Here is a 72089-nt window from a genome sequence, read left to right as displayed (position 1 = left end):
CTTCCCTCGCCGGCCAGAAAAAATAGAGCAGTGGAGTGCTCTGCTCGCGGGAGAGGGGTATATATAGCCACACCATTGGTCCCGGTTCATGGCTGGAACCCGGACTAAAGGCCCCCCTTCTGTCCTGGTTCCAGCCATGAACCGGGACCAATGGATGTGGGCCAGGAGCAAGGCCCATTGGTCCCGGTTCGTGCCTGGAACCGGGACAGAAGGGTCCAGACGAACCAGGACCAATGCCCCACGAGGCCCGGCCGGCCCCCTGGGCGCATGAACCGGGATGTATGCCCCCATGGGTCCCGGTTCGTGACTGAACCGGGACTAATGGGCTGGCCAGGCCTGAACCAAAGCCCCGTTTTCTACTAGTGATGTAAGTAGAGTCAAAATAGTGCGATACAAGTGATACACGAGACACTTGTAACTAACTAGAATGGGTAAGGTTTAGGCTTTACCCGCTCTACACTTAACATGTCCTACCATATAAGCTTCAATTTTAGAGTGGCCATCATGACAAAACAACCACAACCTTTAAGTGTGATTAAAAATGGTTTTGTTTGTGCTAAATATTGTTGAGAGTGTGAACCTTTCATAAAATTGCTCGTGGATAGCAACGCTCACATGGTAACATTTCTATGTTTGACCAAATTTATAGAAAAAAATTTCATATCAATAATACTAATAAATAAAATATGAAAAATATATTTCATGACTAATCCAAATCGAGGGTGTTGTAGATGTTGAATTTTTATAAACTTGATCAAAACAGAAAGGTTTGAGTTAAAAATAATCAATACATGCACCTTATAAAAAAGAACAAAGAGGCTATAACATTCCACGGCTATTTCATTAAGGCCCCACTAATCCCATGCCACCTAGTAAGTGTTGGGGAACGCAGTAATTTCAAAAAATTTCCAACGATCACGCAAGATCTATCTAGGAGATGCATAGCAACAAGAGGGGAGAGTGTGTCCACGTACCCTCGTAGACCGAAAGCAGAAGCGTTTAGTAACGCGGTTGATGTAGTCGAACTTCTTCGCGATCCAACCGATCTAAGTACTGAACGTACGACACCCCCATGTTCAGCACACGTTCAGCTCGATGACGTCCCTCGTGCTCTTGATCAAGTTGAGGATGAGGTTGAGTTCCTTCAGCATGACGGTGTGGCGACGGTGAGTTCCTAAGCACTACAACGATATGATCGAGGTGTGTAACTGTGGAGGGGGGCACCGCACACGGCTAAAAGATCAACTTGTGTGTTCTAGGGTGCCCCCTTGCCCCCATATATAAAGGAGGGAGAGGGAGAGGCAGCCGGCCCTAGGGGGGCGCGCCAAGATGTGGATTACTACTAGGACTCCCTAGTCCTAGTAGGATTCCACCTCCCACACGGAGTAGGAAAGGGGGAAGGGAGAAGGAGAAGGAAAGGGGGGCCGCCCCCCTTCTCCTAGTCCTAACCGGCCTCCAGTCCGAGGGGGGGCGCACCAGCCCCTTGTGGGCTGGTGTGCTTCCCTCTTATGGCCCATAAGGCCCGTAACTTCTCCCGGGGGGTTCCGGTAACGTCCCGGTACTCCGGAAAGTACCCGAACTTCTCCGGAACCATTCCGATGTCCGAATATAGCCTTCCAATATATCAATCTTTATGTCTTGACCATTTCAAGACTCCTCATCATGTCCGCGATCTCATTCGGGACTCCGAACAAACTTCAGTTCATCAAATCGCATAACTCATAATACAAATCGTCATCGAACGTTAAGCGTGCAGACCCTACGGGTTCGAGAACTATGTAGACATGACTGAGACACATCTCCGGTCAATAACCAATAGCGGAACCTGGCTGCTCATATTGGCTCCTACATATTCTACAAAGATCTTTATCGGTCAAACCGCATAACAACATACGTTGTTCCCTTTGTCATCGGTATGTTACTTGCCCGAGATTCGATCATCGGTATCATCATACCTAGTTCAATATCGTTACCGGCAAGTCTCTTTACTCGTTTCGTAATACTTCATCCCGCAACTAACTCATTAGTCACATTGCTTGCAAGGCTTATAGTGATGAGCATTACCGAGAGGGCCCAGAGATACCTCTCCGAAACAGGAAGTGACAAATCCTAATCTCGATCTATGCCAACCCAACAAATACCTTCGGAGACACCTGTAGAGCATCTTTATAATCACCCATTTATGTTGTGACGTTTGATAGCACACAAAGTGTTCCTCCGGTATTCGGGAGTTGCATACTCTCATAGTCCGAGGAACATGTATAAGTCATGAAGAAAGCAATAGCAATGAAACTGTAACGATCATAATGCTAAGCTAACGAATGGGTCTTGTCCTTCACATCATTCTCCTAATGATGTGATACCGTTCATCAAATGACAACACATGTCTATGGTTAGGAAACTTAACCATCTTTGATTAACGAGCTAGTCAAGTACAGGCATACTAGGGATACTTTGTTTTGTCTATGTATTCACATATGTATCAAGTTTCCAGTTAATACAATTCTAGCATGAATAATAAACATTTATCATGATATAAGGAAATATAAATAACATCTTTATTATTGCCTCTAGGGCATATTTCCTTCAGTCTCCCACTTGCACTAGAGTCAATAATCTAATTCACACCGCCATGTGATTTAACACCAATAGTTCACATCACCATGTGATTAACACTCATAGTTCACATCGCTATGTGACCAACACTGATACGTCTCCAACGTATCTATAATTTTTGATTGCTCCATGCTATTATATATTCTGTTTTGGATGTTTAATGGGCTTTATTATACACTTTTATATTATTTTTTGGACTAACCTACTAACCCAAGGCCCAGTGCAAATTACTGTTTTTTTTGCCTATTTTAGTGCTTCGCAGAAAAGAAATATCAAACGGAGTCCAAACGGAATGAAACCTTCGGGAGCGTAATTTTTGGAACAAACGTGAAGTAGAGGACTTGGAGTGGACATCAAGAAATCAACAAGGAGGCCACGAGGCAGGGAGGCGCGCCTGCCCCCTGGGCGCGCCCCCACCCTCGTAGGCCCCTCGTGGCTCCACTGACCTACTTCTTCCTCCTATATATACCCATGTACCCCAAAACCATCGAGGAGCACCACGAAACCCTATTTCCACCGCCGCAACCTTCTGTACCCGTGAGATCCCATCTTGGGGCCTTTTCCGGCGCTCCACCGGAGGGGGAATCGATCACGGAGGGCTTCTACATCAACACCATAGCCTGTCCGATGATGTGTGAGTAGTTTACCTCAGACCTTCGGGTCCATAGTTATTAGCTAGATGGCTTCTTCTCTATCTTTGGATCTCAATACAAAGTTCTCCTCGATCTTCTTGGAGATCTATTTGATGTAACTCTTTTTTGCGGTGTGTTTGTCGAGATCCGATGAATGGTGAGTTTATGATCAAGATTATCTATGAACAATATTTGAATCTTCTCTGAATTCTTTTATGTATGATTGGTTATCTTTGCAAGTCTCTTCGAATTATCAGTTTGGTTTGGCCTACTAGATTGATCTTTCTTGCAATTGGAGAAGTGCTTAGCTTTGGGTTCAATCTTGCGTTGCTCGATCCCAGTGACAGAAGGGGAAACGACACGTATTGTATTGTTGCCATCGAGGATAAAAAGATGGGTGTTATATCATATTGCTTGAGTTTATCCCTCTACATCATGTCATCTTGCCTAATGTGTTACTTTGTTCTTATGAACTTAATACTCTAGATGCATGCTGGATAGCGGTCGATGTGTGGAGTAATAGTAGTAGATGCAGGCAGGAGTCGGTCTACTTTTTGCGGACGTGATGCCTATATACATGATCATGCCTAGATATTCTAATAATTATGCAGTTTTCTATCAATTGCTCGACAGTAATTTGTTCACCCACCGTAATACTTATGCTATATTGAGAGAAGCCACTAGTGAAACCTATGGCCCCCGGGTCTATTTTCCATCATATTAATCTTCCGTCAACTAGCTATTTCTGTCGGCGTTTATTTTGCAATCTTTACTTTTAATCTTTATCATAAAAATACCAAAAATATTATCTTATCATCTCTATCAGATCTCACTTTTGCAAGTGGCCGTGAAGGGATTGACAACCCCCTTTATCGCGTTGGTTGCAAGGTTCTTATTTGTTTGTGTAGGTACGAGGGACTTGCGTGTGGCCTCCTACTGGATTGATACCTTCGTTCTCAAAAACTGAGGGAAATACTTACGCTACTTTGCTGCATCACCCTTTCCTCTTCAAGGGAAAACCAACGCATGCTCAAGAGGTAGCAAGAAGGATTTCTGGCGCCGTTGCCAAGGAGGTGTACAGCAAGTCAAGTCAAGATTTGATCTCCCGTCAACGAGCCATTTCTGGCGCCGTTGCCGGGGATTCTACGCACAATTCAAGACATACCAAGTACCCATCACAAACTCTTATCCCTCGCATTACATTATTTGCCATTTGCCTCTCGTTTTCCTCTCCCCCACTTCACCCTTGCCGTTTTATTCGCCCTCTCTTTCCGTTCGCCTCTTTTTCGCTTGCTTCTTGTTTGCTTGTGTGTTGGATAGCTTGCTTGTGATGATGGCTCAAGATAATACTAAATTGTGTGACTTTGCCAATACCAACAACAATGATTTTCTAAGCACTCCGATTGCTCCTCTTACCGATGCTGAATCTTGTGAAATTAATGCCGCTTTGCTGAATCTTGTCCTGAAAGATCAATTCGCCGGCCTTCCTAGTGAAGATACCGCTACCCATCTAAATAGCTTTGTTGATTTGTGTAATATGCAAAAAAGAAAGATACGGACAATGATATTGTTAAATTGAAGCTATTTCCTTTTTCGCTTAGAGATCGTGCTAAAACTTGGTTTTTGTCTTTGCCTAAAAATAGTATTGATTCTTGGAATAAGTGCAAAGATGCTTTTATCTCTAAGTATTTTCCTCCCACTAAGATCATCTCTCTTAGAAACGATATTATGAAATTTAAGCAACTTGATCATGAACCTGTTGCACAAGCTTGGGAGAGAATGAAATTAATGATACGTAATTGCCCTACAGATGGTTTGAATCTATGGATGATTATACAAAATTTTTATGCCGGATTGAATTTTGCTTCTAGAAATCTTTTATATTCGGCCTCGGGAGGCACTTTTATGGAAATCACTTTAGGAGAAGCTACTAAACTACTAGATAATATTATGGTTAATTATTCTCAATGGCACACTGAAAGATCTACTAGTAAAAAGGTGCATGCAATTGAAGAAATTAATGTTTTGAGTGGAAAGATGGATGAACTTATGAAATTATTTGCTAATAGGAGTGTTTCTTCTGATCCCAATGATATGCCTTTGTCTACTTTGATTGAGAATAATAATGAATCTTTGGATGTGAATTTTGTTGGTAGGAATAATTTTGGTAACAACGCTTATAGAGGAAACTTTAATCCTAGGCCGTATCCTAGTAATTCCTCTAATAATTATGGTAATTCCTACAATAACTCTTATGGAAATTTTAATAAGATGCCCTCTGATTTTGAGACTAGTGTTAAATAATTAATGATTTCTCAAAAGAATTTCAATGCTTTGCTTGAAGAAAAATTGCCTAAGATTGATGAATTGGCTAGGAACATGGATAGAATTTCTCTTGATGTTGATTCTTTGAAACTTAGATCTATTCCACCTAAGCATGATATCAATGAGTCTCTCAAAGCCATGAGAATTTCCATTGATGAGTGCAAAGAAAGAACCGCTAGGATGCGTGCTAAGAAAGATTGCTTTATAAAAGCGTGTTCTTGTAGTTTTCATGATAATAATGATGAAGATCTAAAAGTGATTGATGTGTCTCCTATTAAATCTTTGTTTTGCAATATGAATCTTGATAATGATGGGACTGGAGATGAGTCAACTTTAGTTAAAAGGTGTCCCAATGATTTAGAGTTTTTAGATCTTGATGCAAAAATTGATAAAAGTGGAATTGAAGGGGTCAAAACTTTACATAGCAATGAACCCACTATTTTGGATTTCAAGGAATTTAATTATGATAATTGTTCTTTAATAGATTGTATTTCCTTCTTGCAATCCATGCTAAATTCTCCGCATGCTTATAGCCAAAATAAGGCTTTTACCAAACATATCGTTGATGCTTTAATGCAATCTTATGAAGAAGAGCTTGAATTGGAAGTTTCTATCCCTAGAAAACTTTATGATGAGTGGGAACCTACTATTAAAATTAAAATTAAAGATCATGAATGCTATGCTTTGTGTGATTTGGGTGCTAGTGTTTCCACGATTCCAAAAACTTTGTGTGATATGTTGGGTTTCCGTGAATTTGATGATTGTTCTTTAAACTTGCACCTTGCGGATTCCACCATTAGGAAACCTATGGGAAGAATTAATGATGTTATTATTGTTGCAAATAGGAATTATGTGCCGGTAGATTTCATTGTCCTTGATATAGATTGCAATCCTTCATGTCCTATTATTGTTGGTAGACCTTTCCTTAGAACGATTGGTGCAATTATTGATATGAAGGAAGGGAATATTAGATTCCAATTTCCGTTAAGGAAAGGCATGGAAATGATATGTGTTTTGCTTGGAGCGTCTTGTATGATTTGAGTCTTTGCTTTTTAGTTCACCACAATCATCCTTTCTGTACACACCTTTCGGGAGAGACACACATTATTCGGAATATTTTAGAATACTCTATGTGCTTCACTTATATCTTTTGAGCTAAACAATTTTTCTCTAGTACTTCACTTATATCTTTTAGAGCACGGTGGTGGTTTTATTTTATAGAAATTATTGATCTCTCATGCTTCGCTTATATTATTTTGAGAGTCCTTTAGAACAGCATGGTACTTTGCTTTGGCTATAAAATTAGTCCTAATATGATAGGCATCCAAGTTGGATATAATAAAAACTTTCATATAAGTGGATTGAATACTAAGAGAAGTTTGATACTTGATGATCGTCTTGAGATATGGAGATAGTGATATTAAAGTTGTGCTAGTTGAGTAGTTGTGAATTTGAGAAATACTTGTGTTGAAGTTTGCAAGTCCCGTAGCATGCACGTATGGTAAACGTTGTGTAACAAATTTGAAACATGAGGTGTTCTTTGATTGTCATCCTTATGAGTGGCGGTCGGGGACGAGCGATGGTCTTTTCCTACCAATCTATCCATATAGGAGCATGCACGTAGTGCTTGGTTTTTGATGACTGGATTGATACCTTGGTTCTCAAAAACTGAGGGAAATACTTACGCTACTTTGCTGCATCACCCTTTCCTCTTCAAGGGAAAACCAATGCAGTGCTCAAGAGGTAGCTATGATGTTCGGACATGCCATCACACTATGGTGTTCCAGGCGGCATTAGTTGTGAAACAATTTCAACAATGTCTTAATTGTGTACCAAACACGTAACTCAGATATTCATCTCTATGATCATATCATAGACATTTGATCTTCTTGTCACGACGATCTTCAACTTCACTCTGAAATTACTTGAACCTTTCAATAATTCAGACTGGTGTTTCATCAAGTAAATATACTTAGAATCTACTCAAATCATCTGTGAAGTAAGAGCATAACGATATTCACTGCGTGCCTCAGCACTCATTGGATTGCACACATCGAATGTATTACTTCCGACAAGTTGCTCTCTTGTTTCAGCTCACTGAAAACGAGGCCTTTCAGTCATCTTGCCCATGTGGTATGATTTGCATGTCTCAAGTGATTCAACATCAAGTGAGTCCAAACGATCCATCTGCATGGAGTTTCTTCATGTGTATAAACCAATAGACATGGTTCGCATGTCTCAAACTTTTCAAAAAAATGAGTGAGTCCAAAGATCCATCAACATGGAGCTTCTTCATGCGTTTTATACCAATATGACTCAAATGGCAGTGCCACAAGTATGTGGTACTATCATTACTATCTTATATCTTTTGGCATGAACATGTGTATCACTACGATCGAGATTCAATAAACCATTCATTTTAGGTGCAAGACCATTGAAGGTATTATTCAAATAAACAGAGTAACCATTATTCTCCTTAAATGAATAACCGTATTGCGATAAACATAATCCAATCATGTCTATGCTCAACGCAAACACCAAATAACAATTATTTAGGTTTAACACCAATCTCGATGGTAGAGGGAGCATGCGATGCTTGATCACATCAACCTTGGAAACACTTCCAACACATCGTCATCTCACCTTCAGCTAGTCTCCGTTTATTATGTAGCTTTTTATTTTGAGTTACTAAAACATAGCAACCGAACCGGTATTTTAATACCCTGGTGCTACTAGGAGTACTAGTAAAGTACACAATAATATAATGTATATTCAAAATACTTCTGTTGACCTTGCCAACCTTCTCATCTACCAAGTATCTAGGGTATTTCTGCTTCAGTGACCGTTCCCCTCATTACAGAAGCACTTAGTCTCGGGTTTGGGTTCAACCTTGGGTTTCTTCACTAGAGCAGCAACTGATTTGCCATTTCATGAAGTATCCCTTCTTTCCCTTGCCCTTCTTGAAACTAGTGGTTTTACTAACCATCAACAATTGATGCTCCTACTTGATTTCTACTTTCGCGGTGTCAAACATCGCGAATTGCTCAAGGATCATCATGTCTATCCCTGATAGTTCATCACGAAGCTCTAATAGCTTGGTGGCAGTGACTATGGAGAACCATCACTATCTCATCTGGAAGATTAACTCCCACTCAATTCAAGCGATTGTAGTACTCAGACAATCTGAGCACATGCTCAACGATTGAGCTTTTCTCCCTTAGTTTGCAGGCTTAAGAAACTTGTCAGAGGTCTCATGCCTCTTGACGTGGGCACTAGTCTGAAATCCCAATTTCAGTCTTTGGAACATCTCATATGTTCTGCGACGTTTCAAAAAAACGTCTTCGGTGCCACAATTCTAAACCGTTAGCATTACGCACTGAACTATCACGTAGTCATCAAAACGTGTATGTTAGATGTTTCGCAACATCCACAGACGACACTCGAGGTTCAGCACACCGAGTGGCGCATTAAGGACATAAGCCTTCTGCGCAGCAATGAGGATAATCCTTAGTTTACGGACCCAGTCCGCATGATTTCTACTATCAACTTTCAACTAAATTTTCTCCAGGAACAAATCTTAAACAGTAGAACTAAAGCGTAAGGTACGACATAATTTGCAAAGACCTTTTGACTATGTTCATGATAATTAAGTTCATCTGATTATTTAATGAACTCCCACTTAGATAGACATCCCTCTAGTCATCTAAGCGATACATGATCTGAGTCAACTAGGCCATGTCCGATCATCACGTGAGACAGACTAGTCATCATCGGTGAACATCTTCATGCTGATCGTATCTACTATACGACTCATGTTCGACCTTTCGGTCTCTTGTGTTCCGAGGCCATGTCTGTACATGCTAGGCTCGTCAAGTCAACCTAAGTGTTTCGCATGTGTAAATCTGGCTTACACCCGTTGTATGCGAACGTTAGAATCTATCACACCCGATCATCACATGGTGCTTCGAAACAACGAACCTTCGTAACGGTGCACAGTTAGGAGGAACACATCTCTTGAAATTTCAGTGAGGGATCATCTTATTTATGCTACCGTCGTTCTAAGCAAATAAGATGTAAACATGATAAACATCACATGCAAATCATAAAGTGACATGATATGGCCAATATCATCTTGCGCCTTTGATCTCCATCTTCGAGGCGCGGCATGATCACCTTCATCACCGGCATGACACTATGATCTCCATCATCGTGTCTTCATGAAGTTGTCTCGCCAACTATTACTTCTACTACTATGGCTAACGGTTAGCAATAAAGTAAAGTAATTACATGGCGTTTTTCATTGACACGCAGGTCATACAATAAGTTAAGACAACTCCTATGGCTCCTGCCGGTTGTCATATTCATCGACATGCAAGTTGTGATTACTATTACAAGAACATGATCAATCTCATACATCACATATATATATAATTCATCACATCCTTTTGGCCATATCACATCACATAGCATACCCTACAAAAACAAGTTAGACGTCCTCTAATTGTTGTTGCATGTTTTACGTGGCTGCCATGGGTTTCTAGCAAGAACGTTTCTTACCTACGCAAAAGCCACAACGGTGATATGCCAATTGCTATTTACCCTTCATAAGGACCCTCTTCATCGAATTTGATCCGACTAAAGTGGGAGAGACAGACACCCGCTAGCCACCTTATGCATCAAGTGCATGTCAGTCGGTGGAACCTGTCTCATGTAAGTGTACGTGTAAGGTCGGTCCGGGCTGCTTCATTCCACAATACCGCCGAATCAAGATAAGACTAGTAACAGTAAGCATATTGAACAAACCAACGCCCACAACTACTTGTGTTCTACTCGTGCATAGAATCTACGCATAGACCTAGCTCATGATGCCACTGTTGGGGAACGTAGCAATAATTCAAAATTCTCTACGCATCACCAAGATCAATCTATGGAGAGACTAGCAACGAGAGAGAGGGGAGTGCATCTTCATACCCTTGAAGGTCGCGATGCGGAAGCGTTACAAGAACGCGGATGAAGGAGTCGTACTCGCAACGATTCAGATCGCGGTTGACTCCGATCTAAGCGCCGAACAACGGCGCCTCCGCGTTCAACACACGTACAGCCCGGGGACGTCTCCTCCTTCTTGATCCAGCAAGGGGAGAGGAGAAGTTGAGGGAGAGCTCCGACAGCACGATGGCGTGGTGGTGGAGCTTGAAGTTCTCCAGCAGGGCTTCGCCAAGCACTACTACTACAGAGGAGGTGTTGGGGAGGGAGAGGGCTGCGCCAGGGGAATAGGTGCAGCTCCCAGGCTCCTCCCCACTATATATAGGGGTGGAGGGGGCTGGTTTCTTGCCCTCCAAGTCCATTAGGGCGTTGGAAAAGGTGGGGGAAAGAAATCCCATCATTTCACTTCCCACCGATTGTTATCCCCCTTTTTTAGGGATCTTGATCTTATCCCTTCGGGATATAATCTTATTCCTTCTAAGGGGGATCTTGGTGCGCCTTGACCAGGGGTGGGGCCTTGCCCCCACTACCCACGTTCATGTGGGTCCCCCCATGCAGGTGGGCCCCACTCCGGAACCTTCTAGAACCTTCCCGGTACAATACCGAAAAATCCCGAACATTTTCCGGTGGCCAAAATAGGACTTCCCATATATAAATCTTTACCTCCGGACCATTCCGGAACTCCTCGTGACGTCCGAGATCTCATCCGGGACTCCGAACAACATTCGGTAACTGCACACTGATTCCCATAACAACTCTAGCGTCACCGAACCTTAAGTGTGTAGACCCTACGGGTTCGGGAATCATGCAGACATGACCGAGACAGCTCTCTGGTCAATAACCAAGAGCGGGATCTGGATACCCATGTTGGCTCCCACATGTTCCACGATGATCTCATCGGATGAACCACGATGTCGGGGATTCAATCAATCCTGTATACAATTCCCTTTGTCAATCGGTACATTACTTGCCTGAGATTCGATCGTCGGTATCCCAATACCTCGTTCAATCTCGTTACCAGCAAGTCACTTTACTCGTTTCGTAATGCATGATCCTGCAACTAACTACTTAGTCACATTGAGCTGATTATGATGATGCATTACCAAGTGGGCCCAGAGATACCTCTCCGTCATACGGAGTGACAAATCCTAGTCTCGATTCGTGCCAACCCAACAGACACTTTCAGAGATACCTGTAGTGTACCTTTATAGCCACCCAGTTACGTTGTGACGTTTGGCACACCCAAAGCATTCCTACGGTATCTGGGAGTTGCACAATCTCATGGTCTAAGGAAATGATACTTGACATTAGAAAAGCTTTAGCAGGCGAACTACACGATCTTGTGTGCTATGCTCAGGATTGGGTCTTGTCCATCACATCATTCTCCTAATGATGTGATCCCGTTATCAACGACATCCAATCTCCATGGTCAGGAAACCGTAACCATCTATTGATCAACGAGCTAGTCAACTAGAGGCTCACTAGGGACATGTTGTGGTCTATGTATTCACACATGTATTACGATTTCCGGACAACACAATTATAGCATGAACAATAGACAATTATCATGAACAAGGAAATACAATAATAACCATTTTATTATTGCCAATAGGGCATGTTTCCAACATCCTCCTCCTCCTGCCTCCCACCCTAGTTATAATTATTAGAGAGTAGTTATTTTGAATCCTATATAGTTGAAAAAATGTAGGTTCTTAGAATAATGTAGGTTATGATCGAACCTTAGCTAGGACAGATTAGGTAGTATGAACCCTAGTTAATTTGTATGAACCCTAGGTTTTTAAATTAGCTAGGTTTTAAAATTAGGACAAAAATTTATCTAGGTTTTTAAATTAGGACAGAAATTTATCTAGGTTTTTAATTGGGTGTAGTTAATAGAATTTAGGTGTTTTAGCTGTATTTAACATAATTCTAGGTGTTTTAGTTGTTTTAGGTGTAGTTAACAAATTCTAGGTATTTATTTAGTTAAAGCAATTGTTGTTATTTTTTTAGTTAAAGCAATTTTTCCTGTTATATGCAAATATGCAGTGGACATGTCATATTTTTCCGAGTGGCCTATGTTTTGCTAGAATGTCGATTCGTTTACGTTATGGCAAATTTCAGGCACTCGGTATGTCCTGCTTTTAGCTAAGGTCATGCCGAATTTTGCTAAGTGTTTATTAATTTTGTTTTCATAATTAAGCATTTGTTCTCGAGGTCGACGATGCCTGGCCCGCATCCTCGTCGTCGACTCGGCGGAGGACGCTTGCTTGATTACAGGGGCCATGTCCGGGACTGGGCTCCGCCTGGCTGGTACTGGGAGGTGCTACCTTCCGGGGTGCGCAGCTTGGTGAGGAGGTAGCCCGTCGTCGACCCGAACCTTATTTGGTGGCGGTCGCCTGGGCCAGTGATGGTGGGGAGGCCTTCGTCCATCGCAGAGGTGGTATCTCACCGTGTCAGCGAGGAGGATGAGCACGTCCATCGCTACATGGGTGCATTGGAGGGCAGGTCCGACAGTACCTGGATGGTTCTTCAGGGATCTCACTGGAGCTATGATCCTGTGATGGTTCCTTCTCTTTAGGTGTCCACTGCCCACGCCGATACCCGTCGTTCGCTAGGGTTCTAGCTATATTAGTGATGTTATATGTACGATACAATTTGAGATGTATTAGTGATAATATTCGACGATGTACGGACGCAGGAGATGATTTAGTTTTCTTATTGAATGCATGCTAATTTGAATACTAATTCATTTTATGATTTAGTTTTGCTTATTGAATGCACGTCTCTTTCAACTATATGAACATAGGAAATGTCTGACGACGATAGCGACAGGGAATTCGGTATGTGCGAATACTGCAAAGACGAGCGCGGCCAGTGCGACGGGCCTCACCTAGTTGATGGTAGGCGCTTCAGCATCAAGCTAGATGAGAACTTCAAAGTGCATACAGTAAGTCACAACGACAAGTCTTTTTTCGTAATTAAGCATGACTTCTTCTTCTTTTGTTTCAACTTATAATTTTTTTTACTATTCTACTAGCGTATCCCCTGCCATGCAAGAATATATGTCTTGGATAAGATTGGTTTCAGTACTATGGAAACTATGGAGGTAAAAAGAGGTAACTTGAGGACCGAGCATGGTTATAGTTTTCTCGCAAAATTATACAATACAGACACCTACACCCATTTTGAATGCAAACAATGGAGAGCACTATGCAAGGCTTATGCATTTGAGCCTGATATGCTTATCACCTTTGATATTCGTCCGGAAGATGATATTGAAGATAATATCGACATCTGGGTCGATGTGCAGACGCCTCCAGTTCTACCTTTATGTAAGTTTCTCAACCATATTTATGTCTTGGATATTGTTTATTCAAAAATAGTTGACAACTAATTTCTATTAACAGCTTATTTCCATTCAAGCAAACATGTCCGGCGCTTGGTAGACATGACCTACTACTGTCCCGGGGCTGAACTAAACTACGAGGAGACAAGTCATTATGTTCCATGGCTTGAGGATCATCATACTATCAAGACAAATTATTTTTCTGGACTTAGAAATGTTAGTACTCAAAACGTGCGACCAATAGTGTTCGTACTAAACTACGGTCACATTTATTTAGGAAAGATGGTAAGATTTTTACTATTTGTCCTTAGTGCATCTTTTGTATACATTATTTTTTTAGCTAAAATTCATTGCTAAGTATGTTACTACGATGTTCTTCAACAGGGACTCCCGATGATAGTTGTGACTCAGTGGATCGAAGCTAATGGTTGCATGTCCATGGTTAGCATACGGCCAAGACTTCCTACATTGCACATGAGTGCATTCAGGATTTCTAGAAGCGAGCAAGTCTTAATAGTCAAAGACTGGAACAAAATTGTGAAGGATCGAGAGAAGTACTAGGGGGCAGCAATCAGAAGCGTAGCCCACAATTAGGAGACAGGTCCATCTGCATGCTTCAATATGATGAATCAGGAGCGCTCCACATGTTCTATGGTATTTTACCTGAGAGAGAGAGAGAGAGAGAGAGAGAGAGAGAGAGAGCAGTAGGAGTGATGTGACACCCCAAAATTTTGGCCTTATTTTTATTTATTAAAAATATTGCCAGGAAATAAAACTTTTCCATTTGTCAAGATTTAACCTTTTGTTATGGTGAATTTTTACTTCAAGTGGGAAATCCTTCAAAGAGTATTTTTGGACTTGTGTGCCCTCTTTATAAAATCAATCCTTTATCAGTGGATTAATTTGCATATTATTTTTCGTGAGTTTTATTCTTTTAAAATGATCTTTCATAAATTTGGAGCCCCTTTTTGCACTGCAACTATTTGATAAATGCTTTTAAAAATTTCACCAAAATTTGGGGATGTCATGTGAGGTTTCCCCATCACTTTTATGTAAAAACATCTTCTGGCCATTGGAGATTTTGAGCTCTACACCAACTTTTCCAATCTGGTCCAGTAGGCACTTTTCCACTACAACCCATTTAAATATTTCTTTAAAAATTCTTCCAAGTGTTTGGAGATGTCAGTGGATGCATTCAATTCATCTTCAAGCAAAAACCCAGTAATGTTCTTTGAAAAATTTGAGTGGATCAACCTCTTTTGCATTCTGGTCCAAATTGGTGATTTGTACTGCAACCATATTTTTCTTTGCTCTAGTAACCCTGAGCTTTTTCCTACTTGTAGCCCTCCCTACCAAACTCTTAAGTCCAGGAGATTGGGCTCATTGGAGGTTTTGAAGTGCATGCTTTAAACCCTTCTTCCTTCTGTCCAAAACTGGAGTTTTGTAAAACTTGCACTATCAACTTTCTGTTTTTGCCAAACTAATCTTACCACCATCTCCTGCATCTAAAGAGACTAGGATCTGGAGAGTTTGGCCACCCCAAGAGTTGCCTAGGTGACCATGGCATTCTGTCGAGCACCCTGTGTGCAGGAACATTTTTGGCAAGCTCTCTGGTTTGCATTGTGGACTTGAACCCCTGACCTATCCACCTTGTCCACTGAGCGCCTTGCTACCCCTACCTCCATCCTGTGCAGTGCCAGCTCCACCCTCGAGCTCTAGAGCGCGCTGGCATTCCGTCGAGCACCTGCCGTGCGTGCTCTGGGCGCGCCCAGAGCGCACGTTTTGCACGCGCGCGCACTGAGCCGACACGCCGCACTGCCGCACTCGACATGACCCTTCCCTGGCCCCTTCTGCATCGCTGAACCACGCACTAGCCGCCCCCTACTCCACGGCATCTCTGGCGCCCTGCTGCGCCGCTGGCCGCGCCCTTGGCGGCACGCCGGCGTCGGCAGTGGCCTCTGCCATGTTCGGCACCGCCCAAACCACGCCAGCGCGCCAGCTGCCCCTGGGAATAGCTCGTGCTTATCCTCCCGCTCGTCGGCACACTTTCGTCACCGCCACGATGCCCTGCAACTACAGGAGAGTGGTCGCCAGCGATCTTATCTTCGGCCACCGCGGGAGCCAGCCTCGAGCGCCTATATAAAGGGTCCCCGAGCTCGTTCAAGGCTTCAGACGACATCAGACTCTCCCCGTAGAGCTCCCCACGCAGTAGATCGACCCGTAGTGGCCATCTTCCTCAACTCCGGCCAGCTCGGCCGCCGCCAAGCTCCGGTGCGATTCGTCGCAACCAGCCACCCTTTCGCCCAACCAACGACACCAGTAGCTTCCCGTAGTTCTTGCGGAGCTGCCCAGCTGCCCAAGCTCGATCGGAGACCACCGGAGCACAAAAAGCACTTCGCCACCGTAGCCCTCCCCGCCGCGGAGCTCGCCGCCGGCGACTCCTTCCACCTCTGACGACCCGTCAACCACCCAAAGGACCGCCTCGGTCTAGCTGTTCCATCCCCGCCCTTGGATGCCCTCGAGGAGCCGCCGTTCGTCGCCGGCGAACGCCGGAGCCCCGCCACCGTTCGGGCGCAGAGAAAGGAGGGAGAGGGAGACCAGTCAAACCTGACTAGTGGGCCCTCTGGACCCACTGTCAGTGACCCACGCGGCCTCTCTCTCTGTTTTAATGAAAGCGCAAAGACCGGAGTACGTCTCCTCTGTTTTGAAAACGTATTCTTTCCCGCAGCGTTTTCCTTTTTTCTGATTTTAATAAAACAGAAGTTTGACTAAACTTTGACTGGCTATAACTTTTAAAATAAAACTCCAAATGAGTTGAGTCTTTTTCCTACCTCTCTCAAATTTCATCTAGTTTATTTTAAGATTTATTTCAAAAATATTTGAGATAGGGTTTGGTACTGTGTTTGAATATTTGTTATTTGTGTATTTTGCAAAATAGGATTTTTGGAGGAAAAGGAAAGCTTCCAATAAGTGCATCCTTTGCATACTCTTGAAGGCAAGCATTTCTGAACTCTGGCATAATATTTTTGTTGTGGTGTTTTGATACGATCACAGCACCTTTTGACTTGGAGTCTGTAATAGCTTTATGTATCGATATAGTCTCGGGCATGAGTGCGCTTTGGAGTTGTTTGTGGTCAGCAATGGATACACTAATGATTTGGATCATCCTCGTGAGCTTCTCTTGCACACCGGTAGGAAGCCGGGAAAGTCATGGTCTTGGGTAGACACGAGCTTGTCCCAAATCCCTCGTCGAGACGAGTATGCCCGGCATAGCATGGTGAGGCTCGAGGAGTGGTGATTTATTTCACTAGTGGTAATGTTGTTGGTTGATTCTTGGACCACCTGAGACGGTTGTAGACCGAGTCTTGATCAATAGCTTCCTTTTGTTGGTACCACCACTTGTCCCTGCAGGGGACAGGGTATGGTTCAGTAGGTTGTCAACCCCTTTCCAAAGCACACACCGTACAGAGAGGCCGTGATGAGGGTCCCATGGCCATGGATTAAAGCCAGTCATCCGGTCCGGGGGCATGGGTGTTTCGGTTGTAGCCGAAGGGGATAGCTTCCCCAGTTTGCGCGCGGTATAAATTTTGTGATCCCATGCTACGTCGAGGTTGTAGCCTCCCCACTTAGAGTTTTGCTTGGCAGGTATCGTAGGTGATTCCAGACACTGGTGAGTTAAGCTGGTGTGTGCAGGTCAGGCGTGGTTTTCAATTAAAAGACCGTAGACGGAATTAGTCCCGAGGGACTAAGTAAACCCGTTACTCGTGGAAAATGGTACTCCCTCTCCAGAGGATATATCCTGTTGGATAGTCATGTTCTTGAGTAAAGACCGCAGTGTGAGTTGAATCTGTAATGGTATTCGGATGGAGAACGATTTAACTAGAACTCTGTAACGGTATTCGGATGGAGAACGATTTAACTAGATCTCAGTAACGGTATTCGGATGGAGATACGGCTTGACTAAATTATCGGTTTTCGGATGGAGAAACGACTGTGCTAGATTTTGTTTATGGTTATGGCACGTATGGATTGTGATCTTTATTATTTTGGACTAACCATTATGTATTTGATTGAGTATCCTTAGGATGGTTCTACCTCCTGGATATTCGCTGTGATTATTCTCTTATAAGCCCTTTCTGTGGTGTCGCTCAGACGCCCGACTGCGGCATGCTTGTTGTTCATTTATCTTTTATAAGCCCTTTAGGTGGTGTCGCCCCGACGCCCGACTGCGGCATTATTATTTCTGCATTTTCCGCTCGAGGAGTCATTCAGACACTCGTTTGGCACCAGTATTACTATTCTGCATTTTCCGCTCGAGGAGTCATTCAGACACTCATTTGGCACCAGTATTACTATTCTGCATTTTCCGCTCGAAGAGTCATTCAGACACTCGTTTGGCACCAGTATTACCATTCTGCATTTTCCGCTCGAGGAGTCATTCAGACCCTCGCTTGGCACCCAGTATTTTACTTTGGATTATTTTGTCTGCATGTTTGCATCATAGTTTTAGTATTTTTCGTGACAGGCGTGTGATCGCATATTAAACCGGAGCATGTTTGATATATTATACCCGTGTTCTTAATGTTTGCGAGTACATTCAAATGTACTCACTGGCTTGTCCCTGGCTATTGTCTTGGCCAGATTCCTTGCTTGGAGATAAGCTTCGCGGTGACAACCTCGAAGCCTACGTGTTGACGATAGCAGCCACGCGAAGATAGGAGTTATCCTGGTCAGCTGTTCTTGTGGGAAATGGAGTCCCATAGACGCAGATGTTCTCGACCGCTTCCGCCCTCAACCACTAGAAACCAAGTGTTGTACTCCAAGGCCTAAATGGTCTTGTACTACATATTTTTGTACCTCGCTTGGAATTCTTGTATCAAGTTGGTGCCTCATCAGCTAACAGTAATCCTGGGGCTGGTGAGCACACAGGCCGTTTTTCTGGGAATTTGTATCCCAAAATCCGGTCGTGACAAGTGATTAGCTAGCTAGAATGAATTTCAAGATGATGATGATGTGCTACACTATGTAGCTATGATGATTAGACAATGTTGGTGGTAATGACTAGCTATGATGATTATTAGCTAGTGTCGGTGGTAATTTTCCCTTACTTGCAACTCCTATGCTGAATTAGAGGCTATGTTGATGCTACTACTAATCATTGTTGGTGAAGCAAATGCATCTGAATTTCTATCCATGAATACTGCATTTGAATATTTTTTAATTTCTAATTAATTAGTTGTAGCGTGGGGTGGAGAAAGCGGCGCTACTAGTACATACGATAGTAGTAGCGTGTGTGGAGAAAGCAGTGCTACTAGTACTTACCATATCTGGAGCGTGGGGTAGAAAACGCGCTAGTGCTAATATTTAGCTGTAGCGCCATAGCAGTAGCGCGCCTGCCCGCGCTACTAATAGCCAAAAAACAGCGCTACTGGTAAGGGTTTTCCTAGTAGTGATAGCCATTCCGAGATATATTGCTATGCAACTTTCCACCGCTCCGTTTATTATGACACGCTTCATCACTGTCATATTGCCTTGCATGATCATGTAGTTGACATTGTATTTGTGGCAAAGCCACCATGTTTATTATTCCATACATGTCACTCTTGATTCATTGCCCATCCCGGTACACCGCCGGAGGCATTCATATAGAGTCATATTTTGTTCTAGTATCAAGTTGTAATAATCGAGTTGTAAATAAATAGAAGTGTGATGATCATCATTAATAGAGCATTGTCCCACAAAAAAGAGAAAGGCCAAATAAAAAAAGAAAGGCCCAGAAAAAAAAAGAAGAGAAATAAAAAGGGACAATGCTACTATCCTTTTTCCACACATGAGCTTCAAAGTAGCACCATGATCTTTATGATAGAGAGTCTCTTGTTTTGTCACTTTCATATACTAGTGAGAATTTTTCATTATAGAACTTGTCTTGTATATTGCAACAATGGGCTTCCTCAAATGCCCTAGGTCTTCGTGAGCAAGCAAGTTGGATGCACACCCACTTAGTTTCTTTTGTTGAGCTTTCATACATTTATAGCTCTAGTGCATCCGTTGCATGGCAATCCCTACTCCTTGCATTGACATCAATTGATGGGCATCTCCCTAGCCCGTTGATTAGCTACGTCAATGTGAGACTTTCTCCTTTTTTGTCTTCTCCACACAACCCCCATCATTATATTCTATTCCACCCATAGTGCTATATCCATGGCTCACGCTCATGTATTGCGTGAAAGTTGAAAAAAGTTTGAGATTACTAAAGTATGAAACAATTTCTTGGCTTGTCATCGGGGTTGTGCAAGATGAGAGCATCTTGTGTGACGAAAATGGAGCATGAACAAACTATATGATTTGTAGGGATGAACTTTCTTTGGCCATGTTATTTTGAGAAGACATAATTTCTTAGTTAGTATGCTTGAAGTATTATTATTTTTATGTCAATATTAAACTTTTATCTTGAATCTTTCGGATCTGAACATTCATGCCACAATAAAGAGAATTACATTGAAGAATATGCTAAGTAGCATTCCACATAAAAAATTCTGTTTTTATCATTTACCTACTCGAGGACGAGCAGGAATTAAGCTTGGGGATGCTTGATACGTCTCCAACGTATCTATAATTTTTTATTGCTCCATGCTATTATATATATATATTCTGTTTTGGATGTTTAATGGGCTTTATTATACACTTTTATATCATTTTTGGGACTAACCTACTAACCCAAGGCCCAGTGCAAATTGCTGTTTTTTTGCCCATTTCAGTGTTTCGCAGAAAATGAATATCAAACGGAGTCCAACCGGAATGAAACCTTCGGGAGCGTGATTTTTGGAACAAACGTGATCCAGAGGACTTGGAGTGGACGTCAAGAAATCAACGAGGAGGCCACGAGGCAGGGAGGCGCGCCTGCCCCCTAGGCGCGCCCCCACCCTCGTAGGCCCCTCGTGGCTCCACCGACCTACTTCTTCCTCCTATATATACCCATGTACCCCAAAACCATCGAGGAGCAACACGAAACCCTATTTCCACCGCCGCAACCTTCTGTACCCGTGAGATCCCATCTTGCGGCCTTTTCCGGCGCTCCGCCGGAGGGGGAATCGATCACGGAGGGCTTCTACATCAACACCATAGCCTCTCCGATGACGTGTGAGTAGTTTACCACAGACCTTCGGGTCCATAGTGATTAGCTAGATGGCTTCTACTCTCTCTCTGGATCTCAATACAAAGTTCTCCTCGATCTTCTTGGAGATCTATTCGATGTAATTCTTTTTTGCAGTGTGTTTGTCGAGATCCGATGAATTGTGGGTTTATGATCAAGATTATCTATGAACAATATTTGAATCTTCTCTGAATTCTTTTATGTATGATTTGTTATCTTTGCAAGTCTCTTCGAATTATCAGTTTGGTTTGGCCTACTAGATTGACCTTTCTTGCAATGGGAGAAGTGCTTAACTTTGGGTTCAATCTTGCGTTGCTCGATCCCATTGACAGAAGGGGAAATGACACGTATTGTATTGTTACCATCGAGGATAAAAAGATGGGGTTTATGTCATATTGCTTGAGTTTATCCCTCTACATCATGTCATCTTGCCTAATGTGTTACTCTGTTCTTATGAACTTAATACTCTAGATGCATGCTGGAAAGCGGTCGATGTGCGGTCTACTTTTTGCGGACGTGATGCCTATATACATGATCATGCCTAGATATTCTAATAATTATGCACTTTTCTATCAGTTGCTCGACAGTAATTTGTTCACACACCGTAATACTTATGCTATCTTGAGAGAAGCCACTAGTGAAACCTATGGCCCCCGGGTCTATGTTCCATCATAGTAATCTTCCGTCAACTAGCTATTTCTGTCGCCGTTTATTTTGCAATCTTTACTTTTAATCTTTATCATAAAAATACCAAAAATATTATCTTATCGTCTCTATCAGATCTCACTTTTGCAAGTGGCCGTGAAGGGATTGACAACCCCTTTATCGCGTTGGTTGCAAGGTTCTTATTTGTTTGTGTAGGTACGAGGGACTTGCGTGTGGCCTCCTATTGGATTGATACCTTGGTTCTCAAAAACTGAGGGAAATACTTACGCTACTTTGCTGCATCACCCTTTCCTCTTCAATGGAAAACCAACGCATGCTCAAGAGGTAGCAAACACCTAAAGGGATTACTAGAGTCAGTAATCTAGTTCACATCGCCATGTGATTAACACCCAAAGAGTACTAAGGTGTGATCATGTTTTGCTTGTGAGAGATTTAGTCAATGGGTCTGCCACATTTAGACCCGTATGTATTTTGCAAATCTCTATGTCTACAATGCTCTGCACCGAGCTACTCTAGCTAAATGCTCCCACTTAGAATATGTATCCAGATCGAGACTCAGAGTCATCCAGATCGGTATCAAAGCTTGCATCGACGTAACTCTTTACGACGAACTCTTTATCGCCTCCATAACCGAGAAATATTTCCTTAGTCCTCTAAGGATAATTTTTGACCAATGTCCAGTGATCTACTCCTAGATCACTATTGTACTCCCTTGCCAAACTCAGGGCAGGGTATACAATAGGTCTGATACACAACATGGCATACTTTATAGAACCTATGGCTGAGGCATAGGGAATGACTTTCATTCTCTCTCTATGTTCTGTCGTGGTCGGGCTTTGAGTCTTACTCAACTTCACACCTTGCAACACATGCAAGAACTCCTTCTTTGACTGTTCCATTTTGAACTATTTCAAAAACTTGTCAAGGTATGTACTCATTGACAAAACTTATCAAGCGCCTTGATCTATCTCTGTAGATCTTGATGCTCAATATGTAAGCAGCTTCACCGAGGTCTTTCTTTGAAAAACTCCTTTCAACCACTCCTTTATGCTTTCCAAAAAATTCTACATCATTTCCGATCAACAATATGTCATTCACATATACTTATCAGAAAGGTTGTAGTGCTCCCACTCACTTTCTTTGTAAATACAGGCTTCACCGCAAGTCTGTATAAAATTATATGCTTTGATCGACTCATCAAAGCGTATATTCCAACTCCGAGATGCTTGCACCAGTCCATAGATGGATTGCTGGAGCTTGTGCATTTTGTTAGCACTTTTAGGATTGACAAAACCTTCTCGTTGCACCATATACAACTCTTCTTCAAGAAATCCATTAAGAAATGCAGTTTTTGACATCCATTTTCCGGATTTAATAAAATGTGGCAATTGCTAACATGATTCGGACAGACTTAAGCATCGCTACGGGTGAGAAAGTCTCATCGTAGTCAACTCCTTGAACTTGTCGAAAACCTTTTGCAACAAGTCGAGCTTTGTAGACAGTAATATTACCGTCAGCGTCGGTCTTCTTCTTGAAGATCCATTTATTTTCTATGGCTTGCCGATCATCGGGCAAATCCACCAAAGTCCACACTTTGTTCTCATACATGGATCCCATCTCAGATTTCATGGCCTCAAGCCATTTCGCAGAATCTGGGCTCATCATCGCTTCCTCATAGTTCGTAGGTTCGTAATGGTCAAGTAACATGACTTCCAGAACAGGATTACCTTACCACTCTGGTGCGGTACCTTACTCTGGTTGACCTACGAATTTTGGTAGTAACTTGATCTGAAGTTTCATGATCATCATCATTAGCTTGCTCACTGATTGGTGTATGAATCACTGGAACTGATTTCTGTGATGAATTAATTTCCAATTCGGGAGAAGGTACAATTACCTCATCAAGTTCTACTTTCCTCCCACTCATTTCTTTCGAGAGAAACTCCTTCTCTAGAAAGGATCCATTCTTAGCAATGAATATCTTGCCTTCGGATCTGTGATAGAAGGTGTACCCAACAGTCTCCTTTGGGTATCCTATGAAGACACATTTCTCCGATTTGGATTCGAGCTTATCAGGTTGAAGCTTTTTCACATAAGCATCGCAGGACCAAACTTTAAGAAACGACATCTTAAGTTTCTTGCCAAACCACAGTTCATACGGTGTCGTCTCAACGGATTTAGATGGTGCCCTATTTAATGTGAATGCAGCTGTCTCTAATGCATACCCCCAAAACGATAGTGGCAAATCTGTAAGAGACATCATAGATCGCACCATATCTAATAAAGTACGGTTACGACGTTCGGACATGCCATTATGCTGTGGTGTTCCAGGTGGCATGAGTTTGTGAAACTATTCCACATTGTTTTAATTGAAGGCCAAACTTGTAACTCAAATATTCGCTTCTGCGATCAAATTGTAGAAACTTTGTTTTCTTGTTACGATGATTCTCCACTTCACTCTGAAATTCTTTGAACTTTTCAAATGTTTCAGACTTGTGTTTCATCAAGTAGATATACCCATATCTGCTCAAAACATCTGTGAAGGTCAGAAAACAATGATACCCGCCGTGAGCCTCAACACTCATCGTACCGCATACATCGGTATGTATTATTTCCAATAAGTCAGTGGCTCGCTCCATTGTTCCGGAGAACGGAGTATTAGTCATCTTGCCCATGAGGCATGGTTCGCAAGCATCAAATGATTCATAATCAAGTGATTCCAAAAGTCCATCTGCATGGATTTTCTTCATGCGCTTTACACCAATATGACCGAAACGGCAGTGCCACAAGTATGTTGCACTATCATTATCAACATTGAATCTTTTGGCATCAATATTATGTGTATCACTACGATTGAGATTCAAGAAACCATTTATATTAAGTGTATGACCATAGAAGGTTTTATTCACGTAAACAGAACAACAATTATTCTTTGACTTAAATGAATAACGGTATTGCAATACACATGATCCAATCATATTCATGCTCAACGCAAACACCAAATAACATTTATTTTAGGTTCAACACTAATCCCAAAGGTAAAAGGAGTGTGCGATGGTGATCTTATCAACCTTGGAATTATTTCCAACACACATCGTCACCTTGTCCTTAACTAGTCTCTGTCCATTTTGCAACTCCTGTTTCGAGTTACTACTCTTAGTAACTGAACCAGTATCAAATACCGAGGGGTTGCTATAAACACTAGTAAAGTACACATCAAAAACATGTATATAAAATATACCTTAGTTCACTTTGCCATCCTTCTTATCCGCCAAGTATCTAGGGCAGTTCCACTTCCAGTGACCATTCCCTTTGCAGTAGAAGCACTCAGTTTCAGGCTTAGGTCTAGCTTTGGGCTTCTATACGGGAGTGGAAACTTGCTTGCCATTCTTCTTGAAGTTCCCTTTCTTCCCTTGCTACTTGAAACTAGTGGTCTTGTCTGAAGGAAATATGCCCTAGAGGCAATAATAAAGTTATTATTTATTTCCTTATATCATGATAAATGTTTATTATTCATGCTAGAATTGTATTAACCGGAAACATAATACTTGTGTGAATACATAGACAAACAGAGTGTCACTAGTATGCCTCTAATTGACTAGCTCGTTGATCTAAGATGGTTATGTTTCCTAGCCATTGACATGAGTTGTCATTTGATTAACGGGATCAAATCATTAGGAGAATGATGTGATTGACTTGACCCATTTTGTTAGCTTAGCACTCGATCATTTAGTATGTTTCTATTGCTTTCTTCATGACTTATACATGTTCCTATGACTATGGGATTATGCAACTCCCGTTTACCGGAGGAACACTTTGTGTGCTACCAAACGTCACAACGTAACTGGGTGATTATAAAGGTGCTCTACATGTGTCTCCGAAGGTACTTGTTGGGTTGGCGTATTTCGAGATTAGGATTTGTCACTCCGATTGTCGGAGAGGTATCTCTGGGCCCTCTCGGTAATGCACATCACTTAAGCCTTGCAAGTATTGCAACTAATGAGTTTGTTGCGAGATGATGTATTACAGAACGAGTAAAGAGACTTGCCGGTAACGAGATTGAACTAGGTATTGAGATACCGACGATCGAATCTCGGGCAAGTAACATACCGATGACAAAGGGAACAACGTATGTTGTTATGCGGTCTGACCGATAAAGATCTTCGTAGAATATGTGGGAGCCAATATGAGCATCCAGGTTCCGCTATTGGTTATTGACCGGAGAGGTGTCTTGGTCATGTCTACATAGTTCTCGAACCCGTAGGGTCCGCACGCTTAACGTTTCGATGACAGTTATATTATGAGTTTATATGTTTTGATGTACCGAAGGTTGTTCGGAGTCGCGGATGTGATCACGGACATGACGAGGAGTCTCGAAATGGTCGAGACATAAAGATTGATATATTGGAAGCCTATGTTTGGATATCGGAAGTGTTCCGGGTGAAATCAGGATTTTACCGGAGTACCGGGAGGTTACCGGAACCCCCCGGCAACAAAATGGGCCTTAGTGGGCCTAGGTGGAAGAGAGGAGAGGCGGCTAGGGCTGGGCCGCGCGCCCCTCTCCCTAGTCCGAATAGAACAAGGAGAAGGGGGCGGCGCCCCCTTCCTTGTTCTCCCTCTCCTCTTTCCCCCTTCCCAAGTCCTAATCCAACTAGGAAAAGGGGGGAGTCCTACTCCCGGTGGGAGTAGGACTCCTCCTGGCGCGCCCCAAGGCTGGCCGCACCTCCCCCCTTTGATCTGTTATATACGGGGGCAGGGGGGCACCCCAAAGACACAACAATTGATCATTGATCTCTTAGCCGTGTGCGGTGCCCCCCTCCACCATATTACACCACGATAATATCGTAGCGGTGCTTAGGCGAAGCCCTGCGTCGGTAGAACATCATCATCGTCACCACGCCGTCGTGCTGACGAAACTCTCCCTCAACACTCGGCTGGATCGGGTTCGAGGGACATCATCGAGCTGAACGTGTGCTGAACTCGGAGGTGCCGTGCGTTCGGTGCTTGATCGGTCGGATCGTGAAGACGTACGACTACATCAACCGCGTTGTGTTAACGCTTCCGCTTTCGGTCTACGAGGGTACGTGGACAACACTCTCCCCTCTCGTTGCTATGCATCACCATGATCTTGCATGTGCGTAGGAAAAGTTTTTGAAATTACTATGTTCCCCAACAATGGCATCCGAGCATGGTTTTATGCGTAGATGTCATATGCACGAGTAGAACACAAGTGAGTTGTGGGCGATATAAGTCATACTGCTTACCAGCATGTCATACTTTGGTTCGGCGATATAGTTGGATGAAGCGGCCCGGACCGACATTACGCGTACGCTTACGCGAGACTGGTTCTTCCGACGTGCTTTGCACAGAGGTGGCTGGCGGGTGTCAGTTTCTCCAACTTTACTTGAACCGAGTGTGGCTACGCCCGGTCCTTGCGAAGGTTAAAACAGCACCAACTTGACAAACTATCGTTGTGGTTTTGATGCGTAGGTAAGAACGGTTCTTGCTAAGCCCAGTAGCAGCCACGTAAAACTTGCAACAACAAAGTAGAGGACGTCTAACTTGTTTTTGCAGGGCACGTTGTGATGTGATATGGTCAAGACATGATGCTAAATTTTATTGTATGAGATGATCATGTTTTGTAACCGAGTTATCGGCAACTGGCAGGAGCCATATGGTTGTCGCTTTATTGTATGCAATGCAATCGCCATGTAATTGCTTCATTTTATCACTAAGCGGTAGCGATAGTCGTAGAAGCAATAGTTGGCGAGACGACAACGATGCTACGATGGAGAGCAAGGTGTCGTGCCGGTGACGATGGGGATCATGACGGTGCTTCGGAGATGGAGATCACAAGCACAAGATGATGATGGCCATATCATATCACTTATATTGATTGCATGTGATGTTTATCTTTTATGCATCTTATCTTGCTTTGATTGACGGTAGCATTATAAGATGATCTCTCACTAAATTTCAAGATAAAAGTGTTCTCCCTGAGTATGCACCATTGCCAAAGTTCGTCGTGCCCAGACACCACGTGATGATCGGGTGTGATAAGCTCTACGTCCATCTACAACGGGTGCAAGCCAGTTTTGCACACGCAGAATACTCAGGTTAAACTTGATGAGCCTAGCATATGCAGATATGGCCTCGGAACACTGAGACCGAAAGGTCGAGCGTGAATCATATAATAGATATGATCAACATAGTGATGTTCACCATTGAAAACTACTCCATTTCACGTGATGATCGGTTATGGTTTAGTTGATTTGGATCACCATGATCTTGCGTGTGCGTAGAAATTTTTGAAATTACTACGTTCCCCAACATTGTCAACCATCAACACTTGATGCTTTTTCTTGATTTCTACGTTCGCCGATTTCAGCATCGCGAAGAGCTTGGGAATCGTTTCCATTATCCCTTGCATATTATAGTTCATCACGAATTTCTAGTAACTTGGTGATAGTGACTAGAGAACTCTGTCAATCACTATCTTGTCTGGAAGATTAACTCCCACTTGATTCAAGTGATTATAGTACTCAGACATTCTGAGCACATGCTCACTGGTGGAGCTATTCTCCTCCATCTTGTAGGCAAAGTACTTTGTCAGAGGTCTCATCCCTCTTAACACGGGCATGAGTTTGAAATACCAATTTCAACTCTTGGAACATCTCATATGCTCCGTGGCATTCAAAATGTTTTTGAAGTCCCGGTTCTAAGCCGTAAAGTGTAACATCCCCAAAATTGGGTTATCAATTTTTGCGCTGTTATTCCTTCCTGGCACTCATTTTCAAAATCTTTCTCCTGAGTTTGCTGGGGACTCTGAGAATTCTTGCCATTTCCAACCTTTCAAAACCTTGCTCATGTCTTTGTCAGTGGGCAAGACCTCTTTTGCATCAGCTCAAATCCTCTCAAACCCTAATTCCAAATTTTTGGAATTTGAATGTGGCCTTTGTGATTACAAAGGAGCCATCATTTTCCTTGATCTGTTGATCATCCCATTTGTTCCCAGAGACCCTCCTATCCTTCTAATCCTTGGATATGCAATAATATTGCTAAGTCCCATGCAATATTTTTGAATTATCATTTATTCCTTTTCTTGCCTTTCCGAGGAATAAAATCCAAAGGCATAGCTAGTCATCTCCTAAATTCATGAAAATTGGTGGAGTTGATATTTATGCCTAATCCAAGCCCTGGCAAATATATTGGCCATAATTAAATAAGGAAATTGCCTTTTCCTATTTAATCCCAATATTGGATTTCTGCCATTTTCTAAAGGAACTACTATTTTTATAGCAGAGAAAATTCCCACATAAATTGTGGAGCTTGTCCTTGCTATATAATCACTAGTTCCATTCTTGTCTCATGTTCCACAGATCATAAATTTGGCACATGATCCAATGCAAGTTTCTGCCTTCTCTGAAATTTTGCAAAAGGAAGTGCCTTATTCCTAATTCCTATTGAGCTGAAATTTGGCAGGGTGATTAACATTGATAAATCACCCATGGATACCAAAGATGAGCTCAATCCATTCATCCTAGCTCCCTATGCAATTTTTAAAGTTTCTGACTAGAATGCAACTTGGTGAAGGAAGTACCTTCATAGAGTTTCCAAATGGGATGAAACTTTTCCAACTTCTCAAGTATTCCAAATCATTAGACTCCACCCAAATACAGCTCATTTCATTGGTCTATGTGAGCACAGGAGCAATTCTTTTTTTTCTGTCCAAATTTTCAGTTTGTGAAGCAAGTCTATTTTATCTTGCTCCATTATGGCTGAAAATATTCCTAAGCATTCTCCATCCATATAACCTATCTCCCACAAATTTTGGCTCATTTCATGTAGCCAATATTTTCCTGGATTTTTCCAAAGTTTCTGGTCAGATGTGATGCTTGTGAAACAAGTACCAATTTTGCAAGTCCATTTGGTATGATATTTTTGCAGCATCTAAATATGACCAAATCATGGAGACTTGCCAAGTTTTAGCCCAATCCAACACTCCTCGTGTGTGTGTGTTTAGTTGCCGTAGTTTCATGTATGTTTCGTTTGCTGTTATTTCAGTCGTGCTAAATAATTTTGTTACCTGCCGTGCATGCTTGAGTTTTCATTAAATAAGTTTCCATGCTAGTTTGATGTTGTGACTAATAATATCATGCCTCTGTCTAGTTTAGTTTCATGTTAGTAGTATCGATGTTATGATAATTCTGTTGCACTGATAAGTTTGCTAGTACTTGGTATTGCCATGTTTCGCATGCTATCATTGTGCTTTTGAAATGCTTGGTGTTTTGTTACTACATCGATATGTTGCATGTTAGTTGTTGCATTCCTGTTAATAATGCTCGCATGATGATTGATGATGGAGAAGTTAATAATATGACTTAATAACAAACCTCCTCCGTCATCACTGGGATATCATAGTGCCACCCAAATCGAGCTTTCTCCAGTGCAACCACATTTACCTTATGGGGAGGTCCTAGCTGGGTCTATTGTCATGCCTCTCGCCGGTGCCTCCCGCGAGCGAAGGTTATGGGCACACGCTACCCTGATCAGGTAGGCGGACATAACCTTGTGTGCTCGTTTTTGTTTTTATGGTACCTTGTCCCTGTTTGGGACCATTTTGCCACGACGGTGGCCGTTGGTGTCTTTGGTAGACACGGGGCCACCCAGGACTGAACCCCAAGGGGGTGTTGGTCGGAGTGGCCGGAGAGTGTCATATCAGTAGCTCGGTTTTGTCAGAATGCCGTGGTCCGCACGTATGGGAGTGCGAGGCAGGTGTTCCGTAGTGTGGGTAAAATGTGCTACCTCTGCAGAGTGTATTCAATCTATCGATAGCTGCGTCCTCGGTCATGGGAACAAGTTCGGAGTAGGTCAAACTATCGGGTCTTGGTCGAAATGGAGGATAAATATGCTAATAACTTGTGTGATAATTAAAATGTGATAAATAATGTGGTGACTTGGACCGTGAGAAAATCGTGAGAAGTCATGATGATGTGTTGACATGACCCCGAGACGAGGTCTCGGTAATTCATGCGTGTGCTCCGAGGAGCCGTGGCAGAGTAAGTGATTGTTGCATAAGGTTAATACAACATGTCTTCACGGGAGGTAACTGATATTTTATTTTCAGCATAGTTTCATGATGCCATGCCATGTTTTGATATGCTATGCTTTGCTATTGTTATGTTAGAAGTAAATTTGATATGCCATGCTAGTAGATGTTGTGCTGTTATTCATGCTTAGTTTGATTTATGATTCTAGTTAATATCATGCCATGCTTAGAAGTTGTGTTGAAGTAGACTGTTGCATATGCTTGGTTCTTGCTTTGTCATCTGTGTGTTTGGATGCTATGTATTTGGTTGTCTTGCAAGTACATTCAATGTACTGACCTGGCGTGTCATGCCAGTTTTGTAGGTCGTGCCAAACTTGTTCGTTTGTTCCGTCGTGCTAGGCCGTAACCTTGCCAGTCCTGTTAGTTGTGGAGCCCAGCCCGAGTTGTTATGCTTCCAAACCAAGACTTCCGCCGCCATTTAAATAGACTTCCACTGCCATTTACATAGCCTTAGGGCTATGCCAGATAATTGTATTCATCAATGATGTAATCATATACACATGTATTTGATGAATATTGTTGTACCTGAAATGCTATATCATGGACCTGTCGTGCGTCAGGCGTTATCTTGGGCTGACGTGCAAAGGCCCCCTGCTCCATGCAGATCGGGGTGCCACATAAAGCATGGTGCACTAGACTATCAAGTAGTCATCATACCGAGCTTTGTCAAACGTTCATAATGTCTGCCTATGCTCCTGCAATAGGTCTGTCACCTAGCGGTGCATCAAGGACATAATTCTTTTGTGCAGCAATGAGGATAATCCTCAGATCACGGACAAAGTCTGCATTATTGCTACTATCATCTTTCAACTTAGTTTTCTCTAGGAACATATCAAAAAATAAAACAGGGGAGCTATACGTGAGCTATTGATCTACAACATAGATATGCAAATACTATCAAGACTAAGTTCATGATAAATTAAAGTTTAATTGATCATATTACTTAAGAACTCCCACTTAGATAGACATCCCTCTAGTTATCTAAATGATCACGTCATCCAAATCAACTAAACCATGTCCGACCATCACGTGAGATGGAGTAGTTTTAAATAGTGACATCACTATGTTGATCATACCTACTATATGATTCACGCTCGACCTTTCGGTCTAAGTGTTCCGAGGCCATATCGGCATATTCTAGGCTCGTCAAGTTTAACCCGAGTATTCTGCGTGTCCAAAACTGGCTTGCACCCGTTGTATGTGAACGTAGAGCTTATCACACCCGATCATCACGTGGTGTATCGGCATGAAGAACTTTCACAACGGTGCATACTCAGGGAGAACACTTATACCTTGAAATTTTAGTAAGGGATCATCTTATAATGCTACCGTCGAACTAAGCAAAATAAGAATATAAAAGATAAACATCACATGCAATCAAAATATGTGACATGATATGTCCATCATCATCTTGTGCTCATGATCTCCATCACCGAAGCATCGTCATGATCTCCATCGTCACCGGCGCGACACCTTGATCTCCATCGCAGCATCATTGTCGTCTCGCCAACTATTGTTTCTACGACTATCGCTACCGCTTAGTGATAAAGTAAAACAATTACATGGTGATTGCATTGCATACAATAAAGCGACAACCATATGGCTCCTGCCAGTTGCCGATAACTCTGTTACAAAACATGATCATCTCATACAACAATTTATATCACGTCATGTCTTGACCATATCACATCACAACAAGCCCTGCAAAAACAAGTTAGACGTCCTCTACTTTGTTGTTGCAACGTTTTACGTGGCTGCTACGGGCTTCTAGCAAGAACCGTTCTTACCTACGCATCAAAACCACAACGATTTTTCCCCAAGTGTGTTGTTTTAACCTTCAACAAGGACCAGGCCACAGTCAAACTCGATTCAACTAACGTTGGAGAAAATGACACCCGCTAGCCACCTGTGTGCAAAGCACGTCGGTAGAACCAGTCTCATGAATGTGGTCATGTAATGTCGGTCCGGGCCGCTTCATCCAACAATACCGCCGAATCAAAGTAAGACATTGCTGGTAAGCGGTATGACTATTATCGCCCACAACTCTTTGTGTTCTACTCGTGCATATAACATCTACGCATAGACCTGGCTCGGATGCCACTGTTGGGGAACGCAGTAATTTCAAAAAAAAAATCCTACGATCACGCAAGATCTATCTAGGAGATGCATAGCAACGAGAGGAGAGAGTATGTCCACATACCCTCGTAGACCGGAAGCGGAAGCGTTTAGTAATGCGGTTGATGTAGTCGAACTTCTTCGTGATCCAACCAATCTAAGTACCGAACGTACGGCACCTCCGCGTTCAGCACACGTTCAGCTCGATGACGTACCTCGTGCTCTTGATCCAGTTGAGGACGAGGGTGAGTTCCTTCAGCACAACGGCGTGGCGACAATGATGATGATGTTACCGGCGCAGGGCTTCGCCTAAGCACTACGACGATATGATCGAGGTGTGTACCTGTGGTGGGGGGCACCGCACACGGCTAAAAGATCAACTTGTGTGTTCTAGGGTGCCCCCTTGCCCCCGTATATAAAGGAGGGAGACGGAGAGGCAGCCGGCCCTAGGGGGGCGCTCCCAGGTGTGGAGTCCTACTAGGACTCCCTAGTCCTTGTAGGATTCCACCTCCCACACGGAGTTGAAAAGGGGGAAGGGAGAAGGAGAAGGAAAGGGGGGGGGCTTCTCCTAGTCCTGATCGGCCTCCTGCCCATGAGGGGGTGGTGCACCAGCCCCTTGTGGGCTGGTGTGCTTCCCTCTTATGGCCCATAAGGCCCATAACTTCTCCCGGGGGGTTCCGGTAACCTCCCGGTACTCCGGAAAATACCCAAACTTCTCTGGAACCATTCCGATGTCCGAATATAGCCTTCCAATATATCAATCTTTATGTCTCGACCATTTCGAGACTCCTCGTCATGTCCGTGCTCTCATCCGAGACTCCGAACAAACTTCGGTTCATCAAATCACATAACTCATAATACAAATCGTCCTCGAACGTTAAGCGTGCGGACCCTACGGGTTCGAGAACTATGTAGACATGACCGAGACACATCTCCGGTCAATAACCAATAGCGGAACCTGGATGCTCATATTGGCTCCTACATATTCTACGAAGATCTTTATCGGTTAAACCGCATAACAACATACGCTGTTCCCTTTGTCATCGGTATGTTACTTGCCGAGATTCGATCGTCGGTATCATCATACCAAGTTCAACCTCGTTACCAGCAAGTCTCTTTACTCATTCCATAATACTTCATCCCGCAACTAACTCATTAGTCACATTGCTTGCAAGGCTTATAGTGATGAGCATTACCGAGAGGGCCCAGAGATACCTCTCCAAAACACGGAGTGACAAATCCTAATCTCGATGTATGCCAACCCAACAAATACCTTCCGAGACACCTGTAGAGCATCTTTATATTCACCCATTTACGTTGTGACGTTTGATAGCACAGAAAGTGTTCCTCCGGTATTCAGGAGTTGCATAATCTCATTGTCTGAGGAACATGTATAAGTCATGAAGAAAACAGTAGCAATGAAACTGTAATGATCATAATGCTAAGCTAACGAATGGGTCTTGTCAATCACATCATTCTACTAATGATGTGATCCCGTTCATCAAATGACAACACATGTCTATGGTTAGGAAACTTAACCATCTTTGATTAACGAGCTAGTCAAATAGAGGCATACTAGTGACACTTTGTTTTGTCTATGTATTCACACACGTATCAAGTTTCTGGTTAATACAATTCTAGCATGAATAATAAACATTTATCATTATATAAGGAAATATAAATAACATCTTTATTATTGCCTCTAGGGCATATTTCCTTCACTAAGAACCGTGGTAACTGTGATAAAGCGTTTACGCCGTCCACACCGTTGTGCAAGATAGCTAGCCTATGCATTTTGAGTTGTCTGCAATCTCAGTATAGTTGCCGAGTGGCAACATATTAATTGTTTGGCTATGTGCATCGTTTTATGTAGAGGTCGAGAGTAATCCTCCTTTTTGAAAAAAACATGTGAATTGACAATGGAAAGTATATCATGAGTCACATCAAATCACCAATTGACAACCTTCAACTATAGTGACAAAAATCAAATCTATTGCAAGAATCATAATGTACAGAACTATGATGGATATTTTGATAGTGACAAAATCAAATCTATTGCAACCTTCAACTATAGTGACAAAAATCATATCTATTGCAATAATAAACACACAGAAAAATCAATGCATGTTTTATCATCTCATCTACACCTCTATGATGGATCTAACACTGCATCTGCATGTACCAGGCCTGATTGCACGGAGTTCAAACGTTATAGGTTATGTACAAAACTATCATACACAACACATCTATTTCGATATGGAGAAAGAAACTATAGAAGGTAGCCGTCGTCAAGTAGCTCCTTCCAGAAAGAATCGCTCTCGAGGGAGCATAGATTGGGTAGTTGCAGTTCCATGGGCACCATCAAGCCGGCGAACTCCTGCACCGGCAGCACGTCAACCGCCGGTGCAACATCATGCGATGCAAATGCAGCAGTAGTGTTGCAGAGCTGATCAGCTGGTTCAGCTGTTGCAAAGCAGCTCGTTCCAGGAGACATGTCATTGATCAGCTGCTGCTGCACCACGTCTTGATCTGCAAAATTGGAGGTGTTGCAGAGGTAACCAGGCTGCATGCAGTTCGCCCCAGAATACATGTTCAGTTGGTCCTGGAGCTGGTGGCTTGGAACGATGCTGCTGCTTGAGTTCAGCACTGAGTTTGCGGCAGCTAGGTTGGCGATGAGGTTAGTTGCGTCGTTGTTGGAGCCGATGGTCTGGAGGAGCTGCTGCAGAAGCTGCGCCTGCCTGAGTGCGCCGGTGTCTAGGCCTCCGAGGCTCGCGGCCGCCGCCGCCCAGAGGAGCGCCTCGGGCAGGAGTGGGGCGGAGGCGCCGTCAAGGTGGTGGTCGGGTGGCAGCTGCTGGTGGGTGACGGGGTCGACGCCCATGCGCAGGAGCTTCTTGCGGATGTGCGTGTTCCAGTAGTTCTTGATCTCGTTGTCCGTCCGGCCCTCCAGGTGTGTCGCGATCGTCGCCCACCTAACGTCCACCAAATAATTATCCATGCATGTCAGTGTCTCTTCAAGACTAACAACTATGCAAAAGCCAACGGTGAAGAAATTGACAGACGACAGTGCATGGCGGCTAAGCTGTTGTGCGGGTGGTGGTGTGTGGAGTAGTTGGATTTGGACGTGGACTAGGTACGTACTTGTTGCCGAGACCGGCGTGGAGGGTGATGATGAGGCGCTCCTCCTCGTCGGAGAAGTTGCCGCGCTTGATGTCGGGGCGAAGGTAGTTGGTCCACCGGAGGCGGCAGCTCTTGCCGCAGCGGTTCAGCCCGGCGGCCTTGGGCAGGCCGCGCCAGCTGCCGACGTGCCCGCCGCGCTTCTGGATGTGCTCCACCAGCGTCTTGTCCTCCTCCTCCGTCCACGGCCCCTTCTTCACGCCGGCGTCGTGGCAGCAGCACGGCGACCTCCCCATCACAAATCTTTGTCTTCCCGACGGGGACCTCCTCTGCTAAAAGGCTAGGTTCGATCGGGCTCGGGCGCTGTGATAGATGCGGTGGTCAGAAGCAAGCTAGGTATACGACTATGTTTCTTTTCTTCCTCGGGCTGCTGGTATATATAGATCGAGGTCGTGGTGCAGACGGGATAGCAGTCGCTCCGTCGTACCCCATGAGGACTTTGCGAATTTTCCTTCCATTCTGCTGTCGTGGCCATTACTATCGAACAGTTTGTGTATGTCGGATACTCTAAACAAAAGGCGTGCGTACGATGTAAGTCAAAGAGGGTAGTTGATCCGGAGATTTGGCCACGTAAGACCAGATATATCCTCTTGCATGCTGCACTTCACACACGGTCCATTTGGGTGTATGCATGTCGCGAGGCAGGCAACAAGGAAAATGATAGAGCGGCAGCTAACAAGTGGCAGGCTGCGCTATATAGAAGATGCACTTGTCTATGAGGACTATCTATGTAGTGTAGCACCTGTAATTCAGGATCTGGTTAGTTAAGTACGCTAGTTCCTTCATTTTGGGGTGGGTAGCGCTCGTGCCACGGTAGAATGCAATGACCTGGAGCTATCGTCAAAGGAGGAACCTTCCGAGTGCTGTCACCTGAAGAACACTATTAATTTAACTCATGTCTGCGTTACTTGTTTAGGTCTCTTGAGACACTACTACTAGCTACTCTTAACTAATCCTGCTGGCGGCTTTGAGGTTTCAGCAAATGATTTGGCCTACGAATTTGGTGAAGAATCCACTTATAATATTGAGAGAAAACTGTACTCCTTCAATGTTAAAAAATAGTGCATTTTTTTTTGTCTCAAACCAAAGGTTATAAATTCTAACCATTTTTTACTAAAAAGTTATCAACACCTACAATATCATCAGTATAACTATATTCACAGTGAAGTATATTTTCATATTCTATAGAGAAAAGTATGTTTTTCATCCCTCAAGTCTACCGAAAGTCTACATTGAGTCCCCCAAGAATGTTTGGGCAACAGTTGGTCCCTCAAGACTCCAAACCGAATAAATTTCATCCAAAACCACATCTGAGTATAAAACTGGCCACGTGGAAGTTGTTTTCTTGTGCCCAAACCAGAAATTACACTGCACGAGCACATCAGTAGATTCTTGTCGAGGCAGTAGATCGAGGGGGAGGTGAGGACGACGCCGATGTGTTCTTGTCGCCAGCTGGGGTCGCGCCGGCTCGTCGAGGGGACGGGAGGGGCAGGGACTCGCACCTCTGTGTCCTCTCTGAAGTTTGCCTGTATCGACTCACCGTCGCGGCAGATCAGCCACCAGCTGGAGGAGCACGGCTAGCATCGGCGCCTCCTGGATCCGCCACGAAGGTAGGGCCGACGACACCCTGGCCTTCCATGGATCCGAGGGACCCCCCGAGTTGCTCACCGGACCGTGGCCACAATGGAGGGAAGGGATGTTGGAGTTGAATCCGGCGGATCTCGGGTAGGGGTCCCCAGCTGGTGATCTTAGCTAGATGGTAACAGAAGAAAGAGGGGCACGATGTTTTACCCAGATCTGGGCCCTCTCGAAGAGGTATAACCCTACTCTCGCTCTTGTTTATATTGCGTGGATAGAGTACAAAGTACATGATGATCTACCTCGAGATCTTATGTGAATGTGTGATTCTCTACCCTACGGTCTGAAACCCCTCGGCTTATATAGACACCGGGGGTAACTAGGGTTACAAGTAGGTCAGCTACATTAAGAGATAAACATGCCGACAATTCAAATGTGCCTTGCAGTATGCGCCAAGTCTTCAGAGGATTCCATCTTGAGTATGTCGTAGGGTAAACGTGGCCCACTCGTCGTCTTCTTGGGGTGCTCGGTCCAGCCCATGGACAAGGGGCTGACATGGTTAGCACCCCTTAGTCCAGGACACCATCAAGGGACGTGAAGGGTGGTGCGACTGGGGTGTGGTGAGGCGATGCAGGTGGGGTATGGCAGGGCGGTGCCCGACCAAGGTTGGGGCAGGTGGATGGTGCGGCGCCGCTCAAACGACAGCACAGAAGGATGGTTTGGTGGGGGTAGGGTGCGGGTCGCGTCACAAATAGGTGGTCGGTTTTCCTCGGTGATGGGCGCAGGTAGATGACACAGCTTGATGAGAGAGAAAATCAAGGACAGGTGGCTGGTTTTCCATATTAATCTAGTTTTGGACTAATTGTGTCTACACTAGTAGAAAACTGGGCTTTGGTCACAGGGCAATATTCACATTAGTCCCGGTTCAGTCACGAACCGGGACTAATGTGAGCATTGGTCCCGGTTCGTGCGGCTAGGGCCCTGCCGGGCCTCGTGGGGGCATTGGTCCCGGTTCGTCCGGCCCCTTTGGTCCCGGTTGGTGGGACAAACCGGGACCAATGGGCCTCGCTCCTGGCCCACCACCATTGGTCCCGGTTGGTGGCTTGAACCGGGACCAGAGGCTCACCCTTTAGTCCCGGTTCATACCACAAACCGGGACTAAAGGGTTGGTCCTAGTAGCGGTCAGAGTTTAGTCCCACCTCGCCAACCGAAGGGCGCTCACACCGGTTTATAAGCCCGTCCCTCTCTGCCTTGTTGAGCTCCTCTCAAAGTGAAAATAGATGCCCTTATACAGGGAATTTGACCTAAATTCACAGTAAATTTCTTTGAATTTCATAGAAATTTATTATGAATTTAGGTTGAATTTTCTCTATAGGCGCATCTATGTTCATTTTTTATAGTAAATAAAATAAATAAACCTTAATAAAATAAATAAAAATAAATAAACCTTAATAAAATAAAATAAAATAAACTATAGTAACTAAAATAAATAAACCTTAATAAATTAAATAAAAATAGCAGCAGTAAAATAAATAAAAATAGCAGCAGTAAAATAAAATAATTAAAGTAAAATACATAAGTAATTAGAAACAAAATGGAATAAAATAAATAAGTTTTTTGTTGTAAGTAGAAACAAAACAAAATAAATAAAGCAAAAGAGAAAACAAAAAACAGGGAAAAAAATTATGCCACCTACTGGGCCACCACGGCCTGAATACGACTTGAAACCCATCCATGGGCCAGGATTCAGGCCCGCAGAAGGCCCAGTAGGCCCCACAGGCAAAGAGAACGGTTAGGCCCGAAAGCCTGCAGTTGAGAGGAGCTCGAGAGGGTGGGCGCAGCAGCGCTTATAAACCACTCTCGAGCTCTCTCAACTAGCGAGGTGGGACTAAACTTTTGACGCGGGGCAGCACAAGGCCTTTGGTCCCGGTTGGTGCCACCAACCGGGACTAAAGGGGGGCATTGGTCCCGGTTCGTGGCACCAACCGGGACCAAAGGCCTTTAGTCCCGGTTGGTGCCACGAACCGGGACCAATGAGTTGCCTATATATACCCCATCGCCACAGCAGAGCACTCCACAGTGCTCTGTTTTTTCTGGCCGGCGAGGGGAGGGCATTTGGGTGCTCTAGCTCACCTCCTATGCACATGAGGTGTTCGATGAAATGTCTGAGCCACACTAGTTAATCTTTCTCCTCTCGAAACTCGACCTCCGAGCTCCATTTTCCCCGAGATTTGTCTAGGTTTAGCGGTCCGTCACGTCCCGTCCCCGTCTTCACCGCCGTCGATCGCCCGCGCCGATCTCGTCGCCAGCACCACCGTGGTGAGCCTCTTGTTCTTATCTTCTTTCTGAAAGAAAAAAATTCTTACTTTAGATAGATACTTGTCTAATTTTGTTACTTTTATTATTCCTTCTTATTACATAGTGCGATGGTTTTGGTATCCGCCCCCGTCGGCCCTCGTCCTGTCTATGATTCGGATGTGGTATATATTATCTTTTTATAACTATTTGGTTCATTTATTGTTTATGACAAATATGCCGACCAACGTGACATAGATTTTATTTATCTAGGAGGTGGTTGAACCGGAAATTCTAACCGACCCTATTGTCGAGAGGTTAAATTTAGTTGAAGAAGAAAACAATTACTTGAAGGAAAAAATAAAAAAATTGAGGAGGAGAAGATGATATTGGAGTTGCATGTTGCGGATGTCGTCGATGATCACAAGATCAAGATGGATGCAATGCGCTTGAAGATTAGAAAGATTAGAAAATATGCCATTCATACCGAGGCTTGGTATCATTATGCCGTTGGATCAATTGTTACCTTGGTTGCGATTATGATCGCATTTGTTTTCGCATTGAAATGTTTTACATAGTTTCAATGTATGGTTTAATTAATTAGATGCTCTGGAGAGCTATATATATGTTGTTAGATGAGAACTATGTATGTACTTTGGTTTTAATGTGATGATGAACTTCTATTAATTTGGTCACTTAATTATCTATTCATGATGTTCTGTAATGGTTTTTGACACACTTAATTATATATAATGCACGCAGATGAACCGGCAATGGATGTACGGTGACAGACACACCTCCGAGTACATTAAGGGCGTGCATGATTTTCTCGAAGTGGCTGAGGCAAACAAGCAGAATGGTTTTATGTGTTGTCCATGCCCTATATGTGGGAATACGAAGTCTTACTCTGACCGGAAAATCCTTCACACCCACCTGCTTTACAAGGGTTTCATGCCACACTATAATGTTTGGACGAGGCACGGAGAAATAGGGGTTATGATGGAAGACGGCGAAGAAGAAGAGGACGATGACAACTATGTGCCCCCTGAATACGGTGATGCTGCAACGGGGGAAGCTGCTGAAGATCAAGAGGAACCAGACGATGTGCCCAATGATGCTGCAAGGGGGGAAGCTGCTGAAGATCAAGAGGAACCAGTGCCCGATGATGATGATCTCCGCCGGGTCATTGTCGATGCAAGGACGCAATGCGAAAGTCAAAAGGAGAAGCTGAAGTTCGATCGCATGTTAGAGGATCACAAAAAAGGGTTGTACCCCAATTGCGAAGATGGCAACACAAAGCTCGGTACCGTACTGGAATTGCTGCAGTGGAAGGCAGAGAATGCTGTGCCTGACAAAGGATTTGAGAAGCTATTGAAAATATTGAAGAAGAAGCTTCCAAAGGATAACGAATTGCCCGACAGTACATACGCAGCAAAGAAGGTCGTATGCCCTCTAGGATTGGAGGTGCAGAAGATACATGCATGCCCTAATGACTGCATCCTCTACCGCGGTGCGTACAAGGATCTGAACGCATGCCCGGTATGCGGTGCATTGCGGTATAAGATCAGACGAGATGACCCTGGTGATGTTGACGGCGAGCCCCCCAGGAAGAGGGTTCCTGCGAAGGTGATGTGGTATGCTCCTATAATACCACGGTTGAAACGTCTGTTCAGAAACGAAGAGCATGCCAAGTTGATGCGATGGCACAGTGAGGACCGTAAGAAAGACGGGAAGTTGAGAGCACCCGCTGACGGGTCGCAGTGGAGAAAAATCGAGAGAAAGTACTGGGCTGAGTTTGCAGCTGACCCAAGGAACGTATGGTTTGGTTTAAGCGCGGATGGCATTAATCCTTTCGGGGAGCAGAGCAGCAATCACAGCACCTGGCCCGTGACTCTATGTATGTATAACCTTCCTCCTTGGATGTGCATGAAGCGGAAGTTCATTATGATGCCAGTTCTCATCCAAGGCCCTAAGCAACCCGGCAACGACATTGATGTGTACCTAAGGCCATTAGTTGAAGAACTTTTACAGCTGTGGAATGGAAACGGTGTACGTACGTGGGATGAGCACAAACAGGAGGAATTTAACCTGCACGCGTTGCTGTTTGTAACCATCAACGATTGGCCCGCTCTCAGTAACCTTTCAGGACAGACAAACAAGGGATACCACGCATGCACGCACTGTTTAGATGACACTGAAAGTATATACCTGGACAAATGCAGGAAGAATGTGTACCTGGGCCATCGTCGATTTCTTCCGACCAACCATCAATGTCGAAAGAAAGGCAAGCATTTCAAAGGCGAGGCAGATCACCGGAAGAAGCCCGCCATGCGTACCGGTGATCACGTACTTGCTATGGTCAATGATTTACACGTAATCTTTGGAAAGGGTCCCGGCGGACTAGCTGTTCCGAATGACGCTGAGGGACACGCACCCATGTGGAAGAAGAAATCTATATTTTGGGACCTACCCTACTGGAAAGAGCTAGAGGTCCGCTCTTCAATCGACGTGATGCACGTGACGAAGAACCTTTGCGTGAACCTGCTAGGCTTCTTGGGCGTGTATGGGAAGACAAAAGATACACCTGAGGCACGGGAGGACCTGCAACGTTTGCACGAAAAAGACGGCATGCCTCCGAAGCAGTATGAAGGTCCTGCCAGCTACGCTCTTACGAAAGAAGAGAAAGAAATCTTCTTTGAATGCCTGCTCAGTATGAAGGTCCCGACTGGCTTCTCGTCGAATATAAAGGGAATAATAAATATGCCAGAGAAAAAGTTCCAGAACCTAAAGTCTCATGACTGCCACGTGATTATGACGCAACTGCTTCCGGTTGCATTGAGGGGGCTTCTACCGGAAAACGTCCGATTAGCCATTGTGAAGCTATGTGCATTCCTCAATGCAATCTCTCAGAAGGTGATCGATCCAGAAATCATACCAAGGCTAAGGAGTGATGTGGCGCAATGTCTTGTCAGTTTCGAGCTGGTGTTCCCACCATCCTTCTTCAATATCATGACGCACGTCCTAGTTCATCTAGTCGACGAGATTGTCATTCTGGGGCCCGTATTTCTACACAATATGTTCCCCTTTGAGAGGTTCATGGGAGTCCTAAAGAAATATGTCCGTAACCGCGCTAGGCCAGAAGGAAGCATCTCCATGGGCCATCAAACAGAGGATGTCATTGGGTTTTGTGTTGACTTCATTCCTGGCCTTAAGAAGATAGGTCTCCCTAAATCGCGGTATGAGGGGAGACTGACTGGAAAAGGCACGCTTGGAGGGGACTCAATAATATGCAGGGACGGATATTCTTGGTCTCAAGCACACTACACAGTTCTACAGAACTCTACCTTGGTGACCCCGTATGTCGATGAACACAAGAACAGTCTGCGCTCCAAACACCCGGAGCAGTGTGACGACTGGATTACATGTGAACACATCAGGACTTTCAGCAGTTGGTTGGAAACACGTCTCAGAGGTGACACCACTGTTTGTGATGAGTTGTACTCGTTGTCCAGGGGACCATCTTCGACTGTATTGACTTACAAAGGATACGAGATAAATGGGAATACATTTTACACGATCGCCCAAGATCAAAAGAGCACCAACCAAAACAGCGGTGTCCGCTTTGATGCAGCAACCGAGAGGGGAAAGGACACATATTATGGTTACATAATGGACATATGGGAACTTGACTACGGACATGATTTTAAGGTCCCTTTGTTTAAGTGCAAATGGGTCAATCTGTCAGGAGGCGGGGTACAGGTAGACCCACAGTACGGAATGACAACAGTGGATCTGAACAATCTTGGGTACACTGACGAACCGTTCGTCCTAGCCAATGATGTGGCACAGGTTATCTATGTGAAGGACATGTCTACCAGACCGAGAAAAAGAAAAGATAAGGAAGCGAATACATCATACGATGAGCCAAAGCGCCACATAGTTCTTTCAGGAAAAAGGGACATTGTGGGAGTGGAGGGCAAGACAGACATGTCTGAAGATTATGAAAAGTTTCATGAAATTCCTCCCTTCAAAGTCAAGGCTGACCCAAGCATCCTGATAAACGATGAAGATTATCCATGGTTACGGCGCAATAAGCAAATGACACAAGCGAAGAAAAAGTGAAGACTTTCTCCCGCAACTATTATGATGATACCATGCCAACTTTGTAACAGACGAGTATGATACCATTGTCCGTTTTGTACACGAAGTGCATCTAGTTTTTGCCGTAACCCTCTCAACTTTCTTGCACATGCTATGTGGATGAAATGATGATACCATGCCAACTTTCAACCTTTTCAGAGTTCATTTGAAATGCTTTTCAATTTTAGGGTCTTATAGCTCAAAATAATTAGTAAATGCATGAAAAATAACAAATGAAGTCAGAAAGGGTTGAAAATTGATGAGATGTGGCTTTGAATGGTGCATTTTGAACACACAAAAAGTCAGGAGTTCAAATAAGTTTTAAAAAATGAAATCCCTTTGTAACAGACGAGTTTCCGTATGAAATCCTGATACTTCGAAAGAGATTGTCCGTTTTGTACACGAAGTGCATCCAGTTTTTGCCGTAACCCTCTCAACTTTCTTGCACATGCTATGTGGATGAAATGATGATACCATGCCAACTTTCAACCTTTTCAGAGTTCATTTGAAATGCTTTTCAATTTTAGGGTCTTATAGCTCAAAATAATCAGTAAATGCATGAAAAATGGTGCATGAAAAATAACAAATAAAATAAATAAGTAATTAGAAACAAAATAATATAAACTTTAATAAAATATATAAGTAGAAACAAAATAAAATAAACTTTAATAACATAAATAAAATTTATGAAACTAAAATTATCAAAGTATTTTCTGTTCAAAACATTATAAGCAACCTCTAGTATTATTGAAACTAAAATTATATAAAATTGATGCAACTAAAATTATCGAAGTATTTTCTGTTCAAAATCATTGAAAGCAAAAATAATTTTCATAAAGAACTTTTTTTGTTAGAAACTTTAATAGCAAAAAGAATTATCATAAAGTAAAATAAATAAGTAATTAGAAACAAAATAAAATAAAATAAATAAGTTTTTTGTTGTAAGTAGAAACAAAACAAAATAAATAAAGCAAAAAAGAAAACAAAAAACAGGGAAAAAATAAAAATTATGCCACCTACTGGGCCTCCACGGCCTGAATACGACTAGAAACCCATCCATGGGCCAGGATTCAGGCCCGCAGAAGGCCCAGTAGGCCCACAGGCATGTACAGAGAGGTTAGGCCCGTAAGCCTGCTTTAGAGAGGAGCTCGACAGCTCAGGCGCACCGCACCTTATAAACAGGTGCGGCTCTCTCTCAGCTAGCGAGGTGGGACTAAACTCCCACCACCACGCCGCTGTGCAAGGCCATTGGTCCCGGTTGGTGGCACGAACCGGGACCAATGCCCCCTTTGGTCCCGGTTCGTGGCACCAACCGGGACCAATGCCCCCCCTTTAGTCCCGGTTGGTGCCACCAACCGGGACCAAAGGCCGCCGCTTCCCGCCCTTTGGGCTGCTGAAAAGAGGCCTTTGGTCCCGGTTGGTGGCACCAACCGGGACTAAAGGGGGCATTAGTCCCGGTTGGTGCCACGAACCGAGACTAATGCTTGGACTATATATCAAACACTTGTGAAAATTTTCAGTTTTCATCGCCAGTTGCCTCCCCCCCCCGCCGTCAGGCTGCTCCACCTCGCCGTCTACGCCGCCGCCAACGCCGTCGCCTCCCCGAGCCCGCGCCGTCCTCGTCGCCGGCATCCCTGAGCCCGCCGTCCTCGTCGTCCCCGTCGCCGCGTGCCTCCCCGAGCCCACCCCTCCACGTCCCTGTCGCCGCCTGCCGTCCCGAGACCGCCGTCCCCGTCACCGCGTGCCGCCCCGAGCCCGCCGTCCTCGTCGCCGGACTCCTGCCATCGCCGCCCCCCTCGAAGTGAGCCCCCCTTTCCCATGGTCCCGATCGAGCGCCGCTCTTGCGCCCGAGTGCCCCTTGCTCTCTGCCGCCCCTGCTCCATGGTCGCCGCCGGCCCCGACGCATTGAAGAGCAGAAGGAGAGGAGAAGGAGAGGAGAGGAGAAGGAGTGGAGCAGCAGCAAGACGCCGTCCAATTTTCTGATTTTTTTACAGATATGAACAGTGCATATAGAGGGCGTTTGATCAAATGCTAGATGGCTTTGGGCATTTTTAGAATTTATGATATTTTTAGAATGTGCTAAATATGTCAAAAAATGTTTTTTTGTTCATATACAGAAAGTTTTTATATATGACTATGGATATATGAGCAATGATGATCCATGGATGTATGCATTGATATATATGAGAAACGATGTTCATAGAATATTTACCAAGTATATATGTATGTTTGTTCATAGCATTTTTTTCCATTTATATATGTATGTGGCTATAGATGGATATATATGAGAAATGATGATCCATGGAAAAGTTTTATATATGCAAAAGTTACATTTTTAGAAAAGTTTTATATATCTAGCTAGGAAAGGAAGAAGAAGAAAAAGAAGGAGAGGAAAAAGGAAAATAAGAAGAGGAAGAAAGGAGAAGAAGAGGAGAGGAAGAAGAGGAGAAATAAATAAGAAGAGGAAAAAAGAAGAAAAAGAAGAGGAGAAGAAGAAAGGAATAGAAGAGGAGAAGAAAAAATAGAAAAAATTCTATTTCTTCTTCTTCTCTCCTCTATTCCTTTCTTCTTCTCCTCTTTTTTTCTTCTTTTTTTCTTCGATCTTCTCCTCTATTCCTTTCTTCTTCTCCTCTTTTTATTTCTTCTTCGTTTTCTTATGTTTTATCGGGTCTGTCGTCGTCGATATACCCCTCTCCCGATAACTTCAACACGAGGGGGGTCGATATACCCCCTCCCCGATAATATTATTTTCCCATGTACGTATGTCGTCGTCGTTGATATAACCCCCTCCCGATAACTTCAACACGTGGGGGGGGGGTCGATATACCCCCTCCCCGGTAACATTATTTTCCCATGTATGTATGTCGTCGTTGTCGATATATATAACTCCCTCCCAGATAACTTCGACATGATGGACGGTCGATATTTATACCCCCTCTCGACCGTGATAACTTATACCACGGGAGCACCCCCCGGCCCTCTCGCTCGACCAAAACTCTCGAGGACACCCAAACCCTAGAAAAAAACGATGTCGGTCTCCTACCCCCTCCCGCCGCGCCCCTACCCTTGAAGCGTTGCCGAGGCCACCCCAAACCCGGAATAAGCTAGGTCTACGTTTGCACTAATATATCCACCTGCTGTCATGTTTGTGTAATAATTGCCATGTTGTAATATTTGCAGAAACAATGGAGCACGGACGAGACGAGCAAGCAGAAGAGGTGTTGGGGGACATAATCTTAGCCGGAGGTGATATCTTGTCGTATCTTAACGACAATGATGGTCTGGAAGAACAGGGTGAAGAAGCAGGCTACGGTGATCGAAGAGTGGAGGAGGAAAGACATGATTATGATGGCTCCGGTGACCCAATGCTGGTGCAAGAAGGAGCCCGTGGTGACGGCTCCGGTGACCGAACAGAGTCCGGCCAGGTAAATATATTAGTTAAGCCTGTGCTGACTAGCTAATTGATGCATTCATTGTTTTGGTATGTACACATATTAATTAACACTCGTCTTTCTTCTTTTTTCTAGCCCTCCGGATCGAGCACAACTTCGGTAAAGAGACGAGGCCCGAAGAGAAAGTTGCGCTCGGATGAAAGGTTTGAGATCACAGCAATCGCGCGCGACGGCCAACCGATTGAACCCATCCGGACAAAGGATGCATTTGCTGCTCAGTGCGGGGTTCTAGTTAGGGACAAGATCCCGATCAGCATCCAGCAATGGTATAAGCCTAAGAAGGAAGACCCTGAGGTGTCTTATGTCAATGATATGCAGAAAGATGATCTTTGGACTGAGCTGAAGGCAAATTTCACCCTACCGCCAGAGGAGGATCCGGAGAAGCCAGTTAAAGAGCAATTAATCAAGTCTCATGCTCTTAAGAAGATGGCAGACCTATTCAGGAGGTGGAAGAATGAGCTGAAAACGTTTGTCGACAAAGAAGAGACACCAGAATTCATCGGCCGGTATGAGAAGATCAGAGATCACTGGCCCGCATTTGTGGCCCACAAGACATCGGAAAAGAGTAAGAAGATGTCAGCGACAAACAAGAAGAATGCTGCGAAGAAGAAGCTTCACCATCGCACGGGGTCAGGTGGCTACCTCAAAGCCCGGCCTAAGTGGGCCAAGGCTGAGAATGATCTGCTTGAAAAAGGGATCGAACCACAGACAATGAACTGGACAGACCGTTGCCGGACTTGGTTCTTCGGGGCTGGCGGAACCTTGGACCCTGTATCAGGGAGGTGCGTTTGGACGAACGAGCTTTTGAGAATACCAGTCAAGAAGATTCAGCAATATATCGATGCAGCGCAGGAAGGGACGTTCGTTCCAGACAGAGAGAACGACGAGCTCACAATGGCCCTCGGGAATCCTGAGCACCCTGGACGGACACGAGGCACGCCAGGCTCCGTTCCGTGGAAGGCTGGTTTTCCGGACGCAGGCGGTTACAAAAGCCAGGAGAGGAGGAAAAAAATGGAGCAGACCCAAATTCAGAAGCTGCACGAAAGGGTTCAAGCGCTAGAGGAACGAGACGGCAATCGACATGCCGAAACTACCCCGAAGCTACCCCGCCATCTCAGCGGAGAAGCAGCGTGGCTTCCACCGAGCTGCTTCAGCCGGAGCATGTCTTGACGGCTCCTGCTAGCTACCCCGTGGATGCTATCACGGAGTCTCAACATTGCCACCTTATGGCGGAATGGCAGAACTTCAAAGTCAAGGCGGCTGTTGGCTCTGTTTTACCTCCTGAACCCGGCGCAACCTACCACTGCCGGCCGATTCCAGAAGGATATGCTAGGGTGATGGTGGATGAAATAACGGAGGGATTTGAGGACCTCCAGCTTGACCACCCTACCGGTGAAGGGGAGACTCGGCTGGGTTTAGCTCTGAAGACTCCATGCCTATGGCGGAAGGAGCTCATTAACCTTCCGAACTGGACGCCTCCGGCGAGTAAGGGCACTCCGCCGCCGCCTCCTCCTCCGGCGAGTGATCAGGGCACTCAGCCTCCTTCTCCGGCGCGTGGCGGCACTCCGCCTCCTCCGCCTCCTCCTCCGGCGAGTGATCAGGGCACTCAGCCTCCTTCTCCGGCGCGTGGCGGCACTCCGCCTCCTTCTCCGCCCGCGCCGGCGTGCCAGAGCAGCCAGCCTCCTCCTTCTCCGCCTCGTCAGCAAGGGCGGAAGAGACCCGCCGCCGCTCCGGCTGCTCCGGCGCGTCGTAGTCCTTCTCCTCCGCCTCGTAAGCAAGGAAAGAAGACAGCCGCAGCCGCTCCGTCTGCTCTGCCGGCGTCTAGCAGTACAGCTGCCAGAGGCGGGAGGCAATACAGATTCGGTCCTTCTCTGAAGACTCCAGAGAAGTTACCATACGAGAGGACCGAGGAGGAGAACGCGAAGATCGTGCGAGCCGAAGTGAAGAACTTCTTTGAAGGGGTGAAAGCAAAGAAACATCCACCTCCGGAGGAGAAGGTAGATCCGGTGAAAGCGAAGCGCACTCTGGATGCCCTGACAAAACCACCAAAGTCTCCGCCGAAAGGCAACTATGAGCGCATTATTGCAAAGACATTTGTCGAAGCGGAGCGGTCGGGAAGTACTGTCAGTGATCAAAGGTTAAAAGAACGACGAGCTGGGAAAAAAATTGCCCAGCTCGGCGAACAAGCGAACCAATCGTGCCCCCCGCTCAAGGTGTCTAAAGACATCGTCGCTAATGATCCGAGGATGGTGGCCGGTTATAGCAATCTTGGAGATTACCTGCCCGACGATGTACATTATGAAATCATGGAGGTGGACGAACACAAATACCATTACGGGAAGCCTCTCGTCAAAGATGAAAGATCTCTAACAACGATGATGCGAAGATTACATGATTGGTACATGAAAACCTGCAGAGAGTCTGATGGGATGAATACTTTGACGCTGAGAGTTAAACCGGAGCATGACCTCGTTGGAATTGAACTGCTGAATGTTCCATTTGAGGAGTTCTTCCAGTTTTTCAATCAAAAGGCCCTCGATAAATCAACGATCACTTGCTACTGTCTGTAAGTAGTACTACTTCTGTCATTAAGTCTCTCTATATAGGTCAGCTCTTTCATTGCATGTATTTATAATTATCCTCACTATATTATGCAGATTGAAGATCGCCGAATTGAAGAAAAGACAAATCGGTGATATTGGGTTCATTAACACAAATCTCATAGATGCATATACGGTTGAAAAACATGCCAAAGAAGCCGAGGCCAACTTGCTACGATCGTTGGTATTAAATCAAAACAAAGATATAATACTCTTTCCTTACAACTTCAAGTGAGTGTTACTGTCTTGTGCATATTCGGTTTCCCTTATTAGTCCAGGTTATGGTAATGTAATTGATGACTTATGCATGCATGCGCAGCTTCCACTATATTCTCCTAGAGATTAAGCTTGAGCAGGGAGTAGTAACCGTCTTAGACTCGAGACGAAAAGATCCCCAGGACTATGCGGACATGACTCAAATGCTCGAGAAGTAAGTTAAATCGATCATTATCCACCATATCAGCAACTTTGTTCATTTCCTGATATCAAGTAATTGTTTTCTTTGTCTGGCAGGGTTTGGAGAAAATTCACCACAAAAGCTCCGGGACTGCCGAAGAAGCTGCAATTTAGACACCCGAAAGTAAGTACTATAGTAGCATGTTCCGCACATCTCCTAGTGATTCAAGCGCTAGTTTCATCAATACCATTTAGCATGCTTGCTTATCAGTTAGATTGACCTCTATTTCTTGTAAAGTGGTTGTGGCAGGAACAAGGGAATGATTTCTGTGGATACTACGTTTGCGAGTCTATCCGCCACACGACCTGTGAGCGGGGCTACTCTGACGAACAATATGAAGTGCGTAAGCAATAATATTCACAATTTTATTTTATTACCATCATTTGTGTCGAGTTTCATTTATTCATATATATATGTATTGACCCCCTTCTTCAAATTAGATGTTTCGGATGCGGGATGAACTCCTAGCAGAAGATCGTATGCGAGCAATTCAAGAGGAATTGGCGGCATTCTTCCTTGACCACGTGATCGCTGAAAACGGAGAATACTATGTGGACCCTGTGTTCTTACAATTTAATTAGGAGATTATATTGTAAGAGATAATTATTGTATATATGTAGCCGGTAGTGTCAGATAGATATACGAGAACTTGTTGTTCGACCAATCTCTCGGAGAAGGAGAGGTGGTCGATATCACTTCTCTATGTATGCATATGTTCATGACGATCTTCTGTTTCCTTCATTTGCTTACTAGCTAGCGTGTCTAGTCCTCTCCATACGTATATAGTACGTAGCGTCGACCAAGCACGGAGATAAGAGAGGACACTTTTCTCTATTAATTAGCTAGCTAACACAATATATGAAACACCTAAATTAACCCCCAAACCCCCAACCCCCCCCTTTCAAAAAAAAACAAAAACCCCAGCCCCTGAAATGCTGACGCGTGGATGCCTATTGGTCCCGATTGGTGACACCAACCGGGACAAAAGGCCCTGCCTATTGGTCTCGGTTGGTGGCACCAACCGGGACCAAAGGCCCCCCTGCCTGGGCTGGCAGCAGCGGCCACGTGGAGGACCTTCTGTCCCGGTTCGTGTAAGAACCGGGACTAAAGGGTTAGGGCTTTAGTAACAACCCTTTAGTCCCGGTTCGAAAACCGGGACAAAAGGCCCTTACCAACCGGGGTAAAAGCCCCTTTTCCTACTAGTGCTAGTTTTGAGACTCGAGGGACGAAAATGTTGCTAAAAAATTGTTGAGGGACTAGATGTAGACTTTTATTAAACTTGAGGGTCGAAAAACATATTTTTCTCTATTGTATATATTTCATACTATGAAAATTGATATATTTTTATATACTCAGACAAGAGTTTATAAAGTTTGAGCAAGGTAAAATCCCTACGCCAACATGGAATCGGCGCGCCTTCACCTCCGTGCCATCCCATCACCTCCACAACCTAGCGTCGCCGCACTGGCTAGGCAGCCATGTTCGCGCCAGCCCACCACACTCTAGCCACTCGCGCACATCCCTCCGCGAGCACCCTGACCTCACGCCTCCACCATTGAGAAGCCTAGCACCTCCAAAGTCTAACGTCACCGCACCGAACCCAGGCCTCCGCCTAGTTGAGCTACCCGCACCACTTGAACTGTGCGAGAGGGAGACGAACAAAAGACCGCACCGCCGCCGATGCCGAGCGAGCTTTGCCTAGCAACACCCTCTGCCAGCGTCGAGGGGACTAGGTTGCTGTAGGAGGTGGAAGCCGGTGGCAGCTAGTGTTCTCGGGCCGGCAGGAGAGATTCACCTGATTTCCGATAATTAACTGGGCAACTCTTTTTTTATAAATTAATGGATGAGGCAAGCATTTTGAAAAAAATTGTCATTTTTGCAGAGGCAATGATAGAAGAGAAAAATGTGTTAGTTTATTAAATCACTCAAGGGAATTTTCCTCAAAAAAGAATCAATAACACATCATTACGTTCTCTTTTTTCTCCTGGTGGATACGGAAGAGGGGCCGGTGTGGATCCGCCGTCCCGTCCGGCTCCGTACTTTTGACAGTCCTCGTCCCGTACTTGTGACTAGGCAAAAAGTCCAAGCACAAGCAGCTGCCCGGGTGTTCTTGGAAGAAGGTCTCCGACCGTCAGCATCGCCTGTCTTATCCCGAAACACTCCCGGCATTTCTCTCCGGCGGTTAGCGACTGCCACATCCTCCAGGTTAAAATTCAAAAGCATATCATTACAGTCTCAAGGTCACAGGGACAAAGTCTTCGCCTGACCTTTTTCACATGGAAAACGCACCGCACGCATAACATTCCCCTGCGCGAGCGACGAGCCACCGAGGGCTACGTCCGGCGGCCGGTACAGGTACTGCATAGTGGTTTGGTTGGCACGTCGGCGTCATCGCTTCGGTAAACGCGGCGTGCGTGCGTGCGTGAAATCTCTCGCCGGCCGGCGACGGCGAGACGTTCGTCGCGTTTTTTCAAGGTGCATGCGGTGGCGACCCGACGAACGGCAGTCAAATACGTTTCCCTTTATCAGCGAACCGATCCATTAGTTACTGTTTTTTAAGGTTTATTAGGGTTTAGCAGATGGGGTAGCTTCGGGTAGAATCTTCCCCGGTTGCTCGCATTCACAAGCATTTAGCAGTTCGTGGGGGTTTCGTGCATGGTTAAGTAAAACAGATATTTCACCATCGTTCCTCCTCCCATCGTCAAGTGATGCCGTCATCATAATCCCATTGGTCATTTTCACCGAGACCATGTAACGCCATCATTTTGTGCGTGTACAAAATTCTCTGCCAAGGATATAGAAGTAGATAAATCCATTTCATATAGTCATCTTGATTTGGCTTAGATTCAGTTTCACCTGTTACCTCATTGATCATAATTAGCCAATATGACCACAGGCTGTGTCCTGCTACGTGTCAATTTTCGGTCATTCACACTGGAAAATGTCTTTGCCGCTCAACTGTTCCACTCCATTTCCTATTCAGCAGCAAGAAGCCCAACGGAGAGGATAGTCTCAAGTTGGCACGAGCAGCAAAAGTCAGCACAGTTCGTTTTACCTTCTGCTTAAAAAATGCTACCAGTCATTATCCGTTGAAACGACACAAAGGACTTCCTTAAAGCTCGAAGGACAGAATAACCCAATGATCATTGATCAATCACATCGATCCTTCTCCGTTTCCTTCTTTTGTTGGGACAAGTCAATGGCTTCAAACATCAGGCAAGCCTTTAACCTACCTAACTGCTAACTATAAACGAGCCTTTTGCTGCGATTGTATGGATCAGCTAGAGCGCCAAGTCACCGATGAAGGCATCACTTGTATACATAGTTTTCAATAGTCGGTTATAGCCCCGCTATAGCCTTTTCAACAGGGTGCCGCTAAATGGTTTCATGTACAAATAGCCCGCTATAGCTGATTTGGAGGTCCGCCGCTATTTAGCAAAGCCCGCTATCTAAAACACTGACTTAACACTATCATTAGATTTAATCAATGTTGTTACATGATCGGAGGTAATACTCTTCGTGTATACTTCGGTGTCAGCTCTAGAAGGCCGCGCGTCGGTCTCAAGGTGCTTGAGCTAGCTCCGTCACCTTTCAACACTGCAAAAACAACTTCCTACCCAACTAATAAGTTATCAGACAGAAACAGGACAATGCATCAATTGGATGGTGTTAGTGTTACGTCCATAAAATGTAAGCCCCATAGAGAGATAGATCACCCATAATTAATAACTCAGAGCTTTCATGTTGCATTGGTTGAGACCGTAACATTAGCTCATTTTGTAGTTTTATTCCTCTACATATGTTGATGTTCATTAGAACAAAATTGTAGATCAATTGTCTCGGCTCGTGTACAAATAAGTTTGACAGATTGAATATAATATTGTGACAAAGCAACATGTTGAAGCATGTTCTTTTGTGTCACTGCATCAGATTTGGCACAATTAACTCTTTTTATTTTGAAACACATTTTTCAGCTTTTTTGTGTCACTGCATCTGATTTAACAGATTTTTTGGTTGTCTGGGACTTGAAAGAACTGGCCCACATACCAATGTATTATGGCGAAGGCATGTGAAATGTGGACTGACCAGTCTTCAACCAAATTGTTGCTTTCTGTTAGAGACTTAGAGCATGGTTAATAGTATAGCCAACAACAGGCCATACGGAGTTGCCATGTCACTTATAGACAATCTGATAGCTCACTCATATAATAGTTAGTCAAACTAGTAGTGTTTATACCAGTAATACATGGTCCACCTCCTTCTCTCACAAAGGGTGTTAGATATCGTGCTACAGCCGGCTGTAAGTTTATAGCTCGTTCCACTTATCTCTCATCTTTCAAGGTTTGGACAACCCCTTTGCGGAAGGCGAGGTTTGGGCTGCGATCGTGGCGTCTCCGGCTGAAAAAGCCCCTGGGCCAGACGGTTTCACCGGCCAATTCTTCAGAGCAAGCTGGAACATCATCAAAGAAGATATTATGGAAGTGTTCAGGAAATTCTATCACCTTGCGGGAGAAAACTTTCATGAGATCAACAAGGCGTTCATATCTCTCCTGCCTAAAAAGGAGGCTGCAATTGAAGTGAAGCACTTCAGACCGATCAGTTTGATCAACTCAGTTGTAAAACTCATCACAAAAGTTCTGTCGATGAGACTAGCAGCGATAATTCCAACGATACTCTCTCCGGCGCAATCAGCTTTCCAGAAAGGAAAATGCATCCATGATAGTTTCCTGTACGTCCAAGGATGCGTAAAGGCTCTTCATAGGAACAGAAAACCTGCTCTGCTGTTCAAATTAGATATCGCAAAAGCCTTCGATTCAGTCTCCTGGGAATACATCCTAGAGCTTCTTCAGCACCTGGGTTTCAGTGCTAGATGGAGAGATTGGGTATCACTCCTGCTGTCCACGGCATCGTCCTCTTGCTTACTAAATGGTGACAACGGGCCATCCATCTCCCACCGCCAGGGGCTACGGCAGGGTGACCCTCTGTCCCCCTTGCTGTTTATCTTGGCGATCGACCCTCTCCATCATCTGCTGGCGGCAGCTGCAGCCCAGGGCACCCTGGCGCCTCTCCCAGGTAGAGGAACTAGTATGAGAATTAGTCTATATGCCGACGACGCAGTCATCTTCGCAAACCCTGTGAAAGAAGAAGTATCAAAGCTTCTGAACATCCTACACCTCTTCGGAGAAGCAACTGGCCTGCGATTAAACCAGGAGAAATCTACGGTTGCTCCAATTAGGTGTGACAACCTAAACCTAGATCATATTCTCCAAGATTTTGGTGGAGTGGTGGTAGGCTTCCCAATGACGTATCTAGGGCTACCAATCTGCACGGGTAGAATTAGGATAGTGCATCTCCAATCCATCTTAGATAGGATTAGATCACGGCTAGCAGGCTGGAAGGGAAAGTTAATGAACATGGCCGGAAGAAGAGTGCTGGTACGCAGTGTTTTATCTGCAATGCCAACTTCCCCATGACTGTTCTTCGTATGCCAAAAAAACTCCTCGAGGAAATAGACAAGACGAGGCGCAAGTTTCTGTGGGCGCAGGAAGAGGAGCTGTCGGGAGGGAAGTGCAAAGTAAACTGGAACACAGTTTGTTCGCCGATCGAGAATGGAGGATTAGGGATTCAAGACCTACATCGCTTCGGCAGAGCTCTCCGTCTGAGATAGCTGTGGCTGTCCTGGGCGCAACCGGACAGACCATGGAGGGATTTCCCCACACCCTGCGATCAGGAAGACAAAAACCTTTTTGCCAGGACTACCAGGGTCGTCATTGGGGATGGGCAAACCGCAAAGTTCTGGACATGCAATTGGCTGGGCGGCGCTCCTCTTTGCAACTCTTTCCCTGCCCTGTACAGAATCTCAAGAAAGAAGACAAGGACGGTGGCGGAGGCACTTAGAAATGACCAGTGGATCAGAGATGTTCGGCATGAAAGCTGGGAAAATATAGTGACCGACGTAGTCTCTCTTGCAAGACTGATCAGAGATCAAGGGCAAGCTCTAGCAGAGCACCTGCAAGACAAGATCAGATGGACAGCGAGCGGCAATGGCATCTATTCCACCAGTGCGGCATATAAAACACAATTCACTGGCACCCCTCCCACACACATGAAGAACACAATCTGGAAGGCATGGGCCCCTGCCAAGATCAAAATTTTCTCGTGGCTACTCCACTTGGATCGGTTATGGTGCAACGATAGGCTACAGCGCCGCGGATGGCCAAACTCCTACTTCTGCCATTTCTGCAGAAGAAATCTAGAAACGTTAGTTCATCTTTTCTGGAATTGCTCTATCTCCAGAGAAGTGTGGGATGCAGTTGCATCTTGGAAAGGTTGCGCCTCCCTAGCCCCCCAGCAAAGGGAGCAAACATCCACACCCGCGGCGACCAAGCAAATCATGGCCCGCACAAGAAAAGAGGATAAGAAAGGGGTTCGAACCATGATCATGGCCACAACCTGGGAGCTATGGAACGCAAGGAACAACAACGTTTTCAGGTCGAAAGAAGCAGAGGCATCGAACATCACCAGGGCGATCAGGGAAAACTTAGAGCAATGGCGGCTCGCCGGAGCCAAGCACTAGAGACCCCGTTCGGGGATTTCGGCGCGAGATAAAACCTGAAGCCAAAGAACGGGGGTTTGGGGGAGGGGGGGTAAAACCACCCCCTCATGTCGTTTTTCTTCATCTTCTTTTCCGTTTTATCCTTTTGATCGCTTTGATCAAACCCTATATTCTTTCACCCCTCTGCTAAATCAATGCAAGCCAGCCGAGCTGGATCTTTCAAAAAAAACTTATCTCTCATCTTTTCTCTCCTCCAACTAGGCATAAATATTATGTGACATCTCTTATATCCCGCCTATGTCACTCTATTGTACTTGCTCTTAGGGCAGGTTGGGGTTACCCTTTTGCTCTTGGATTTATAAGCTGACCTTGATTACATGTTGCCCACCCATAGCCCCAGGCTGGAACAACGTCTAAGAGTGATAGTATAGATACAATGAACCAACCGGAACGGCGAGGGTTAGACGATTTGGCTTTATCCCCTCAAACCAGCCACACCGAATGTGTCCTACAAAAATAGGCTTCTATTTCTCCCTGTGCCCTCTGCGACATGTCCAATCAGATGCGTCATGTCACTTTGAATGTGACCATCATGTGAAAATTGCCCAATTGTTAAGTGTGGTTCTATTCAAAATGGTTTGCACTAAATCTGGCTTCAAGGTTGCCACTGAATTTGCTAGAAAAGTTAAGGTTCCAAGTGGACCTTTTTTAGGAAACTACGTCAGACGAAAACCATCCTGAACCAATTTTGATCCGGAAACAAATGGTGGTTTTGCTATTTTCAAGGTGACCGAGGAATGTCTATTTATTCTAAATCATCGCTACAGTTTTCCGTATGGTTTTCTTGTGAATATGTTTGTAAGAAAAAAATGTAGGGTTTCGGCAAGTTTGCCTCACCATTTGCAGCTCTATACATCAAATTTCCTTTTCTTCTTTTATGAAAATGCAATGCTCTTGTTGGTTCCTCGAAAAAAAGTTTTTTTTACTGAAAATGAAATGTACTCAGCTTTTTAATACGTACATCTTAGGTTCGTTCGTATTAGATAGATGGGTTGTGAGTAAGCCAGTATAACACTATAGCTAAGGCCGGATTGAAGCCAAATTATATCTTAAGCGCCACCGTTATTGCGACGAAAGTGTTTCAGTTATCTGGAATCTCATTTTAGTCCTCGCGTTTGTGTCGAGTGGCAACATGTTAAGTTATAAGGAAAGTGTAGCACGAGTCACATCAAATCAGCAGTTGACAACCTTCAACTTCACTGAAAAATCTATTGGAAGAACCACAATGAACACAAACAAATCAATGAATGTTGTAGCACACCGTTATGATGGATCTAACACTGTACAAAACTGTCATACACAAGACATCTATAAACGGTAGCTGTCTTCCAATATGTCCTTCCAGAAAGAGTCACCCTCGAGAGAGCACAGCCCGGGCAGCTCCATCATGGGCTCCAGCAAGCCGCCGAACTCCTGCGCCGGCGACCAGTCACCTGCGGGTGCAACATTATATGAAGCGGCAGTGTTGCAGAGCTGATCAGCCCGTTCAGCAGCTGCAAAGGTGCTCGTCCCCGGAGACGTATCATTGGTCAGCTGCTGCTGCACCACGTGCTGCTCTGCAAAATTGGAGGTGTTGCAGAGATAACCCGTCTGCAGGTAGTTCATCTGGTTCGGAACGATGCTGCTGCTTGAGTTCAGCAGTGTGTTTGCTGCAGCCAGGTTGGCTATGAGGCCGGTGGTGCTGTTGTTAGAGCCGATGGCCTGGAGCAGCTGCTGCAGAACCTGCGCCTGCATGAGGGCACCGGTGTCCAGGCCGCCGAGGCTCGCCGCCGCCGCCGCCCAGAGGAGCGCCTCGGGGAGGAGCGCGGCGGCGGCGCCATTGACGTCGTGGTTGGTCTGGTCGGGTGGCAGCTGCTGGTGCGTGACGGGGTCGACGCCCATGCGCAACAACTTCTTGCGGATGTGCGTGTTCCAGTAGTTCTTGATCTCGTTGTCCGTCCGGCCCTCCAGGTGCGTCGCGATCGTCGACCACCTAACGCCCAACAGAAATTTATCCATGTCAGTGTCAAACTCAAAGACTAAGAAGTACGTAGCAACTATGGCAAAAGGTCGAGCTGGAGGGAATTGACAGTCCATGCATGGGCATGGCGGCTAAGCTATGTGCGTGTGGAGTAGTTGGATTTGACGCGAACTACGTACTTGTTCCCGAGGCTGGCATGGAGGGTGATGATGAGGCGCTCCTCCTCCTCGGAGAAGTTGCCGCGCTTGATGTCGGAGCGGAGGTAGTTGTTCCACCGGAGGCGGCAGCTCTTGCCGCAGCGGTTCAGCCCGGCGGCCTTGGGAAGGCCGCGCCAGCTGCCGACGTTCCCGCCGCGCTTCTGGATGTGCTCCACCAGCGCTTTGTCCTCCTCCTCCGTCCACGGCCCTTTCTTCACGCCGGCGTCGTGGCAGCAGCACGGCGACCTCCCCATCAGATCGATTTCCTCGATACAAGCTCTGCTAGCTAGTCACCTAGGATCGACTACTGGTGGCTGTGATCGCTGTAGTGGCCAGAAGTCAGAACTCAGAAGCTATGTTCGTCTCTTCCCTTGGCAGGAGTATATATAGAGGAGTAGAGGAGACGGCGCCATTCGGTGGTCGTACCCCATGACAGTTTGACAGGGCACGCGCGAGAGGTGCTGCAGAAGCTGCGAATTTTCCCTCCATTCTTGTTCTGCCTTGGCCATTAGCATTGGGAGAGTTTGTGTATGTCCGATACCATAAACAATAGGCGTGTGTACGATGTAAGTCAAAGTGGGTGGTTGCTCCGGTGATCTGGCCACGTAAGACCAGATATATTCTGCATGCTGCAGTTCACATACATATGCTTCCTTTGTGGCATGTCGCAAGGCCGAATTCGGGATCTGGTTAAGCACGCGAGGTAGATCCTTAATTTTGGGGTACGTAGCTTGTGCCACGAACGAATGAGGAAACCTGCCCGGGGCTATCCTCCAAGGATGAACCTACCTCTGTTCCTTCCTTAGAGTGCTGATCGACACAGTGATCTCACTGCTGAATAATATGCATGGCTGCAATAGTATGTTCCAAATTACGTCCATGTTTTGGTCTCTCGAGATGGAACAGAATAATAGCCCACGATTCTTATCCTACTACTACTATATATACAATGATATTTCTTAACTAATCCTACTGGTGCTCTTGATTGAGGTTTCACCAAATGATTTGGATCGTGAATTCGGTGAAGAGCCCAATTAAAATACTCGTGGAAAGCAGCTCCCAAAAGTTAAGCCTGCTCTTGCAACCAAATGCTCAAAAATGACCGATGTTTCCCGAGAACGTACGGCACCGTGGCTCTTGTTCTTGTAGCTCGATCCTGTGCTGCTTCTGAATCTGAGTGCTCATGACCATGATGCCAGACGTTCTCTCGTCATCAAATTTTCCACGGGACATGGCTCCCGCGTCGCGTCAGCACAGTGGCTCACCGACCATTTCTTCCCGTGGAAAACCACACGTTGCCTTCCTGTTCAGACCGCCACCTGATCCATTAGAAGAGCCCCTGTGCACTATCGGAATCGGCAGCTTTGTTTAGCACATTTCTATCCGATCCCTTAACTTTTGACGAAAAAGTGTTTTCCCCCTTTTTATATATAAAGCAACCATCACCGCATACAACCGAGACACCAATACAAACACACGCCAATACCACACACAACACACACACCCAAGGTAAGATACAAAGGTGCCGGGCACTGCCACACTACCCCACCGACAACCAAGCAAACTACAGATGAGCGAAGAAGACCGCTAGGACCCGATCGGGGACCTCCACCATGAGCAAACCATAATGAAGAAATGAGGCGGACCACAGCAAAGTCAGGACTCCAAAACGGTGCCTCCGAGAAGGGTACGACCATAGGTAGCCGCCACCGTCCGATCCAGAGATCAGGTTTTCATCCGGAGCAAGATGGAGGGAGAGGGAACCCCACGACGGAGCCTTCAGGAAGGATACGACTTGATGCAGAGGTGCTTCATTGCCGGCTCCGCCATCCGATGCAGCTCCATCAGCTGCTTCATCTGGTTGTTGAGGAGGGGAGTGTGCTCGGGGGCTTGAAATTGCACCCAAAACAGCCTCTACTCGGCACGACCCTCATGGGACGCGAAGTACTTCGCTGCATCGGCTGCACTCCTTGGGAGGTCCGCAAAAGCACCTAGGGAACGCCATACTCGCGTGAGCAATGCGAATATGTTACCACCAATGACACTTTGCAACAAGTACAGCTTACCATCCGCATTATGTTTGACTTGGCGGAGCTCCGCTTGGTGGCCTCGCGCCTCCGTCCGCGCCTCCTTCGCCGCCGACCTTAATGAGGTCAGCTCGGTGGCTTGGTATTTACCTTCCTGCTCAAGGGCGTCACATTTCATGACAACATCCTGGAGCTCTTGTTGCACCTTTGCCACCCTGGCCTCATGCTGCTGGCTGGCGGTTTTCACCGTCGCCAGCTTGGCGGCCGCCTGTTCGGCCACCGCCCTCCGCCGTGCAGCCTCTTGCCGAACTCTCTTCAGCTCGGCCTTGAGGTTTTCGACCTCGGGGGCAGTAGCTGCAACATTGTCGACCAGATTAGTCTTACAACTTCAAGCAAAAATCTGTTGTATCACACAAGTCTAGTATGGACTTACTTTGCGCCTCGTCGAACCGCTTATTTAGCAGATCGAACTCGGTGTCGGACTTCTTGAGCCTTCGATTCAGCTCGGCCAACTCTGCTACATTAGCAGATGACGCCGAAGACGATGCTGATACGTCTCCAATGTATCTATAATTTTTTATTGTTCCATGCTATTATACTCTGTGTTTTGGATGTTTTACATGCATTTATATGCTATTTTATATTATTTTTGGGACTAACCTATTAACCTAGAGCCCAGTGCCAGTTTTTTCCCTTGTTTTTGAGTTTTACATAAAAGGAACATCACCGGAGTCCAAACGAGCTAAAAATTTACGGTGATTTTTGACGGACTAGAAGAATCCCACAGAGCATCGGAGTTGGGCCAGAGGAGTCCCGATGCGGCCACAAGGGTGGAGGGCGCGCCCCTGGCTTGTGGGTCCCTCGAGAACCCCCCCCCCCCTAATGTGAGAACGACGCCAAAAATTCCTATAAATCCTAAAATCCCCAGAAAGAAACCTAGATGAGAAGTTTCGCTGCCGCAAGCCTCTGTATCCACGGAAAACCTCTCGGGACCCCGTTCCGGCACCCTGCCGGAGGGTAAAATCATCACCGGAGCCCATCTTCATCATCCCGGCAGTCTTCATGACAAGGAGGGAGTAGTTCACCCTCGGGGCTGAGGGTATGTACCAGTAGCTATGTGTTTGATCTCTCTCTCGTGTTCTTGATTTGGCACGATCTTGATGTACCGCGAGCCTTGTTCATACGATCTTGATCTCCACCTCTACCTTCTTGTGATGAATGAGTCTTGCTCTTTGAGGTTTCGTTATGTTGGATTGAGTATTGGATTTGAGAACACCTGATGTATGTCTTGCGATGGGATATCTGTGGTGACATAGGATGTTCTATTGATTCATTTGATGTATGTTTTGGCACTCAACTCACGGATTCCCAAGGTGACATTGGGGTAATCTATGCATAGGGGTTGATGCACGTTTTCATCCTACGTTCTCCTGTAGAAACTTTGGAGTGATTCTTTGTTGCACGTTGATGGATTGTTATGTGATCCAATTATGTTATCATTGTTGAGAGAATTTGCACTAGTGAAAGTATGAACCCTAGGCCTTGTTTTCAAGCATTGCAATACCGTTTTTGCTCACTTTTGTTAGTTACCTCGCTTTTTTTATTTATTCAGATTATAAAAATATACTTCTACCATCCATATTACACTTGTATCACCATCTCTTCGCCGAACTAGTGCACCTATACAACTTACCATTGTATTGGGTGTGTTGGGGACATAAGAGACTCTTTGTTATTTGGTTTCAGGGTTGTTCGAGAGAGACCATCTTCATCCTACGCCTCCCACAGATTGACAAACCTTAGGTCATCCACTTGAGAGAAATTTTCTACTGTCCTACAAAACTCTGCACTTGGAGGCCCAACACGAGTCTACAAGAAGAAGGTTGCGTAGTAGACATCAAGCTCTTTTCTGGCGCCGTTGCCGGGGAGGTGAGTGCTTGAAGGTATATTTTTATATCTTGCAATTGAATCTTTTAGTTTCTCATTTTATCACTAGTTTGGTTTATAAAAGAAAATTACAAAAAATGAAATTGAGGTTGCCTCATATGCTTCATCTTTTTAATATCTTTCGTGAAAATAAGGATTCTGATAATTGTGCTCAAGTGTTAGAAGAAGAAGTCAATAAAATGTTTGGCATAAAACCTTTGAATGATGAGCATGATTGCAATGTTGTTAGTGTGCTTGCTATGAATATTCATAATACTAATAACACTTGTCACGATAAGGAAGTTTCTTATAAGCATGTCAATCTTTGTGGAGTGAATAGAGTTTGTGAAGACATGATTATAGGGATGATCGATATTGTAAGAAGCATAAACATGATGAAACCAATCTGTGGCTTAAGGTGATAGATAAATTTGCCACAAAATTATGCTCTGTTCATCCCATTACTTGTGAACTTTGCAATAGAGTTGGTCATCTTAATTTTCAATGCATACTTTTTCATGATCAAATCGTGACCAAATATTGCAATAACTTGATCACCCTTGAACTTTATAATGAACTCTGTTTATTTTTGGGGTGTGAAGAATTGTCACATAAAAATATATGGTTTGAAGCGTTCATATTCACCGACCATGCTGAAAGTACTCTTAAAGAAATCTATATGTTTTGCGTGGTAAATTGCAATGAGAATGCTTATATTGCCAACTATAGAAAGATGGGAAAACCATTAGAATATAAAAGAAATACTAATGAAAGGGTAATGCTCTCCACTTTCCCTCCTATTGTCTCTCGTGATGAAACAGGTTACGAGAATGAGCTTCCTATGCAACCAATCTCATCAATAAGGAGCTCCAAAAAGTTGATTAAACCCACACATGATGAGGAGAAGAAAAAGAAAAGACGGAGAAGCAAAGGTAAAAAAGTATCCCTCCCAAACACTGCTAGGGAAAACCCTAGTAGTAGCGCTTGAAATATACATAGCAGTAGCGCTGGGTCCAGCGCTACTGCTACCGCGCTACAGCTAAGTTGTAGCAGTAGCACTGGTAAGGGCAACGCTACTGGTAAGTATGGTTAGCAGTAGCGCTGCTCTGACCAACGCTACTGCTAACTCTCTGTAGCGCTTGAACGAACGAAGCGCTGCTGCTAATCCGGCGCTGCTAGTAGATGCTTTCCAGCGCTACTGCTAGTATTCCTGCTATCACAGATTTACACCCCTCTACGTATTTGTGATGTATTTATACATGCTATATACAGTAGATTCATCAGATCATACTAAACATGCACTATTCTCATCATATCATAGACATACAGTAGTCTCGTCATACCATCATCATCATCATCATTCAACACAAATATCATCACATCTCAAAAATAGCGATACACAAGTCATGTCATGTCTCGAATGAGTGCAACTGCATGGTCATGGCACACACACAAGTTTCATCATCTCTATCTAAACCATGATGTAGAAGAGAAGAGCGATCAGCATGAGCAAGAGCGCGACTATGTAGTACTTGAGGCACCAGCGCCCCCGCTGATGCCGGAGCGTCCACCTCAAGTAACTACTTTCCGCTTCGGCTCTGTTGTCGAACCCTCTGTGGCTAGCACCCGGGTACTTGTCCACCTGGGCCTGAGCGTCTGGCCAGTGGTCGTACACTCCTGGAACCCTCCCAATGAACACAACGTAGCATTCCTTCGCCATCTCTGATCTATGTACCTGCATCGTTAGTTGATGAATTGAACGATAATATGCAACATAATGTACTTAAGAAAACAAATTGGAATAATTAGCAAAATACAAGCAACCAATATTAAACATAAATGATGAAGTTCCTCATACCCAAACTAATTAACTAGAGCGATCTACGCTAGTTTAGGACCACGGTTTAGTTACATCACATAGCTTCGCCGCGCATAAATTCAAAGTTTTGCGATATAAAGACAGTAGTGACACATTGTCATCAACAATCAGTCCTCCATGTCGGCGGTCCAATCTTCATAGTCAAGGAGGAAGCACCCGAGCTTCTTGAAAGGCTTTAGGTCCAGATGCTGAGCGAGCAGCAGTGCTCGGACATCAGGCCACGTGATTGGCCCATGGTAGAACATCCCTGTTGGTTCGAGGACCCGCTTCATCATCACTTGGGCAAGTTCACACTGTACGTGATAAAACTCAGCTCGGATTCAATGATCCGGTGTCTTTCCTATGCTTGTGGCCCAGCTGACAATCTCGGCATCTTCGATAGTAGGTGACATGCGAAGGCGTTGATTATCCCTTTTGTACTCGAGCAGGTGATGAATGAGGTAGAATCCATCAGCCTTACTGGTGTGCGGTTGCTGGATGCAGCAGAAGTCGGTCTTATGGCGAAAAACCAGCCTGTTCTTCCTATGCCTTTTCACCTTGATATATCCACCAGACATGCTGAAGGTAAACAAGGCACTATGGAGAACACTCTTTACGTGTGTGTAATCCTTTTTCTTGATGTTCTTCGATGAGTCCAAGTACATAGCATGGGAGTATTCCGGGGACAGAATGATGAGCACGGTGCCGCCCCCGCTGCGCAAATTAACTACACCTCAAATTAGCCTCCATGCTTGCAAATGAATGATTAACACTTACGAAAGGATATGCGCAGATGACTTACGTGGGATGATAAGGCAGGAGAATCACTTCCTTGTCCTTATTAGCGATCATGAATTCGCCGAGGTAATTGCTCGCATAGTCACGGTGCTCTTTGCAAACTGCCAAGAAGCTCTCGTGCATATAGTATGGGTCCGCGACGCAGATATATTTTATGTTCTCGATCCTGATGAAGTAGTTGAGATACACCACATACATGCGGATGAACTGGAAATCCAGCTTGGTCATGTGGAACATGTCGTAGATGTAGTCAAATCGCAGGATGAACTGATTCGCGGGCCAAGTCTCGACGTACAACTTCCCACCCGACACCTGAGCCGCGTAAAGCAGGTATCCTGGGTTTTCCGTGATCAGAAGGCTTTTCTTTCTGGCTAGCACATCTTCATGGAGTCTCTTTAGATCATTGTTCAGTATGTGCTCTAGCGCTTTGGCAGGTAGGATCGGGTCGCCGGCGACATGGAAACGCGTCTTACCTTCGAAAGGTATTCTGTCTACCACCCGGGGCTTTAGAGGTGGCTGGCTGCTTGAAGCAGCTCTGGCGCCTTTAGGGCCTTTCCTGTTCGGTCTCCTCCTTTGCTTCTTGGTAGGTGGCGGTAGTGAGCCCACCATACCTTTCCTAACCACCACCCCCAGTGTCGTCGGGCTAATCAGTGGACGGGCCTCGGGGGGTTGCTGGGTAGAGGCGGCATCTGGAGGCATCTCCTGCGAGGATCGCTTGAAGAGGGACTTTTTGCATTCCGCCTTAGGATATTCCGGCTCCGGAAAATCAGGCAGCATCAAGTCATCATCTCCATGCTCATAGCCTGAGTCTTCGTCGTCCTGAGCATAGGCGGTACTGAAATACTTGTCTGGGTCAGCATCCTCCTCCTCCATGTCATCATCAACATTTGCTTCTTCGACAGCGGGGGTGACATGATCTGGCACTAATGGAGGCTCTCCCTCGCGTCGTCCGCTATCACCCGCCACGACAGGTGCAGGTAATTTGGTAGGTGGGGTGGTGTTCATACCTTCTTGAGAAGGTGGCATTGGTGTGATACTGGGCGCCTCGAGACGAAGAAGAGACTTCGGCCAAGGCAAGAACCAGCTCTTGCATGCGCCAATCCTCGGGAGGGAGGGGGGGGTCTCGTCGTCATCAACTGGTACTGGAGGAGGCAAATCCTCGAAGACCGCTAAGACACTGGTCACGTTAACCTTGAAGACGCCATCGAGCATCTCTCGGTTGTGGAACATGCGGTCCTTCGGCTTCACGATCGTTGCCTTCCCCACGGCCACCTTCTGTCCCTTGATGTCGTACAGTAGGGTGCACTGGGTATCGTCGGCCTACTAAGAAGACATGTCTGCAACGTCAAACATCCGAAAGGCAACTGAAACGGAAGACTATAGACATGCTGGTGAAAAGGGTATGACGCGTAACTACCGTGAGGGCGTCGAGCTCAGCCAGCGACAAAGGCCCGCCGAGCATGCCAGAGACGGAGGTCGGGCTGCTATGAACAGGAGCGGGACCTTTTGCGGTTGCTTGAGCAGCAGCTGGTGCTGTGGTGTTCGCCGAATTGCTCCCGGCAAAGCTGGGAAGGGGAAAGTCCTCCGGCCGTGCATTTGGATTGTTCTTCGACCAATCGAAAATTGCCGGAATCAAGCTGACCACCACGTAACCGCTCAATTCACTAGCCCGACCAACTGTACTTTGGTCTCGACTTTGGTCTTATTGACCGCAATCGCGACCTTCTTGTCGATGGTCTGCTGAGTGATGACAAACCATCTCTTCCTTCTTTCCTCTAGCTCCTCGCGGTAGCACGTCTTCCATGAGGCGCCATCTCTGACGCCGTGCACACGACCATAGGACGGCGGCTTGTCCACCGGGACCTTTTTCAGTATGTTCAGGGCCCGGTTGAACGGGGCCTCCCATTTGGGCCTCGCCGACGACTGTGGCGACTCGTCGCTTTCGGCTGCCTTTTGGTGCTGCTCTTTTCTGCAAAAGGAACGTGGATGGTTTACTAATGTGACAAAACTTGTAGTCGAATTGATTGGAAGCTAATATGATAATGTGGTAATATAACAATTACCAGAAGTCTCATGAACTCCCTCGTGTTCGGGTCTGTGTAAAATATCTTTTTGACTTTGTCCCACTTGTACCGGGCCCTGATCCAGTCATGCTCCAGCGGGTCGGTGAACTCCGCCAAGGGGTCTGGGATTCCATGACTTTCACGTTTGGCATCCTCCTTAGCCCATGCGTGCCTCTTCCGAGGCGATGGGGATGCGTGTTCCTGGCCTGGAGCGCCTTCATTTTCTCCGACCTTCCCTTAACTTCTTCTTTAGCGCAAGTCTCCTTGAAATTTTCAAAGTCCTCTTCCTTTAGTGATGGATTGTCAGCAGGAATCTTGGACCACGGTTCATTCTTCGCAATCGCTTTTTTCACCCGAACTTTCCAGGAGGACAAGTCGTTGGTGAACGTCACCATTGCCTTGTCGTTTATCTTTGTCATGGCGACATCATCCCATGGCTCTTTATATTTGCCTTCATCCTAGCCGGGGAACAGGAACCTATTGTGCAACTTCTTCAGGAGCATGTGCTCCATATGTGGTATCTTCTTCAACCTCTTGTCGTTGATGTTGGCGGTTTCCCTGAGGATGCATCCAAGTTGATTGCCCTAGCACGAGCGCGCTTCCTCCGGCGCTGTTGGCTCTAACTTCTTGGGGTGCCGGTGTCGGCGTTGGTGTCAGGGTTGGTGCCACTGCCGCCACCATGCAACCCAATCTGGTGTTCATCCAGGTAATCAAAATAGTGATTTGCTGCCTCGATGGGGTCTACTGCGAGGCGAGCAGAACCCCCGGCTTCCGCATTGGTAGACATGTTTTCTATTCAACAATTGTAAATAAAAGATATACTAAAGAGAAAAAGGGGCCTATATTTGGTTGGAATGTTGATTCATTCCCCTTCCGGCAAATCCCGGGTACCCCATATGTCCTAGTTTCTAGCACAAGTCATGCCAAAAATCACGGAAATTTTCTGCATGGCCTTTGCTAAAAAGTGGACATATGGAGCGCCTGAAATTTGCCGGAACGGAAATGAATCAACATTCCGGCAAAACATAGGCCGCTCAGATATTTTTCGACATTCAACCAACATTGCAAAACCAACATATAACATCAATGAGATATATCATTTGCAAAATATATCGTTCAAGCAAAAGCATGCTTGTACTTAAATACACAAAAATGACAAAATGACATATGCTGTAAAAATAACATGTTTGCAACTTGCTCAAATGATGAATCTAGCTAATGCCATAGATGGATTAGTTGGATTCTCCTAGCACAGACTTGCTCTCTCTCTCTCTCTCTCTCTCTCTCTCTCTCTCTGCTACAACTCCTAGGGTTCATACATAGCTAACTTATATAGCTAACCTAGTTTTTGCTACTGTTTTTTAGTTGCTCAAAATATATCTTTCAAACACAAACTTGCTACAAAAATTTGCTAACTTGCTAAAAAAAGCAAAAATTTGTTAATTAGCTACTGCCCTAATTTGCTAACTTTGCTAACTTGCTAAAACAATTGCTAACTTTGCTAAATTTGCTAAGTTTGCTAAATTTGCCCTTAAATTTGCCAAAATTGTCCTAAAATTTGCTACTAGTTAGTGATACGTCTCCAACGTATCTATAATTTTTGATTGTTCCATGTTATTATATATTCTGTTTTGGATGTTTAATGGGCTTTATTGTACACTTCTATATTATTTTTGGGACTAACCTATTAACCGGAGGCCCAGCCCGAATTGCTGTTTTTTTGCCTATTTCAGTGTTTCGAAGGAAAATGATATCAAACGGAGTCCAAACGGAATGAAACCTTCGGGAACGTGATTTTCAAAACAAACGTGATCCAGAGGACTTGGAGTGGATGTCAAGCAATCAACGAGGAGGCCACAAGGCTGGGGGGCGCGCCTACCCCCCTGGGCGCACCCTCCACCCTCGTGGGCCCCTCGTAGCTCCACCGACCTACTTCTTCCTCCTATATATACCTACGTACCCCAAAAACATCAGAGACGGAGCAAAAACCCTATTTCCACCGCCGCAATCTTCTGTGCCCGTGAGATCCCATCTTGGGGCCTTTTCCGTGCGCTCCGCCGAAGGGGGCATTGATCACGAAGGGCTTCTACATCAACACCATAGCCTCTCCGATGATGTGTGAGTAGTTTACCTCAGACCTTCGGGTCCATAGTTATTAGCTAGATGGCTTCTTCTCTCTCTTTGGATCTCAATACAAAGTTCTCCTCGATTCTCTTGGAGATCTATTTGATGTAACTCTTCATTTTGCGGTGTGTTTGTCGAGATCCAATGAATTGTGGGTTTATGATCAAGATTATCTATGAACAATATTTGAATCTCCTCTGAATTCTTTTATGTATGATTGGTTATCTTTGCAAGTCTCTTCGAATTATCAGTTTAGTTTGGCCTACTAGATTGATCTTTCTTGCAATGGGAGAAGTGCTTAGCTTTGGGTTCAATCTTGCGGTGCTCGATCCCAGTGATAGTAGGGGAAACGACACGTATTGTATTGTTGCCATCGAGGATAAAAAGATGGGGTTTACATCATATTGCATGAGTTTATCCCTCTACATCATGTCATCTTGCTTAAAGCGCTACTCCGTTCCTATGAACTTAATACTCTAGATGCATGCTGGATAGCGGTCGATGTGTGGAGTAATAGTAGTAGATGCAGGCAGGAGTCGGTCTACTTGTCACGGACGTGATGCCTATATACATGATCATACCTAGATATTCTCATAACTATGCTCAATTGTATCAATTGCTCGACAGTAATTCGTTTACCCACCGTAATACTTATGCTATCTTGAGAGAAGCCACTAGTGAAACCTATGGCCCCCGGGTCTATTCTCTATCATATTAATCTACTGTTATTCCTATTACTGTTTATTTTGCTTTCTTTACTTTTAGTCTTTATCATAAAAATACCAAAAATATTATCTTATCATCTCTATCAGATGTCACTTTTGCAAGTGGCCGTGAAGGGATTGACAACCCCTTTATCACGTTGGTTGCAAGGTTCTTATTTGTTTGTGTAGGTACGAGGGACTTGCGTGTGGCCTCCTATTGGATTGATACCTTGGTTCTCAAAAACTGAGGGAAATACTTACGCTACTTTGCTGCACCACCCTTTCCTCTTCAAGGGAAAAACCAACGCATGCTCAAGAGGTAGCAAGAAGGATTTCTGGCGCCGTTGCCGGGGAGGCTTACACCAAGTCAAGTCAATATTTGATTCCCGTCAATGAGCCATTTCTGGCACCGTTGCCGGGGAGTCTACGCACAAGTCAAGACATAGCAAGTACCCATCACAAACTCTTATCCCTCGCATTACATTATTTGCCATTTGCCTCTCGTTTTCCTCTCCCCCACTTCACCCTTGCCGTTTTATTCGCCCTCTTTTTCCGTTTGCCTCTTTTTCACCCGCTTCTTGTGTGCTTGTGTGTTAGATCGTTCATCTCGCCGCCATGGCCGAATCAAAAAGGGCTAAGGGCTCTCTCCTTGGTTTCAATACTTTGGATAGCCCTTCTGTCCTCTCTAAAGTCATAAATAATGATGCTTTGGAAAGACCTACCGGTGTCATCAATGAGGATGAAGATGATCCTGGAATTTTTGGTTATTTACTTGATGGGTCTTTGAAAGATGCTTGGGATTGGCTATTAAGAATTCGAGCTAGCTATCACTACTAGAAAAAGGGCTATAGATGGGATTGACACTAATGGCGCACCAGACAAGCCGTGTGCCATTAGTATATACTAATGGCGCACCACCTTCTGATACGCCATTAGAGTTGAAACTACTAATGGCGCACCTGGCCGAGGTTGCGCCATTAGTATCAATTTTTTTTAACTAGTTCGCCTGTCCAAACATACTAATGGCGCATCCAGACACAGTGCGCCATTAGTAGTTGAAACTACTAATGGCGCACCTGGCCCAGGGTGCGCCATTAGTATCAATTTTTTTTCTTAACTAGTGCGCCTGTCCAAACATACTAATAGCGCATCCAGAGACAGTGCGCCATTAGTAG

The 72089-nt window shown here is 45.1% G+C and overlaps 2 protein-coding genes across 2 annotated transcripts; both read right to left on the bottom strand.

Annotated features, from left to right (window-relative positions):
* Positions 1-35019: 35019 nt before the first annotated feature.
* Positions 35020-36431, bottom strand: LOC123049964 (transcription factor MYB41-like). Its single transcript, XM_044472816.1, has 2 exons — positions 36084-36431; positions 35020-35914 (listed from the first exon to the last, which is right to left on the bottom strand). The coding sequence occupies exons 1-2, from the start codon at positions 36353-36355 to the stop codon at positions 35215-35217; spliced, it is 972 nt and encodes a 323-aa protein (XP_044328751.1). The 5' UTR covers positions 36356-36431; the 3' UTR covers positions 35020-35214.
* Positions 36432-58565: 22134 nt separating this feature from the next.
* LOC123049963 (myb-related protein Zm38) lies at positions 58566-59752 on the bottom strand. Its single transcript, XM_044472815.1, has 2 exons — positions 59397-59752; positions 58566-59229 (listed from the first exon to the last, which is right to left on the bottom strand). The coding sequence occupies exons 1-2, from the start codon at positions 59666-59668 to the stop codon at positions 58566-58568; spliced, it is 936 nt and encodes a 311-aa protein (XP_044328750.1). The 5' UTR covers positions 59669-59752.
* Positions 59753-72089: the final 12337 nt, after the last annotated feature.

The sequence above is a fragment of the Triticum aestivum genome, chromosome 2D (genome assembly GCF_018294505.1).
Source record: "Triticum aestivum cultivar Chinese Spring chromosome 2D, IWGSC CS RefSeq v2.1, whole genome shotgun sequence".
Lineage (NCBI taxonomy): Eukaryota > Viridiplantae > Streptophyta > Magnoliopsida > Poales > Poaceae > Triticum > Triticum aestivum.
The sequence above is the reverse complement of the archived record's forward strand: the minus strand, read 5'-3'. Positions and strand labels throughout refer to the sequence as shown.

Excerpts from the sequence above, each read along its gene's own strand:
- LOC123049964 (XM_044472816.1), bottom strand. The coding sequence starts at position 36,355 with ATGGGGAGGTCGCCGTGCTGCTGCCACGACGCCGGCGTGAAGAAGGGG. Across the intron at positions 35,915-36,083 it reads CACGCCGGTCTCGGCAACAA|GTGGGCGACGATCGCGACAC; the intron begins GTACGTACCTAG and ends GGTGGACGTTAG.
- LOC123049963 (XM_044472815.1), bottom strand. The coding sequence starts at position 59,668 with ATGGGGAGGTCGCCGTGCTGCTGCCACGACGCCGGCGTGAAGAAAGGG. Across the intron at positions 59,230-59,396 it reads CATGCCAGCCTCGGGAACAA|GTGGTCGACGATCGCGACGC; the intron begins GTACGTAGTTCG and ends GTTGGGCGTTAG.